Source organism: Dipodomys spectabilis, unplaced genomic scaffold (assembly GCF_019054845.1).
Source record: "Dipodomys spectabilis isolate Male_0828 unplaced genomic scaffold, ASM1905484v1 ptg000356l, whole genome shotgun sequence".
NCBI lineage: Eukaryota > Metazoa > Chordata > Mammalia > Rodentia > Heteromyidae > Dipodomys > Dipodomys spectabilis.
The window spans coordinates 298,671-370,759 of NW_024871033.1; positions in this window are offsets into that span (position 1 = coordinate 298,671).

Below are 72,089 nucleotides of genomic sequence, written 5' to 3' on the forward strand. Positions count from 1 at the left end.
ATACTGCTAAAAGCTATCTACGAATTCAATGCTATACCTATCAATATCCCAACCTCATTCTTCAATGAAATAGAAGAAGCAATCCAAAATGGAACAATAAAAGACCCCAAATAGCAAAAGAACATCCTTAGCAGAAAGAAAGAACAGTGCTGGAGGAATTTCAATGCCTAATTGCAAACTCTACTACAAAGCCGTAGTAATCAAGAAAGCTTGTTACTGGCACAAAAACAGACCTGAGGCTAAATGCAATAGAACTGAAGACCCAGAAATGAACCCACAAACCTATAGCCATCTAATCTTCGATAAGGGAGCTAAAAATACAATGGAAGAAAGACAGCTTCTTCTGTAAACAGTGTTGTCAAAATTGGTTTAATACCTGTAGAAAATTAAAACTAGATCCTTATATATCACCCTGCACCAGAATCAACTCCAAATGGATCAAAGACCTCGAAGTAAAAAAAGACACCCTGAAAACATTACAGGAAGGAATACGAGAAACTCTAGGGCTCCTTGGAACAGGCCGAAATTTTCTTAATGAAGACCCAGAAACACAACAAATCAAAGGAAGGTTGGACAAATGGAATTGCATGAAACTGCAGAGCTTCTGCGGGGCAAAGGACATAGCTAGCAAGATCAATAGAATGTCCACAGACTGGTTGAAGATCTTTATTAGCCATAAAACGGACAAGGGTCTCATATCTAAAATATGCTTAGAACTCAAAAAATTACATCCCCCAACAACAATTCCTTAAAGAAACAACCTCCCGATTAATCCGGTTTAAAGAGAAACTTCTCTGAAGAGGAAATAAGAATGGCCAATAAATACATGAAGAAATACTCAACTTCTAAAATCATAAAAGAACTGCAAATCAAAACAATACTGGGATTCCACTTCACCCCAGTTAGAATGGCTATAATCAAGACATCTAATAGCAACAGATGCTGGAGGGGATATGGCCAAAAGGGAACCCTACTGCATTGTTGGTGGGAGCATAAACTTGTTCAACCACTTTGGAAATCAGTATGGAGTTCCCTCAAAAGACTCCACATAGAGCCCCTCTATGACCCAGCAATCCCACTTTTGGGCATTTACTCAAATGATCACAAACCAGTCTATACTAAAGCTACCAGCAAAAGTATGTTTATCACAGCATTATTTACCACAACTAAGCTATGGAACCAACCATGATGCCCCGCAGTAGATTAATAGATGAATGGATCAAGAAAATGTTTTATATATACATGTGTGTGTGTGTGTGTGTGTGTGTGTGTGTGTGTGTGTGTGTGCACGTGTGAATTCTATCCCTCCATCAGAAAGAATGACACCACCTCATTTGTTAGGAAATCGAAAGTGTTGGAAAAATTATGTTTAATGAAGTAAGCCAGGCCCCAAAACCCTGGGCCCCATGGTTTCCATTATTTTCCATAACTAATATACATCTAGGACAAACAGAAAATGTCAAAAACTATGTACATGTTATAATATAAGATGATGCTAAGCGAAATGAACCTCCAGATAGGGACACAGAGAATTTATCTTTGTTGCTGTTGTTTTTAATATACTAATAATGTACTATGTGAGGGGTTTTTTTTGTTTCTTTTCTACGTTCTTCAAAATTATAACCCCTATTTTCACTGTATTTGATTCTGGTGTCATTCAACACACACACACACACACACACACACACACAATTTGAGGAGGGCAAGGGAAATAACAAAATGCTGAAAAAAGGATACAGGTTGACCCATTGTAACAATGTAATGTACAAGACATTCTGTTGAAAAACAAGTTTACAACTTCGGGGAGGGGGTTGGGAGCTTTTTGGAGAGGTGGGGAGGGAAAGGATGGTAGGGGAATCAAAGAAGGAAATGTATTCATTAACTTATTCATGTAACTGTAACCCCTCTGTACAGTATCTTTACAATGAAAAATGTATAGTAAAACTAAAATGAACCTCTCCTACAGAAAAAGAAATTAATAGAGATGCCATTTCTTTTTCTATTCAGATCATGAGTATGTCTGATTCATCTTAATTGATGTCAATTTGTAAACTAGTGTAAATTTTACACATAGTTCTCTAATGTATATTTGTCTCTTCAAGGCTGTTAGAATATAATAGGTGTAGGAAATAAACTTTTAATACACTGATCTTCTACTTGTAATTGTAGCTATGGAGGAGACTGTGATCTATAGGACATCAAACCAAAGCCAGCCCAGGCTGAAAACTTGTTGAGAATACAAAATAATAGAAAACTACAGGTGGAGATAGAAATAAAGTTGGACATTCCCACTTTGACTAATGTGCCCAGTGAGCATTGAGGCCCTAAATTTAAACCCAAGACCCCTATCTATATTTTTTTTTCCTCCCAAACTCCCATTGATCAAAAGCACAGTGCTTGCTTAAAGTGGTACAAAAATGTATTTATTAAGCAATATAATCACCATGACAGTCAAATATAGAATATAATCATCACCCATGCCTCTTTTCAGTAATCCCCCCCACATAAATACACATAGCAATTGTTGAACATATTTATTGCATTACCTGTTAGCCTTGCCTCTAGCTGAACTTTGCATGAAAGAAGCATACTGTGAACTGTCTTCTTTTTCTCTTTTTTCTCTCAACCTAATGCATTAATTTTTAAAGTCTGCTTATTTTTGTTTTGATTTGTAAATGTCCATTACATTTGAAAATGCTAACCTTTGCATGTTTTATGTGTTGCAAAAGGTATCAAAATATGCTTTGAGCAATTAAAGATTATGTAAATGTGCATATGTTTCTGCATATATCAAATAAATTTTGGGATGCCTTTCCTTTATGGATGGTCTTTCCTTGAAAGTTTCTTAGGTATGTTTCAAGATTGGAAAGTAGACCTTTGTCCATGTGTAATGAGGTGGATATGTAGGATGACTCTCATGAACACGGCTTCCAGAAGCTTTGTTTTTCTAGTGGTTGGGAATGCTTCTTCCTTGTTTTGAAATCTATGACACAGAAAAGACAACTGAAGAAATTAGAATATCTGTATGGAAGGTAAACTAAAAAAGGAGAAAAGTTTTAAATTCCTTCAAATTGCAAAAAAGATACTCATTTCACTCAACCACACTGCATTATGCTAAGTAGTCAGGAAAACTATTCCATGTAAAATAAACTTTGCAACGATCCTTTCAAAATATCTTGTATTCATTGCTAAAATTATTTTATATCCAATTGCATTGAAAAGATCATAATAAAGATGTTAACTTCTTTAAAAAATTCTATTTGCTATACAATTCAGTGTTTCTTGAGAAAAAGCCTTTAATGTGCTAAAGCCTTCTTCATTTTTGAGTAATCTAAACGGTGAGGTATTGGCTAGTGGGGATATGGCAGTCAAAGTTCAAGTGAGAATTAATGACACTCTTATCAAAATTAAATCAAATATTATGTACTATTGGACAGAATATGATACATGTGAAGATATTTAACCAACCCAATGTACTCCAATACTATCTAATATTGGCAGCAGTCATGTGAGACATTCGCTCATCTTCCTTCTTATTGTTTGCACTTATTGCACTCCTAATTGCACTTCAACAGGAGAGAAGTAAAAATGGACTGTAAATAAGTTGTGAGAGAATGGTATGGAGCTCCGAATAAGCCAGATCACTATTCAAACACTCCTAAATTAGTGTTTAACAGAAAATGTTTACTTTTCATTCATACAAATTCTTATTTAGAAGATCTGTGTTTGCTTTTTCTTTTGATCAGCACTCCTCAGAGAGGAGATCTAGCCTCCTTTTATTTTGTCACCCTGCTGTCTCAATACCTTGTAATTCCAGTGTTGGAAATGACACACATCATTTTCACACTTTTCATTGATCAGTTTTTACCCAGATGAAACAGTGTATCTATATGTAGATACAAAGTAAATTTTATTGTGGGCAAATAAATATACATTATTGATGTGAATGTAAACCGTTATCACTACAGAAACACTGATTTCTACTACAGCTACCAACTGGGAGATGATATAGGACAATATTTAATTTCAAATATAGTTTAGCTTTTATATAACTGTGTAGACCTAAGTATATAACATAACTGAAACTTTTGATAGACTCATTAAAGTGAGCAGATTACTTCCTCATGGAGAGTGACCACAACATGTTTTGGCCGTATGCAGCATTTCTATTAAGTGGCAGGGAAAGAACAAATACCATAAAAGTATATAAATATGTATGGGGCAAACATGATAAAATGATTGTCTTCTTTTATGTACATTGAAATTTGTCTTTCTAACATCATGGGGTTTTCTCTGAATTATTATTTTTAACTTTGGTCATTTTGGTGTGGAAAAATTATTTAAATTCTGAAGCCATTTTACTGGCACATACATTCTCACATATAGGTTCTTAAGAGTACCCAAAACTTGTCTTCAATGCACAAAGAACAGCCAAATAATTAGTAGGTAGAATGTTTAACTGTCACTCAACCTGCCTGGAACTGGACCATCCAGGAGAAAATAAAAATAAAATAAAACAAATGCAAATATCAAATTGTTTTCACTTCTATCTTATTAAGAACAATCAGTCCAGGCATCAGGTTAATAAGCTTAACTTGACAGAAATGAAAGATCAGGAAAGTCAAAGTTTTTCTTTAATTGAAAATCTTCCAAAAAAAAAAAGAGTCTTATTGACAATCAACAGCAGCGGACAATTTTGTTTTTATAATGTACTACCCAGTAATTATACAAAATTCCGAATTAAAATAAGTTTATCCTCTCTATTGTTATTTTTCTTAGAAGGAAAAAAGAGTGTGAATTTAATTAAAATTAGTGGAAATTTTCATGAATTTCCTAAAAATTGAATTTTATAATGATTTAAATAAGGCAAGTCACTGAGATCATTTATTTCCTCAGTCCTGGGGCTTGAACTCTGGTCCTGTGTGCTATCCTTAAGCTCCTTTTTTTTTCTTAAGGCTAGAGCTCTGTCACTATAGCCACAACACCACTTCTTTTTTGTGCTGGTACTAGGTCTTGAACTCAAGGTCTTAATTTCTCATTTAGCTTTCTTGTCATGGCTGATTGCCAATTGAGCTATATCTCCAGTGTACCATTTTGCTAGCTAATTGAAGATGGAGTTTTGCAGATTTTTTTCTTAGGCTAGGGTTGAACTGCAAATTTTCAAGTCTTTGAATCCTCAGGTACTAGGATTGGCAGCATTAGCCACCAGTTTCCAGTTCTATAAATAAAATCATAAAATATTTTAAAAGTATAAGTTCAAGAACTGTATCTCTAAACAGTATTTTCTTCCACAAAATTAAAATAAAATTACATATTTAATTAAACTAGCCAACCAAGAATCTATATCTGCCTTCCCTGCTCTAAGTTACTGAAATGGGAGCTTTGCTTGAGATCACAGGGATCACAATGAAAAGTTACAAAACCCAAGAATAATAACCTGCATAAGAAGTGACAAGAGGTTTTGTGCTAGGCAAGATCTTGGTATGAGGAAACTGTTATATAAAAATATAAAACTAATATATTTAAAATGATGGAAGGGGTGACACAAATCAAGATGCATTATACACATAAATCAAAATGAATTTAAAATGGTTTGTAACTTTATATAAATGTAATAAAAACAAGAGAATAAAACTAATGGACAAAGTAAGATTTGGGAATCCAGAAGTAAAAGAAGAAAAAATAAGAAGTATGCAAAGGAGATTTTCCCTAAACAACAAAACTATGAACATAATAGAATAACAGACAAAGAACCAACAGGTGATTGATTAGTAGTTAACAGGAATTAGTATAGGGAGCCATTAGAATCATTAAAGTAAACTAAGTATTATGGAAAAAAACCTACAGAGTTAAGTAAATGTCCAATTTTCCTCTATTTTTTTTTTTTTTTTTGCCAGTCATGGGCCTTGAACTCTGGGCCTGGGTGCTGTCCCTCAGCTCTTCAGCTCAAGGCTAGCACTCTACCACTTTACCCACAGCACCACTTCTGGCTTTTTTCTGCTTATGTGGTGCTGAGGAATCGAACCCAGGGCCTCATGCGTGCAAGGCAAGCACTCTACCACTGAGCCACCTTCCCAGCCCCTCTATTTTTATTTTTTAAATCTTCTAAATACTCCTAGGTCAATATGAACAAGTTCAGTGCTCAACAGTAGCCAGTAGTATACCAATAAAAGTGCACATATAGCAAATATAATTAATTCCTAACAAATAGATAATTTAGATCCTAAACACTTAGTTGTGAATAGTTTATTTCTGTGGTTGTTCTGCCACACAAGCCTTCAGTAACATTTTATAGACAAGACTGTCTGACAAATGAGAATTCTAAAGTGTGTGGTAAAGACAGAAGTAAAATGAACAAATCAGATAATTGGATATTTCCCATACTTTATCTTACCTATATATTTTATTTAATCGTAATCATAAGAGGAAATGGGTCATCAGAATCAGATTTTATTGAAAATTTTATTGTAGGCTTAATTAATATGGATAGAAATAGGAAAATGACAAACTGTTAAGGGAAGTCTACATTTTGAAAGAGAGGTATAAAGTAAATAAAAACCTAACAAATTAAACTGCAGGAACTAGGGAGGACAGAAAGGAATACTTAGAGAAAGTAATTCATTTTTGTGGCAAAAAATCTGTTAATGAAATGTATTTATTTTAAAAAGCTGTTGTGAAATAAAACAAGAATGTCCTTATGGAAGTTAAAACAATGGCAGAAATTTTTTTAAAAAAGCTCTCAATAGTAGATGAATAATGGATTCAGCTAAAAATGCACATAAGTGCTCTCTAGAAGACAGGACAGAAGTGGTCTCCCAGAACACACAACAAAAGGACAAAGATAGTAAGAGATGAGGAAAACTTACTAAAAAATTCATCTAATATGATTCCTATTACTCTGTACTCTGAGGATACCTATAAGTAATATGTGTTGTCGGATAAATTGACAGATATTCAGACATTGATAGCAAAATTTTCACTATAGAGTTGGTGTGAATATAGAGACTATAGTATAAAAGTTATTTTAGCTCTTCTCTGTGTTTAAAATGTTTATAATAAATGTTGGAATGAATATAGGAAAAGGAAGTATGAAGAAAAAGAAACTTTAAAAATAACAGCTGATAACATGCCATTTGAATGTGTGCAAATCAGTCTTTCATTTCTTTCTCATATCAAGTCCATCAATGAATCACTTATCCTATTCCCACCTAACTATACTAAACTGTTGAACTATATTGAGATTATTAATCTCTGAATAAGCCACTCATTACTTTTTTATGAGATATAGGGAACAAAGTCTAACTATATATCTCTCACTATATCACTGTTCCTTTCTCTTTATTGTTAGTGGAGAGTTGATATACAGAACGGTTACAGTTACATGAGTCAGGTAATTAATATGAATACAATTATTTTTAAACCATGCGACCCCTTCCGTCACTCTCTCCCATTCTTTCCCACCTGTCCCCACCACAAGATATTCAGTTCATTTTCCACATAGTGTCGAGTGAGTATCACAGTTGTATTTATTCATCCTTGTTACACCATTTATGAACCTTCTCATACACTCCCCAATACAAAAAACAAAAGAAAGAGAAAAAAAACAGCAACAATGGCAACTAAAAATGTCTCTTGTTTCTTTTTCTTGGAGTTCCTTTCATAGAGTATTATTTTATATGATCGTCTGTACACATCTATTGAGCCTTTGTCCACCACTTCTATGCATAGCCTCCTTTGGCCACTGTGTGTTAATGTCTAAGGTGCTGTATAATTTATCATGTTCCAGTGTGTATGCACACACACACACACACACACACACACACACACACACATATTTATATATTATTTTTAATTTATTGTAAAGACAATGAAAAGTAGGTGTTACATTTACATAAGTAAGGTAATGAGTATATTTCTTTTAAACACTGTTACCCCCACCCTCATTTTCTCCCATTGTTTAGTCATTCAGTCTATTTCCAATCGTTACCCACTGGTCTGTTATTCTGTAGATTCTTTGTCCCTCTTACCTAGATTTCTATTCTTAATTCACACCCCAAATTTTCACAAAATTTCTACTCAATCATTCTTAATTCTAACAACATATAAAATCTCCTTAAGTAGGTTTACCCTAACAAAAGTAATTATTTAAGCTCTAGGACTGTGTTTCATTATACCTCACAGTGTATTTTCTTTACTAACTTATCAGGATTTATAGACACTGTAGAGAGTGACAAGTATAATTTCCAAGATAGTAAAGGACTTTTCCCCCATTGTATTTCTTATATTTGTCACAATGCTTAGATGAGCACAAAGTAAGTACTCAAAATACTTGTTGAATGAGTAACCAAATTTGGAAGTAAACAATATCACAAAATAATTAGTACAGCATGAATCTTTACTTATATTCTTAGTTATGGTGGAATTTCAGGTTTCAAATGATAGAGCATATTAAAAAGCAAAAGAACACATTATGCATAAGCTGGAAAAGATCAAGTGAACTTTTTCAGAAACTTGAACTCTGATTAAAAACTTTCAGCAGCTATGAACCTGCTTGATGAAGACTAGGTGAATTACATTTCTGTAAGATACCAATGTGGCATTTTTGAAAACCATACAATAGTACCCAATCTCCAGCATAATGAACATGGCTATGGCAGACAATATTCTAAGTAATGCTTGCTGGGAACAAGAAGCTAACAAAGAGCATACTCTAAAAATACTGCAGTTATGTTTTCTGATAGTTCTCTGAGAAAATAACACATAAGCTAACATTCCTTTGCTCCTGTTTCAGTCTTGATTCTAATTTTGATATTGAAGGTATTTGAGTGGGATGGTTTGGAATTTCTTTTTTTAAGAAATTTTATTGTAAATGTGATGTACAGACATATGGGGTCAATTCTATTTGTATGAAACTCAGGAACTACTCAAGTGGCTTACCCTGAACCTACATTGAAGCCAGTAGGAAAAGTAGAGATGTAGTATGTCATAATCTTTGCTGTCTTGCATAGAATCCAATGATCAAAAGATAAAGTCCAGTTCCCTGCAAGTTAAGGAGTTAGACTGTGCATCCACTTTTTCAATATTTTTGGGTTCTACTTGAGGAACTGTCTTCTGTTTTACCTGCCTTATAGTGTTAATATAGCCTGAAATATGTGAATGCTCTAGGGGCTAAAGAAAACAAATAGATAGTTTAAATTAGTGTGCAGCTGCTTGCCACAGATCTTTCCCTCTGGCTCAGCACTGAACTTGAATGTGATAAACACCAGCTCTCAGCTTCTCCCCTAGGAAGCAATGAGTTGGACTGAATATGTTATGTCCCCACATTTCTAGGTGTACTTGCAAGACTGTATTCTATCACAACTATCTCTGGTGGTAACTGGCATATTCTAGTCTCTCAGATGCTTCAGAAAATATAATTGTTTGTTGGACAAGAATAGGAACACTTTCCACAGCTTTTACCACAAACTCAGAACAGAGGGAGTAGGAGATAAAACTTCAGCTATCATATCTGAATCATGTAGCTTAAACTTCAAAATTTTGAAAGCTTTTCCAGGACTTCCTTCTATCTTTCTTGTCTTACAGTAGAAATGGGAAGCAGTGTGCTGTAGCCACTGGGTGAAAAGTAGAAACAAATTTAATGGTTTGGTATACAAAAAATTATTTGCAACAGTGTATCCATTTCCGCCCCCCCTCCTCATATAGTAAAAAAAAATTAAAAATAAATCCCAATTCCTATCTTCTTCCTTGAGAGATAAATACTAGAATGCAAAGTCTAATTTTAAGTCAACTTATTTGAGGGCTTCAGTCTCATTTATCTCCAAGTACTGAAGTTACTTGACATAGTCAAGAACAGATAAAAAGGGGTTTGACTATCCAGAAAATTTAAGGAGCCTTAAGAATATCTGTATGGACAAAACAAGTTTTTCCCACCAATGGAAGATCAGTAATTGAAGGTAAAGAGGTGACTGTTTTGTCTAACACCCTTGAAGTGGACCCTGAAATGGGGCCCAAGCTGGTATGATTCTATTTTGAGCTTTGCCTTTGTTTTAGGGTCTTAGATTCCATTTTTTGAAGGGTGGTGACTAAAAAACTTTAAACAATGTTCAAACTAGAAAAACAACTTTAATCACAGGGCCACAGCTCCAATGGGCCTAGTTCCTGGAATGAAAAAAAATGTATCTGGTCTCCCTCCCCTTAAAAACCTAACCCACCCTTGATTGTTCAGTTAAAGACTGACCAATAAAGCAGATAAGTTGTAATCTTGTTCAACTGCCAATACCACCTGCTTACTGTAAACCTGCCTTTTGCCTGCCAAATTTACATGCCAATTCAAACCAAAATGATAGGATAGTTTAAACAACTAGTATAAGACAGACTCCATTGACCACCTGCACGTGGCCTAACATGACTATGCAATCCTTTGTGTGTGTTGCGAACCAATTGGCCACCTGCGTTTGGCCAGGCTTGACCCATGGATTTTGCCTTTAAAAACCCTAGCTTGTGGGCCACTCGGGATTGCAGTTACAACTTCCAAGTCTGTGCTGTATCCCTGGCCTGTCAGCTATCCACTTCCCCAATATAGTCATCTTTTTACACGAGGCTGTCTCTGAGTGGTGGACCCTTTTCCCCATAACACCCTGACAACAACACAGAGAATCAATGAAAGAAACACAAAAAAATGGTCTTAAAGGAAGAAGGTACATTTCATGGAATCAATCCTAGTGAAATAAGACTAGATGATGATATATATTGACAGATACTCGAAAATTAATGTCATAAGGATACATACAGAAGGCTAAACACAAAAATGTTTTGAGGACTGGGAAGGTGGCTCAGTGGTAGAGTGCTTGCTTTGCATGCATGAGGCCCTGGGTTTGATTCCTCAGCACCACATAAGCAGAAAAAAAAACTGGAAATGGCGCTGTGGCTCAAGTGGTAAAGGGCTAGCCTTGAGCTGAAGAGATGAGGGACACTGCCCAGGCCCAGAGTTCAGGCCCATGACTGGAGCAAAAAAAAAAAGTTTTGAAATTTACAATAATTCAAATTCTGAGAAACGGAATCATATAAAATATTCAATTAAAAGCAGAAGATATGGGAAAGTGAAAACAGCAATGAAGAATAAGGGCAACAAATAGAAAAAAAGTAGTTACTATGGTCAATCTTAAGCAAACTATTCTTGTAATCACTTTAGATATCACTGGTCTAAGTGCATTGCTATGGTTTTTATCGCAATGTGTCTCCTAGACTTAAGGCAAGAGTTTAAACTTCAAGGATTTATTAATGATGTTAAAAGAAAAGAAGCCCAGGGGCTGGGAAGGTGGCTCAGTGGTTGAGCACTTGCCTTGCATGCCTGAGGCCCTGGGTTTGATTACTCAGCACCACATAAGCAAAAATAAAAAAGCCAGAAGTGGTGCTGTAGCTCAAGTGGTAGAGCGTTAGCCTTGAGCTAAAGAGCTGAGGGACAGTGCCCAGGCCCAGAGTTCAGGCCCCACAATCGGCCCAAAAAAAAAAAATTGTGACACATAAAGTGTGGAAAAGTAAAGCAGAGACTACATTAGAATTTTATGTGATATTGACATCAAGTTGTTTACTTCTTAAAATATAATTTTATAAGATATTTTGAAGAAGCTACATAGTAACAATGAAATCACCTATAACAATTATAAAAATGGCAAGAAAAAGGATGAAATTCATTAGTGCATGTCAATAGAAAAAAAGTCACAATGGAGGCAATAAAAGAAGATAGGAGAAAAAGGCATCAGACAAATGGGAAACCATTGACCAAATGATATAAGCACATTCTTCCTTGTAAAATCTTATTTCAAGGTAAATATATGGGTGAAACTTCCTAAAGACATAAAGAGAATGAAGAAAATATAATTTAACAATGAAAATAATTTAATAATGCAAATAAACTCAAAATAAAAAGAAATGAAATTCCATGAAAAAAATACCAAAATGAGATAAGTGACTAACTGATGAGGGTTGTTTTGTTCTTAATATATATTTTTTATTGTAAAGATACTGTAGTGAGGGGTTACAGTTACATGAGCAAGGTAATGAGTCCATTTCTTATCGATCATTGTTACCCCTTCTTTTATTTTTTCCCTACCATCCCTTTCCTCCCTACCTTCCCAACTCCTTCCCCCCTCACAAAGATGTAAAGTTTATTTTTAACATAATGTCTTGTACATCTCATTGTAACAATGGGTCATTGTTACAATTACAATACAATGGGTATTCTTATTTCAGCATTTTATTACTTCCCTTCCCCTACCCAAATTAGAAAAATTTATATACAGGAAGAAGGACCAGAATCAAATACAGTGACAAAAGGGGTTACCATGGGGGAAGAACACAGAAAGAAACAAAAAAATCACATAATACAATTATATTTAAAAAAAACAAGAAAGATAAAATCTTGGAGCTCATTTTGAATTGTTTGGGATCCAAATATTTTAGAATTCATAATTTTTTCAGATTTTAGATATATATGTCACATGCTAACATTTATAGTTAAAAATCCAAAATGTAACGGTATACCATGCAAAATATTTTGATAATACTACTCAAAACTTTTTCAGGTTTTTGGAGATGTTTGATTCTTGAATTTTCAGATATGGCATGTTCAACATCAGATAAAATTGTTTGTGAGTCAAACAAGGATGAACAAATAGAATAGTGATACTCACTAGACACTATGTGGAAAATGAACTGGATAACTTATGAGTGGGGATGGGAGGGAGAGACTTGGAGAGAGTGATATAAGGGGAAGCACGGTTCAGAAAGAATTGTACCTGATTCATGTAATTGTAACCCCTCTGAATTTCAACTATACAAAAACAGGAAAAAATAAACACATAAAAATTTTTATATGAAACAAGAAGGACAGTGTATAAGGATAAATGTGTTAGATAACCCATCAGTGAAAAAGCAATTATAAACAAATGTGCATCAAATTTCAAAACATCTGAATATAAAAATAAAATGCTAAAAAAAGAGGGGGAGACACAGAGCAAAATGAGACTTTAATGCTTCACTTCCAACAATAGATAGGATATCCTGACTGAGGATAAACAAGGAAACAGAAGACTTGAATAATAGTATAAAGCTAATGGATCTAACAGATTTATTCATAACATTTCACAGAATAGCAACTACATATTGCTCACAAGCACATCTTTCTCTAAGATAGATCTCATGTTAGGTCAGAAAAATTTGAAAAACTTGAAAAGAATGGAATCATATTGAGTATATTTTCTGTTTAAAATGGAATGACTTTCAAAATAAATTATATTTGGATTTTAAGGTGTCATATTTAACTCATAGATTTTTAAAATTAAAAGATCTCACTACATGAACATGAAACAAAATCAGAATATAATAGATACATGTTCTTCCATATTTACTGATAGGCAAGATATACAATTAAGCTTGGTGTTCATGAACATACACACACATATACACAAACACACATACATAATATACATACTGAGCCATAAGAGGGAAAAGTCCTATTATTTGTGGCAACATATGTAAGACTAGAAGTAATTATGTTAAACAATATAATTAAGACATAGACAAATATGGCATAATTTCATATATATATGGAGGTTCAAAAAGCTGAGTTCACAAAATTTATTGGAGGCCAGGTAGAAAAGAAAAGGGATTTTAAGAGATTAATTAGCATGCAAAATTTTACAACCAGAAATAAGAAATAATTTCACATGATCTGTTATACAGAATGTTTCTTCTAGTAATAAAAATAGCATAAAATTCAAACTAGCTAGAAGATTTAAATTTTTTCTTATCATCAATAAAGATTTGAGATACTAGATGGCATAAATATAAAATACACTGACAACTGGCTAAATGGATAAATAAATGTAACTAATATTAATGACACTGAGTATTTTAGACTTTGCCAGAAAACTATGCAGACATCCATGTTCAAAGAACAAGGCAAAGGTTTATTGCCAGTACATAAACTGGCAAGACCACTTCTCACAAGAGAGGAGTGAGAAGTTCTGGCTATTGCCTGAGGTGACTTATATAATCCACTGAGGCTAGGAGGCAATAGAAGAGTGGACATGTGGGCCAGGGGTTTCATCATGGCCGGACTAGGATTTATGGCTGTTGCCCAAGTAGCAGATAAGGGTCCCTGTAGCTAGCTACTCAGACCTGAAAGTCACTCTAAGGGGCTCTTCCTGCCTTATATGGAGGTAGCTGCTCCAGAGGAATTCCATCTCAAGGTAAAGAAGAGTTGGAGGCTGATTATTTACTGCCTTTACTAAATGGGCCTAGTGTTGTCTAGGAAGGGAGCACGCTAAGCCTTGGAGAGGGGAAGGAGCATGCTAAGTTATGGGAAGGGAGCTCATTGGCTAACAGACAAAAATAAGAGCCAAAACTCTAAATTCCTTAGGAGAAAACATAGGAGTAAATCTTCATGGTTTGGTTTTGATTTAATAGCTATGCTACAACAAGTATGAAAAGGACCATAAAATGCTGAACTAAATTTTATTGAAGTTAAGAATATGTTCATCAAAGTATACATGCCAAGAGAGTTTAAAAAAAGTCTACAAAATTCCAGGAAACATTTCAAATCCCTTATCTGAGAGCCAAATATTATAAATGTGCATATACTTACAATTCAGCACCAAATTGATAAACATTATATTAAAATCAAAAAAAAGCAATTGAGTGAGATATTTTCAAAGATACACAAATGCTTGGAAATCATATGCAACTATGCTGAAGAAATTTAATCAGTGGAATGCAAGCAAAAATAAATGAAAATGTGTTAGGATGAATGTAATTTTTTAAGAAAGGTAATACTTTTATTAAGTTAAAAGTCAAGATTTTGAAATAAAGTGTTTTTTGTATTGTCAAGGTGATGTAAAGTATTTACAGTTACATAACTAGAGTAATAAGTACATTTATTGGAGAATTTGTTAGCACCTCCCTCATTTTTTCCTACTTTTCCTCCACCCTGACCTCCCTCAAGTTGTACAGATAATTTCCATCATATTGTCTTGTGAGTATTGCTATTGCATTGGTTCCCCCTTTGTCCTATTTCTCACCATTCTATTGTTCCTCTTCCCTTCCCTAATTCAGATAGACTCATACATAATACCAGGTTACCAACATCAAATACAGTGGCAACAAGGGGTAAATCATAGGGGGAAGACTTGACAAAAGAAACAAGAAATCACATAGTACATTAAAAACAACAAAAACAAAGAAAAATCGCTAGTGTCCATGTCTTGGAGTTCATTTCACTTAGCACCATCTCATATGTAAGTAGCTATAGAGGTATTCTGCTCATCTGATAAGATTATCCTTTGTTGCTGTTCACACAGCAAGACCAGGGAAGAAGTTGTCTTGTAGGCAGAAACGGACTAGATGACCTTAATTAAAACATCATACACTTATATAGGGAATAGGGCCATAGAAGGCAAGGCTGTAGTCAGGGGCCAACCCCAGGACAGGAAGACGACCTTGAAGGTAAAAAACTCGGGGGATATGAAGGATTAACAAACTTTCATTCAGGGTTATAAAAGAGGAAGCAAGGTGCAGGTGGGGGTCTATTTAAAAAACACAAAAGCAATCTTGATGTATAGTTCTACACAATTAACTAGGAGGAGCACGAATGGCATTCCAGAAAATCATCACCTGAGCCTGGCACAGGACCTTTGCCCGGCAGGGAGAAAGTGGAGTCTCCCCTCCCCCCACAGAGGAGTGCATGCCAGCATGCACCCTCATGGCACACAGGAACTCAGATGGGGCCTTGTGAGTCAATGCCTCCAACAATCTTAGACTTTTAACAAATATTGCAAATAAGAGAAATCAAGGGACTTATGTTTCTTTGGGGCTGGCTTGCTTCACTTGATATGATTTTTTCCAAGTCTTTCAATTTCCATACAAATGGAGCAGTGTCATTCTTTCTGATGTATGCATAGAATTCGATTGTGTACACACACACACACACACACACACACACACCACATTTTCTCATTTTCTTGATCCATTTATCTAAGGAGAGACATCTGAGTTGGTTCCCTATCTTAGCTATGGTAAATACTGCTGCAATAAACATAGTTGTACCAGTAACTTCAGTATCACCTTGTTTGCGGTCATTTGAGTAAAGGCCCAGAAATGGAATTCATAGGTCATAAGGTAGCTTTATGTTTAGTCTTTGGAGGAAACTCCATACTGCTTTCCAGAGTGACTGAACAAGTTTACACTCCCACCAACAAGGCAGTAGCATACTCTTTTAGCCACATATGCTCTAGCATTGCTTGTTTTTAAATTTCTTGATTTTAGCTATTTTAACTGGTGTGAGGTGGAATTTCAATATTGTAATTTTCATTTCTTTTAATGTCAGAGATGATGAGCATTTCTTCATGTGTCTATTGGACATTCTTATTTCCTCTTCAGAGAAATCTCTCTTTAAACCTTTAGCCCACTTATTAATGGGACAGTTGATTTTTTTTAGGATTTGTTTTTGGGGGATTTAATTTTTGAGTCCTCAGTATATTTTAGATATGAGGACCTTGTCTGTTGTATGGCTAGTGAAGAACTTCCCTCAATTCATGGACTTTCTATTGATCTTCCTAGCTATTTCTTTTGCTAAGCAGAAACTCTGCAGTTTCATAAATCCCATTTGTCCAACCTTTCTTTGATTTGTTGTGTGTCTGGGTCTATATTAAGAAAATTTCAGCCTGCACCAAGGAGCCCTAGAGTATCTCCTATTCTTTCATGTAACATTTTCAGACTGTCTACTTTTACTTTGAGGTCTTTGATCCATTTGGAGTTGATTCTGGTGCTGGGTGATAGATAGACATCTAACTTTAGTTTTCTACAGATATTTAACCAATATTGCCAGCACCATTTACTGAAGAAGCTGTCTTTCTTACATCATATTTTTTTGGCTCCTGTATCAAAAGTTTGGTGGCTATAGCTCTACAGATTCATTTCTGGGTCTTCAGCTCTACTCCATTGGTTCTCAGCTCTGTTCTTGTGCCAGTGCCATGCTGTTTTGATTGCTATGGCTTTGTAATAGTGCTTGAAGTATGGTATTGATATTCCTCCAGCACTGTTCTTTCTGCTAAGGATTGTTTTTGCTTTTCAGAGTCTTTTATTGTTCCATATGAATTTTTGGATTGCTTCTTCTTTCATTGAAGGATAAGATTGGGATCTTCATGGATATTGCATTGAATTTGTAGATAGACTTTGGAAATATTGCCATTTTCATGATGTTAATCCTCTGAATCTAGGAGCTGGGGAGGTTTTTCTACTTCCTTAATTCTGCTTTAATTTCCTTTCTCAGATTCTTAATGTTTTGATCATAGAGGTGGTTTCACTTCTAGGTATTTTATTTTTGGGGGGGTGCTATTGCAAAAGGAGTTGTTTTCCTGATTTCAGCTGAGCTCTTCTCATTATTGGTGTACAGAAAAGCCATTGATTTTTGAGGGTCAATTTTATACCCCACTACTTTGCCAAAGTTTCTGATTAGCTCAAGTAACCTGAAAGTGCAGTCCATGGGGTGTTTTAAATACAAGATCATGTCATCTGTAAAGAGGGAGAGTTTTACTTCATCTTTCTCTATATGGATCCCTTTATGTTTGCATCTTGCCTTATTGCTCTAGGTATGCATTCTAATACCTTATCTCATTCCTGAATATAGAGCAAATGGCTTTAGATTTTGGTCACTAAGTATAATGCTAGCTGTAGCTTTGTCATACATAGCTTTTATTATATTGAGGAATGTTTTATGGATTCTTAGTTTCTCCAGAGCTTTTACCATGAAGGACTGTTGAATCTTGCCGAATGCTTTTTCTGCATCTATTAAGATAATTGTGTGGTTCTTATACTTGTTATTGTTGATGTGATGACTTACATTAATTGACATGCATATATTAAACCAGCTTTGCATCGCTGAAATGAATCCTGTTTGATGATACTGTACGATTTTGATGATGAATTGTTGAAGTTCATTGGCCAGAATTTTGTTCAGAAGATCTGCATCAATGTTCATCAAAGAAATGGGTCTATACAGAGCTCCAGTGGTGCAATCAGTTAGTGCACGGGCACTTATAAGAAATGGGTCTATAGTTCTCTTTCTTTGATGAGTCTTTGTCTGATTATGGGATGAGGTTTATAGAAAGAATTTGGTAGTGAACTTTCGCTTTCAATTTCATTGAAGATTTGGAAGAGCCTTGGTGTGAGTTCTGTTTTGAAAACCTTTAGGGATTCAGCTGTGAACCCATCTGGTCCTGGGATTTTCCTGGATGGGAGGTCTTTTATTGCTGTTTCTGCTTCAATGCTTGATATAGGCCTGTTTAGTTGGTTTAAATCTTCTAGGTTTAGTTTGGGCATATGAATAGTTACTAGAAATTATTCTAGTTCTCCCTGATTCTCAAATTTGTTACTATAAAAGTAAAAAGAGAAACATTCCCTTATAATATCTAAATCTTGGTTGTTTCTGTGGTGGTGTTTCCATTCTCATGTCTGATTTTGTTTACTTTGGTGTTCTCTCTTCTTTTTTTGGTAAGATTTGCTTGGGGTATGTTAACTTTGTTATTTTTGTCAAAAACCAACTCTTTGTTTTGTTGATTCTTTCTATGTTTTTTTGGATTATAATTCATTTAGTTCTGATTTAAGTTCTATTATTTGTTTCTGTCTACTGGATTGGGGCATGGCTTGTTGTTCTTTTACAAAGAGCTTCAGGTGAATCATTAAATTGTTGGCTTGAGATTTGTCCAATTATTTTATGTAGAAAATGAGAGGTAAAAATTTCATGAGTACTGCCTTTGCTGAGTCCCAGAGGAGCTGGTAATTTCCGTGTTCATTTTTGTTAAATATCATGAACATTTGAATTTCCTTTCTAATCTCATCCATGACCTACTGGTGGTTGAACAATGTGTTATTCAGTTTCAATGTGTTACAGAATTTTCTTTGGTGGCTTTTGATGGTGAGCTCAAATTTTATTCTATTGTGGTCTGAGAGAATGCAGGGCATAATTTCAATGTTTCTGAATTTGCAGATAAGCTTTGTGGCCTAAAATATGCTCTACTTTGCAGAATGTTCCATGTGCTTCTGAGTAGAATGTGTATTCCGATGCTTCTGGATGAAATATTCTTTAGCTGTCTGTTAAGGCAAGTTGTTCTATGCAGTTCTTTAGATATGAGATTTCTCTGTTGAGTTCTTTTTTGGGGGGAGGGGTTGATGTAGCAAGCGGGAAGAATGGAGTGTTAAAGTCACCGATGATAATGGATCTATGTGTGATTTTATAGAAAGCAGTGTTTCTTGGATAAATCTGGGTGCTCCAGTATTTGTTGAATAGATATTTAGACTTGACATATCCTCCTGTAGGAGAGATCCCTTTATTAGTAAGTCATATCCTTCTTTATATGGTTTTGCTAATTTTGATTTAAAATCTATTTCATCTGATAATAAGATTGCAACTCCAGCCTGTTTATGGGGGCCATTTGCTTTGAAGATTTTGTTCCAGTCTTTCACTTTCAGTGTATGTTTGTTTTTCAGGGCAAGTTGTATCTCTTGAAGGAAGCAGATAAAATGTTGCTTTTTGATCCAACTAGACAATTCATGTAATTTAATTAGAGAGTTAAGTCCATTAATATTGAGAGATGTGATTGAGAGGTGTGTGGTAGTTCCTGACATGTTATCCACCTTCTTAAGGGGTGTGCTTACTGGGTTCTTACTATAATCATCCTTTTCTTTGTTTGGGGGCCATTTTTCTGCCTTTATCATGATCTTGTTGGTTTTCTATGTGTAGGACATATTTAAATATCTTTTGTAATGCTGGTTTGATGGACATACATTGTTTGATTTTTTTTTTCTTTTTTGTGGAAGGTTCTTATTTGTGAATTCATTTATGAAGGAGAGTTTAGCTGGGTATACTATTCTTGTCTTAAGATGTGGCATACATCCTTCCAGTCTGTTCTTGCTTTCATGGTCTTTTCTGAGAATCTCTAGTTATTCTTATTGGTTTTCCTTATGGGTGATTGATCTTTTCTCCCTGACAGCTTTAAGGAACTCTCCTTGGTCTCTATTGATCCTGTGCAGATTACAGTGTGATGGTGGGATGTCCTGTTCCGTTCTGGTTTATTTGGGGTTGTAATGACTTCCTGTTTTTGATTGTGCCTATCTTTTTATATGTTTGGGAAGTACTCTGCTAGGATTCTGTTAAATAAATTTCCTAGTCATTTAGCTTCTGTGTGTAGGCCCTCCTCTATGCCCACTCACTTTAAATTAGGCCATCTGATGGTTTCTTCTATGTGTTGAATGTATCTATCTTATTTATGGGATTAGTATGAATAATTTTCTGTTCTTTCTCTACAATGTCTAGGCTGTCTTCAGTCCCAGCAATTCGATCTTCTTGGTCATCTAGCTTACTTTGAAGATTTTCTACTTTGTTTTTTATTTCCTTTTAGTCAGTTTTGATTGCTTCTTTTTTGTTGAACCATTGTTTTAGATCTTGTATGGACTTATTTACCTCTTTGATTTGTTTTTCAGTGTTCACTCTCAAATCCCTGAGTTGAGTGGCTACAGATTTATTGGACTTCCTTTCCTTCTGTTGGATTTCATTCCGCTTTCTGTTTGTGAATTCCATTAATCTTTGATTAGTCTCATCATGCTCACATAGAACCATATCACACTCACACAGAGCCTTTTTTCAGGCTTTCAATCTCTATACTCAGCATTTTTACCAGTAGTGTTTGTAGAACATTTTGAGAACTATAGTCTGGGTTATTCATTAACTGCTCTTTTGCATGTTTATCTGGAGTGAGAGTTAAGTTTCCTTGACTTGCCATTTTCTTGTGCTTCTATGGCTATTCTACCTTTTGGGGAATGAAAGCCAAACCAATAACACACTAGAACACTTTGAAAACAAGAACCAACCCAAAGCCCTGTAGTTGTACATATTTTGGAGGTTTACATTCAACAGTGAGTATTTTCACTCTATCTCTCCTTTTTTATTAGGGAGGGGAAGGAATGCAAGTATATGCAATTCCATTCCAGAATACAATTTTGAGTCAGGCACCAACCCAGAGCCGTATGGTTGCACAAACTTTATAGGTTAACAATCAACAACAGGTATTTTTACTCAATCGCTCCTTTTTTGGAAATGAAAGTGCCTCCAATTCTGCACCAGAATAGAATTTTAAGACAAGTAACAGCCAAGAGCCCTGTAGTTGCACAGACTTTGGAGGTTCACAATCAAAGAAATGTGAATTCACTATATCGTTCCTATTTTGGAAATGAAAGTATATCTACTTACACACTAGAACACAATTTTAAGACAAGTATCAAACCATATCCCTGTAGTTTGGCAGTCTTTGGAGGTTTGTTATCAAAGACAGTTATTTTTCACTCTATCTCTCTTTTTTGGATATGTAAGTAGGTCCAATACCACCTCTGAGCACAGTTTTAAGACAAAATCAACCCCGGGCCATGAATTTGCATTGATTTTAGAGGTTCAAAATCATAGACAGGTATTCCTCTATTTCTGGGAGATGCAAAAGTGAGAAAAAAGAAAAAGGAGAAAAAAACGAAAAGAAAAAATGAAAAACGTTAAAAATTATATAAGAATAAAAAATACTTCTATTAATGGTTGAGAAATTGTGAATTGAATAATCAATATCTGAATTAAGTATGCACACAATGAAGGATAAGGCCTAATTTCAAAGTGAGTTATGTATTTAGAGATGAAGAGAATACTTATTAAGTAGAGAAAAATGACCAAAAGGGAAAAGTGAAAATAAAAACACAAAATAACAATAATGAAAAAAGTAGAAAAAAATCATAAAAAAGAATTCTTTGATTTATTTGGGGACTCGTGTCTCCCTTGTGTCCATATCCAGTCTCTTGTTGGAGCTTCTGATTTGCTTTTGGTGCTTGGTTTCCCTATGGCTTAGTTGGGTTTTCAAATCAGTTTGTTTTAGCAGGTAGGAAGAAGTTTTGCCTTATAGGCATGGGGTTTTTATGACCCTCCTCCCAGACTAGTTCCGTGGGAGGGCAATCTGCATTGTGTGTCACACAGGTGGAGATGGCTTTTTTTTCTCTAGCTTGGAGTAGCTGCTAGGGAGTTTGGGTGTGGATGGGTTTGTGGCCTGTCTGGAGTCAGTGGCTTTTCACTGAGGGTCTAGCTCCTTAGACATTCTTGTGGCCCAGCCTGGAGCCACTCAGGTTTTATGCCCATCCAGTTTTGAATTATTTATTTAATGCCCTGCAGCCAGAAAAGCTGCCTTGCTTCACAGGGGTGAGGCTGCCTGCCTCTGGCTGTGAAGAAAATTGCTCTGCCCTAGGTGGGACTTTCCCCTCTTGGGTGGAGTTGAGTTCCCTTGGTCAGATTACTTTGCCCTGTTGAGAAAAGGCTCTGCAGTGTCTGCTTCTAAAGGCTGAGTTATCTGCTAGGTGCTCTGGCCCAGTATCAAAGATGGTGTTCTTCTTGTGTGATGGTAGAAGAGCTATCCTCCAAATGCTGTTCTGAGAGAAGCAATGGGAATGTATTATTACATACTCATGCCCTTCCCTTGGTTTTTGGGACAATCGGCAATCTTTGTCCATCTATGGTTAGCAGGATGAAGATTTCCACTCTTTGTCAGTTTGCCCTGATGGTGAGTAGAAGCCACCTGCACTCTGTTTCTGGCACCTTTGTCTAAGGCTTTGTCTGCTGCTATGGTGGCAGAGACAGCTGTAGCCACCGCCACTGCTGCGGCCATGGGTTACCAGCATGTGCTAAAATTTGGAATTGAAATGAGTTGGCTACAATGGACAATATTTGAATATTATGCTAAAAGGTAAAATCATTGTCATTGGAGGCTGGGAAGGAAGCTCAATAGTAGAGTGCTTGACTAGCATGCATGAGGCTCTAGGTTCAATTCCTCAGCACCACATAAACAGAAAATGCCAGAAATGGCTCTGTGGCTCAAGTGAGCCTTGAGCTGAAGAGCTGAGGGACAGCACCCAGGCCCAGAGTTGAGGCCTCATTACCAACCAAAAAAAAATCATTGTCATTCAACTCAGAAATTCATCTCATGAATAAGTATTTCCCCAAATTACATATATATACATATATGTATATATGTATATATATGTGTATATATACATATATATACATGCATATATATATATATATATTTTTTTTTTTTGCATTATTCACCACATATTCGCAAGTGCAAAATGTCCACCTGGCAAAACCAGATGTAGTGGGCTGGGAAGTTGGCTCAGTGGTAGAAGCGCTTGCCTTGCATGCCTGAGGCCCTGGGTTCGATTCCTCAGCACCACATAAGCAAAAGGAAAAAAGCCAGAAGTGGTGCTGTGGCCCAAGTGGTGGAGCAATAGCCTTGAGCTGAAGAGCTGAGGGACAGCGCCCAGGCCCAGAGTTCAGGCCCCACTACCGGACCCAAAAAAAAAAAAAAAAAAAAAAAAACCAGATGTAGTATGGTTTACATCATTCTAGTATAAAGTGTCCAGTTATTTAAGTTGGGAGTTTCTGACTGATTAAAATTAACCTTAACTGTTCACAATGAGTTTTCACTTGCTTACAAAATAATCCAAGTGTTTAAGCTACCTCAATCTAATAAATCCTTCATTTTTATCCTACATTGTGTTGTAACACATTATTCACTTTATTATCAGATTATTAATTTATGATTTTCATGTATAGATTGATGTAGTGTGTGTTTGGGGGAGAAGTAGAAGCTTAGTTCTAGTATCTTCTACTCTACTAATAAGCTGACATCACTAAATATAAACTTTTTCCTCAGTTGTGGGGCCTGAATTCTGGGCCTGGGTGCTGTCCCTCAGCTCTTCAGCTCAAGGCTAGCACTCTGCCACTTAAGCCATAATGCCACTTAGGGCTTTTTCTGCTTATGTGGTGCTGAGGAATCGAACCCAGGGCATCATGCATGCTAGGTAAACACTCTATCACTGAGCCACCTCCCCAGCCCCTAGATATAAACTTTTAAGAGCAAATTCTAAACCTATTCTTAATCAGTCTTAGTAGCTACTCTTCTAAAACTTGCTTCTTTTGCAACTATACTGATTTTCATTTACAGGCTATTCCATTGTTAGAGAAAATTAGATGCTATTATTCAAAAGCAACAAATAGCATTCAAGGTCATAGATTTATCCACCTACAGTCCTAGTCTATTCTCTGACACAATGTTCACAACCTTAGCATTGTTTCCAGATTGAATTAGATAATTCTTTGTTAGAGGGCATTACACTTTTGGGTATTTTACAGTTTTCCATTAATCCACTATATGAAAGTAGCACATTTTTCCATGGAGCTGAAATGAAATAATGATCATTTTCATCTCCCCTAAAGAAAAATTACACTGATTTGATAAGTACTGCTTGATGTAACCAAATAGCAAGATTATTCAACTCACAATTCTCATTCAAGGAGTTAAATAAAAAGATGATCTAGCAGAAAAAAAGGCATATATGTGTTTTCCTTTATTTCTAGAATAAGTTGGTTTTCTTCTCACTGGGTATGTATATAATAAAAGAAAATGAGTAGGTGTGAAAATGTAGCAATCAAACATCAAATTCTCATTCTTTTCCATGTAGATATACAATTTTCACAACACTTTCTTTCAAGAAATTATGTTTTTCTTTTGAGGTACTCTTGAAATACTTGTAAAGTTGGCTATACATTTATTAGTCTGTTTCTGAATTTCTGTTTGTTCCATTGGTTATTGTACTAATGCCATACAAGTAGGTTATCATCAAGATTTATATTATGGTTTGAAATCAAGACATGCACTAAATCTCCATTTTGTTTGCATTGCTTTGGCCTATAATCTTTTTAGTTACAAATAAACTTTAAGATATTTTTCTTTCTGAAACAATTTTCATTGAGATTTTATGGGGATAAGATTCTATCTTTAACAATATTAAAAATTCTAAACAATAATATGGTATTTTTATCTACTTCTAAATTTATTAATTCTATTTATTAATTAGATCCAATTTATACATTCTGAAATTTATTCCTAAGTATTGAACTATTTTTTATCCTATGCAAAGTCAACTAAAATTGATTAAGGATATTTGTGAAAGAAGTATTACAGTTATACAAACTGTAAATCTTATAGAGGGAAACAGATAAGCATAGCTTCATGACAGTGGTGTAGGTAATTATCATTTGAATATTATTCCAAGAGTATGAGTAGCTAAAACATAAATTGACTTACAGGACTGCATCAAACTGAAAAGTAGTATACAGCAAAGTAAACAATCAACCAAAAGTAGAGGCAAGCTATAGTGTTGAAAAAAATATTTATAATCCATGTGTCTGATAATGGCTAATATTGATTCTATATAAGGAACTCTTACAACTCAATTGCAAAAAGGAAAACCCCATTAATATGATAGAAAAAATGGAGGAAAGACCTTTGATAAATATTTCTTCAGTATGGAGAGCATAAATACTTTAATTATTTAAAAAGACAAAGTCAAAACAAAACAATATAAGTACCAGGAATTGGTACTTTCAAGAGGAGTAGAAGGGGCCAAGAGGAGAGGGACAGAAGAATGAAGGAGGAAAGGCAGAGAATGCAGGCAAGACTTCATTGTATAAAGCACAGAAATGAGAAATATAAGGGAAGAGGTGGGCCAAGGGGGAATAAAGATTTTAGAAGGTTGGCACAAAACAAGATGCATTGCATACATAAACTTCTTTGTTAAATTGCAGAAAAACTTCAACACTTAACCTAAAATTAAGATAAGATAAGGAAGCAGAGGATTGAGAGGGATTGGTGAAATGTTGAAAGGGATGACATTGATCAGGAAGTACTGTATTCATAAACTGCTTCAGTGAATGGAAGTCCTTTGTACAAATAGTTAAAGATAATAAAATATATTTTTTAAAAAGATAGTAAATGAAAATATTCTCAGCATTAGTAATTACTACGGAAATGCTAAGCAAAACTACAATAAGAAATGATCTCACACCTTAGAATGGCCATTATCGAAGAATGCAAGAGAAAAATTGCTGACAAGTGCATGAAAATATTGGAATACTTATACGTTCTTAGAGGGATTATTGAAAAAGTACCAAGGTTTTTCTTTAATGAGGCTAAAATAATATTATATTATTCAACCAGCCTATTTCTGGGTGTTTAAGCAATTGAAATATTGTTCTTAGAGATATATCTATTCATTGTCATTCCAGCATTAATTGCAATATCCAAAACATGAAACACTTTAGTTTAATGTCTGAAAAGTTTAAAGAAAATGTGATAAAAACAAACAAAATTGAATATTGTTAAGCCTTCGAAATCTTGGACTATGTGACAATGTGGATATACCTACAGGTCTTCATGTAAAAATTTTCTGGTGACAGAATGAAAAATATAGCAAAATTCCATTTATTTGAGGTATATTAATTCATGTTCATAAAAAAGTAAGTAGAATTATATTTTCTGGGGTATTGGGGAAGTGGAGGAGAATGGGGGGACAAACAGTGAACTAATGCAGCCAATGAAACTCACAAGACACTATGTTGTAAGTGAACTACACAACTTGAGAGGAAGTGGGTTAGGAGGGTAAACTGGGAGAAAACGAGGGAGAAGGTGACACTCCTCATAAGGAAATGAACTCATTACCTGTCGTATGTAACTATGCAACTTTAACCCATCTATACATCACCTTAGGCCTTGGAAGAGACAATATCCATTCAACAGGTCAAAGGAACCTGACTAGCAGGGCTCAGCTCTACACCTCTGGAAAAGTTGCTCTTCTCAAGCAGAGAGAGCTCTGCCCAGGGCATAGCAATTTTCTTCACTGGGCAAACAGAGCTAGAGCCTGCCCCACCCCTCTGTAGCTCAGCAGCAACTCCACTTAAAGGAGGTAAAAGAAAACATTTGGAAACTCCATACACATAAATAATGAGAATGGCTCCAGGCTGGGCTGAATGAATGTCTCCGGGGTTAGCACCTCAGGGAATAGATACTGATTGCTGAGAGGCCTCAACACTACCCACAACCTAGCTTCCTCACAGCAACTCCAAACCAGAGGAAACAACTATCTCCCTCTGTTGTGACACTAAATGCAGATCACCCTCCCACTGAACTATTCTGGGAAGAAGGTCAAAAAGTCCCTAGTAAGGCAGAGCTTCATTCTGCCTACTCTAACAAACTAATTTAAAAAAAAAACAATCAAGCCACAGGAAAATCAAACACCACATGCAAACCAGAGACTCCATCAAAAGACTGGTTAAGGGATGCAGGGGAGACACAAGATCCCCAGATTCCAAGAAAAAAATTGAAGAATTCTTTTATTTACATAATTAAAAAATATTTTTAATTTTTATTCCAATTTTTTCATCATTTTTATTTTAGTTTTTTTAAATTATCTTTTTAGTTTTCTCTTTTAGTCCTTTTTGGTTTTGTGTGTGTGTGTGTGTGTGTGTGTGTGTGTTTGCTTTATTTAATTGCTGTTCTGTTCATTCCCAGATATACACCCGTCTTCGATTATTAGACCTTACCCCTTCATTGTGGGCATACACAATTCAGATATCGATTAGTCAATTCACAAACTCTCAGCCTTTACTCCTTCAAATATAATATTATTTCTTTATAATTATATAATTTTATTATATTTTTATTGTAAAGGTACTGTACAGAGAGGTTACAGTTACATGAGTAAGGTAATGAGAACCTTTTTTCTTGAACATTGTTCAACTCTCCTTTGATTTTCCCCAGCCATCCATCCCTACCTCCCCAACTCGTCCTTCACCCCCGCCCCCGAAAGTTGTAAAGATCGTATTTAACACAATGTCTTGTACATCCAATTGTTACAATGGGTCCAACCTGTATCCTTGTTTCATCATTTTCTTATTTCCCTTCCCCTCCCCAAATTAGAAAAATGTATATACAAGATGCAGGGTACCTGAATCAAATACAGTGAAAACAGGTGTTATACCATGGGGGAAGAACATATGAAAGAAACAAAAGAAATCTCATAGTACAATTAAGTACACTAAAAACAACAACAATAAATATGAAAGTTCTTGTGTCTGTATCTTGGGTTTTATTTCACTTAGCACCAACTTATATGATCATATGTGCACAGCTTTGCCCTTTTATACTTGTCTGGTAAGATTATAGAAGTATGCTAGTTAGTGCAAATAAGGGAAACCATAGGACTAATGTTTCTTCTGGTCGGGCTTGCTTCACTTACTATAAGTTTTCCAATTTCCTAACAAATGGGTGAGTTTCATTCTTCCTAATGGAGGCATAGAATTCTCCATTCATCTACTGAAAGGTGTCTGGGTTGTTTCCATATCTTAGGTATGGAGAATAATGCTGTGATAAACATAGTTTTGCTGGTTGCTTCAGTATGGTCTTCTTTGTGAACATTTGGGTAAATACTCAAAAGTAAGGTTTCTGTATCATAAGGGAGCTCTATATGTAGTCTTTTGAGGAACCTCCATACTGCTTTCCAAAGTGGTTGAACAAGTTTACACTCCAACCAACAATGCAGCAGGGTTCCCTTCTGTCCACATCCCCTCCACCATCTGTTGTTATTAGATTTCTTGATTATAGCCATTCTAATTGGGGTGAGGTGGTATCTCAATTTTGTTTTGATTTACATTTCTTTTAGGAGAAGAGATGTTGAGGATTTCCTCATGTGTTTACTGGATATTTTTTTTTTACTCTTGAGAGAAGTCTCTCTTTAAGTCATTAGCCCACTTATTAATCGGGAAATTGTTTCCTTCAAGATTTGTTATTGGGGGATTGAATTTTTGAGTTCTAAGTATATTTTAGATATGAGACCCTTGTCCATTGTATGGCTAGTGAAAATCTTCTCCTAATCCATGGGCTTTCTATTGATCTTGCTAGCTATGTCCTTTGCCATGCAGAAGCTCTGCAGTTTCATGAAATCCCATTTGTCCAACCTTTCTTTGATTTGTTGTGTTTAAGGGTCTGTCTTAAAAAAATTCTGCCTGTGACAAGAAGCCCTAGAGTTTCTCCTATTCCTTCCTACAATGTTTTCAAGGTGACTACTTTGACTTCGAGGTCTTTGATCCATTTGGAGTTGATTCTGGTACAGGGGAATATACAAGGATCTAGCTTTACTTTTTTTTTTTTGTTGGTCATGGGCTTGAACTCAGAGTTTGGGCATTATCCCTCAGTTCTTCAGCTCAAGGCAAACTCTCTACTGCTTGAGCCACTGCATCATTTCCAGTTTTCTAGTTGTTTATTGGAGATAAGAGTCCCATGGACTTTCCTGCCGGGGCTGGCTTAGAACAGTGATCCTCAGTTCTCAGCCTCTGGAGTAGCTAGGATTACAGGTGTGAGTCACCAGCGCCCAGCTTCTAGCTTTTCTTTTCTACAGGTGATTAACCAATTTTGCCAGCACCATTTGTTGAAGAGGCTGTCTTTCTTCCATTCTATTTCTTTTAGCTGCCTTATTGATGATTAGGTGGCTATAAGTCTGTGAGTTCATTTCTGGATCTTCAGTCCTATCCCGTTGTTCCACATGTCTGTTCTTGTGACAGTACCAAGCTGTTTTGATTACTATGACTTTGAAGTAGTGTTTGAAATTAGGCATTGATATTCCTCCAGCACTGTTCTTTCTGCTAAGGATTGTTTTTGCTCTTTGGGGTCTTTTACTGTTTCATATGAATTTTTGGATTGCGTCTTTTATTTCATTGAAGAATGAGGTTGGGATATTGATAGGTAACGAGTTGAATTTGTAGATAGGTTTGGCAGTATTGCTATTTTCATGATGTTAATCCTCCCAATCCAAGGGCATGGCATGTTTTACCACTTCCTTTGTTCTGCTTTAATTTCCTTTATCTGGTTCTTAAAGTTTCACCATCGAGGACCTTCACTTCTTTTCTTAACTTCAAGGTATTTTTTTTTGTGGAGGTTATTAAAACAAGAGTTGCTTACCTGATTTCAGCCGCACTCTTCTGGTTACTGGCATACAGGAAAGCCATTGATTTTTGAGGGTTAATTTTATACCCTGCTACTTTGCCAAAGTTTTGAATCAGCCTGAGTAACTTGGGAGTAGAGTCCATGGGGTGCTTTAAATGCAAGATCATGTCATCTGCAAAGAGGGACAGTTTTATTTTATTTTTTCTGTATTTGGATCCCTTTTATGTTTGCATCTTGTTTTATTGCTCTAGCTAGGCAATCTAATACTAAATTGAAGAGAAGTAGAGAGAGTGAACAAATTTGTTTCCTTTCTGAATTTAGAGGTAATGGCTTTAGCTTTTCACCATTCAGTATAATGCTGGCTGTAAGTTTGTCATAAACAGTCTTTATTATATTGAGTATTGTCCTATGGATTCCTAGTTTTTCCAGAGCCTTCATTATAAAGGGGTGTTGGATCTTCTCAAATGCTTTTTCTGCATCTATTCAGATAATCATATGGTTTTTATCCATGCTCTTATTGGTGTGATGCATTATAATAATTGCTTTGCGTATATTGAACCAGCTTTGCATCCCTGGAACGAATCCTGTTTGATCATGGTGCATAACTTTTTTGATGAGATGTTGATGTAAAATTGGCAAGAATTTTGTTGAGATGTTTTGCATCAATGTTCATCAAAGAAATGGTTCTATAGCTCTCTTTCTTTAATGAGTCCATGCCTAGTTTTAGGATGAGGGTTATGATGGCTTCATAGAAAGAGTTTGGTAATGAACTTTCCCTTTCATTGTCATTGAAAAGTTGGAGGCGTATTGGTGTCGGTTTTGCTTTGAAGGCCTGGTAGAATTCACCTGTAAATCCATCTGGTCCCAGGTTTTTCTTGAGTGGGAAGGCTCTTATTGCTGCTTGATATGGGTCTGGTAATTTGATTTAAATCATCTTGGTTTATTTATGGCATGTCAGTGTTTGCTAAAGATTTGTCCATTTCTTCCAGATTCTCAAACATATTACCATAAAGTTTTGAGAAGTATCCTCTTATTAGGCTCTGAATTTTGATTTTTTTCTGTGGCTGTTTCTGTTTACATTCTCATCTCTGAGTTTGTTTATTTCAGTGTGTTCCTTTTTTCTGATAAGATTTGGTGACCCATTTTAGTAATGAGGTATACAAGCCACTATGTTGAAAACCAACTTTACAACTTTCTTGGGGAGAGAGGGTTTGGGAGGTGTAGATGGAAGCAATGGCTGGGGGAAAAAAGAGGCGGTAACAATGCTCCATAGGAAATGTACTCATTACCTTACTCATGTAACTGTAACCTCTCTGTACAGTATATATTTACAATAAAAACATTAAAAGAGAAGGGAGAACTTCTATTATGAAAACTTTATAAACTGTAAAGGAAAATTAATGCAGAACTAATGAAGTGGACAAACTTCCCATGTTCTTGGATTGTGGAGGCTATCATGGTGAAAATGGCAATTCAGCCAAATGCTATGTATTAATTCACTGGGATACCTATCAATATCCAACTCTCATTCTTCAATGAAATGGAAGAAGCAATCCAAAAATTCATATGGAATAATGAAAGACCCTGAATAGCAAAATAGAACAGTGCTGGAGGAATATCAATAATACCAAATTTCAAACTCTACTTCAAAGCCATAGCAATCAAAACATCTTGGTACTTGCACAAGAACACACCTGAAGAGCAATGAAATAGAAATGAAGACCCAGAAATGAACCCACAGACCTATAGCCACTTAATCTTTGATAAGGGAGCAAATAAAAAATAAAGTGGAAGAAATACAGCTTGTCCAGTAAATAGTGCTGGCAAAATTGGTTAAACACCTGTAGAAAACTAAAGCTAGATTCTTATATATCAACCTGCACTAGAATCAATTCCAAATGGATCAAAGACATCAAAGTAAAAGCAAACATTCTGAAAATGTTTCATGAAGGAATAAGGGAAGCTCTAGGGCTCCTTGGTAAAGGCTGAATTTTTTTATAGAGACCCTGAAACACAACAAATCAAAGAAAGGTTAGAAAAATGGGATTGCATGAAACTGCAGAGCTTCTGCATGGCAAAGGACATAGCTAGAAGGATCAATAGAAAGCCCATGGATTGGGAGAAAACCTTCACTAGCCATATAATGGACAAGAGCCTCATATCTAAAATGTACTTAGAACTCAAGAAATTAAATCTCCCAACAACAAATCCTCAAAGAAACAAATGCCTGATCAATAAATGGGCTAAGGATTTAAAGAGAAACTTCTATGAAGAGTAAAAGCAAATGGCCAATAGACACATGAAGAAATGCTCAACTTCTCTTGCCATAAAAGAAATGCAAATCCAAACAAAATTGAGATTCCACCTTACCCCAGTTAGAATTTCTATATTCAAGATATCTAATAACAACAGACGGCAGAGTGGATGTGTCCAAAAGAGAACTCTACTCTATTGTTTGTGGAAAGCAGTATGGAGGCTCCTCAAAAGACTACACATAGGGCTCCTCTATGAACCCAAAAAATCTCACTTCGGGGCATTTACCTAAACAATCACAAACAAGGCCATACTAAAGCTACCAGCACAACTACATTTATTGCAGCATTATTCTCCATACCTAAGATATGGAACCAACCTTGCTGACCCTCAGTAAATGAGTGGATCAAGAAATGCCTCCATCAGGAAGAATGACACTGCCCAATTTATTAGAAAATGGAAAGACTTGAAAAAAGTTATACTAAGTGAAGTAGTAAGCCAGGCCCAAAGAAATATAGATCGCATGGTTTTCCCTATAACAATAACTAGTATATGTCTAGGATAATCTTACTAGACAAGCAGAAAAAGTCAAAGATATATATATATATATAATATATATATTACCATATAAGTTGATTCTAAGTAAAATGAACCCCAAGATGGGGCACAGGATGTTTTATCTTTGTTGCTGTTATTTTTATTGTACTATGTGATTTTTTTTTTGTATGTTCTTCTCCCATGGTATAACCCCTGTTTTCACTGTATCAGATTCCGGTTCCCTGCATCTTGTATATACATTTATCTGATTTGGGGAGAACAAGGGTAATAACAAAGTGCTCAAACAAGGAAACAGGTTGACCATTGTAACAAACAAGATGTACAAGACACTGTGTTGAAAATGAACTTTACAACTTTGTCAGGGAGCAGAGGGAGGGAAGTGGTGGGGAAGTGGGGAGGGAAGTCATGGTAGGGGAAAAACAAAGGAGGGTGTAAGAATTCTTGATAAGAAATGTACTCATTACCTTATTCATGTAACTGTAACTACTCTGTACAGTATCTTTATAATTATGTATATATATATATATATATATATACCTATATATAGGTATGTGTATAAAGAAAATGAACTACATAACTTGTAGGGGAGGAAAGTCAGGAGGGAACAACTTGGAGGAAACCAGGGTAGTATTAAAACTTCAAAATATTTTGTACTTACTAGGTGTATTATGTAACTCTAACTCTACTGTACAACACCTTTATGATAACAATACAAAAATGTAAACTTCTGCAATATCTTTAAAAAGGGATATTGGCATATAAGAGAATAAAATACATAAACATTCAAATTATATTTAAATTTTTGGAAATATATATAATTTTAAGATTAGATAGGTATACTAATTGATATGTGTGATGGGTAATCGACAGATTCAAGTATATAGATATCTATCCTAGTTATTATTTTAGTACTTGCAATTACTAATACAGAAAATATTGTAATTGTGAATGAACATAAATTATTGATGAATACCTTTGATATTAGGTCAGAAATTTCTACTCAATTCCAATTTTGAGTACTTCCTTATCTAGGAAATTAGAGTGTTCTTTTACATTTGAAGAACATTCATAAAACAACACAAAGCATGTATAAAATGTATCTTGTGTGAAACATAAAATATCAACCCATTTTGACTTTACTTGAATCAAGCTAGCCAAAACACATAAGAGAAAATTACCACTGACATTGTAAAATCCCTGTGGTTACTGCCATTGTACTGTATTTTTGATAATTGCTTCCAGCAACTTATATTGTCCATCAAAATCATTTGGTTTACTGAGGCTGTACCCTCACATATTCTAATCAGCATGTCTAGTTTGAGGCCATGAAATAAACATTATTAGTAAACACTTTAAATATTCTGACTCAAGGGCTATGCTTCTCAATAATTGAACAAAGAAAGAGATTGGAGAGGCTGATCGTGTATAGTTAATATTTATTGTCTGCCTTATAAATGCTAGAAACCCCAGTAACTACACGAAGAACTTAAATCTCTCTCAGAAATCTGAAAAGGAAGAGCTATTGAATGGATTAATAGCAGACACCTCAAATGCCCTCTGTGAGGATTATTGAGGTGTAAACTGGACTGGATTTAAGGATTCTTGGATAGCGAGCAAAACATCTTTTCTCTGTGTGATGATGAGCGTGTTTCTTGAGACTTGCCTATGAGTCAGTGAACTAAGGAGGGACGATCTATTCACAGTAGGAGTGGGTATCATCCAATTGACTGGAGGATTTGACAGAACAAAAATACAGAGGAAAGAAAACCATGTATATTCTCTCTTCTGTGTATGTCACACTGGCTCTCTTTGCCTTTCTTTCTCTGCCTCCCTGTCTCTGTCTCTGTCTCTGTCTCTGTGTCCCCCCCCCTCTCTCTCTCTAAGCCCCTTACTCTCCCGCTGGACAATCATCAGATATTTGGCTTATCTCATCCTTGTACTTTAAGAGTTATGGGAGCAGAGGTTCTAAATTCTCAGATCTTCAGCTTTATGCTGAGATTCACCACTAACTTCTGTAATTACAGACTAAGCCATACTGTTGGCATCCTTGGATCTCTAGTATGTAATTACTTGATCTACTTAAATATCTATCATCTATATATTAATCTACCCAGATAGTTCTGTCTTTTCCAAAATCTCTGATGAATCCACACTCAGAAAACCTTTCAAATACAATCCTTACTGAAAATATTAAAGTAGACTCCAAAACTTTATGATCAGTTTCTTATAAAACTTAATATATGCAATATAAAACAGAAAAAAATAAAGACTAGTGAAAATCAGGAGTCTAATTAAACAAGAACATATGCCAATTTAGTCAAAAATTACCTTCTATCAACTGGTGTTTTCATTCATAATAAAATGCATAATGAGAATGTACTAGTAAGCTGCACTGCATTTTTGTCTGTTTACAAAATCCTGCAGATCTCCAAATAGTTATCCAGAAAACTCCTAAGTAAGAAATTGTTTCTGAAAAGCTGAGTAAGAATTAACCAATGGGATTTGATAAACTTAAAATGTTTTCATATCAAAAGTATATCTATAATAATCAAGAGACAACCTACAGATGGGAGAAAAATCTCTGCTAACTGCTCAATATATACGTAATTTAAATCCAGATTAAACAAAGGGCTCGAAGTAGGAGGAAGGAAACACAGACTGACAGAAAATAGCAAGATCCTTCCTCAAAAAGAACCATTGGGAGTGCTCCAGTGAACAATCCTAAGCCACAGAATCACACTAAGTGTGCCATCAAAGTACACAGAGTTAGGCCAGAGAGGGAAAATGCAGGCAAGGAGACAGATCTGAGCACTTGCCAGCAGCCGCAGTTGCCACCATACCTGCAACACAGAGAGTCCAGGACGTAGGCACCAGACACAGCAGGTGAGCGGATTCTACTCAACACCAGCAAGAACTGACAAGGAGCAGACATCTTCATCCTGCAGATCATGGACCAGAGACTACCCAGGAACCAACACTCAGGCGTGAATAGAAGCCTGAATCCTCACTCCTTCTCAGGGAACAGAGGAGGGAAGGCCACCCCCCCCCACACACACACACACACTAGCAGAGATCTCCATCTTTGGCACTGACAAAGGCCTGGCTGAGAAGCTAGCTCCAACTCAGGCCTTGGAAGAAAACAAGAGTCATTTAGCAGGTCACAGGAACCTAACCTGACCTGCCAGGCTCAGCTCCACCAAGTGAAAATTCACCCAGCCTGGGCCAAGCCAGCTACTCCAGCCCCAGGAGTCGCTTTCGTCACTAGGTAAACAGAGCCAGAGGCTGCCCCTCCCTACAGCAGCCTAGACAATCAATTGAAATTCAGTAGACATAAACCCTGAGAATGGCTCCAAGCTGGGCTCTGTGAGTGTCTCAGAAGCTAGCCTCTCAGGGAAAAGCTACTGTTTGCTGAAAGGTTTCAACTCTACCCAGAACCTAGCCTCATCACAGCATCTCCAAACTAGAGGAAACAGCCATCTCCCTCTTTTGTGATACCCAAAGCATATCTCCCTCCCATTGAACTAGCCTGGGAGAAGGATCACAAAATCCTTGGTAAAGCAGAGCATTTTCCTGCCTGCTCAAATAAACTGATTTAAGAAACCACCCAAGCCACAGAAAGTCAAACACCACAGGCAGACCAGAGATTCCAAAAAGAGACTGGTTATGGACACAAGGGAGATACAGGATCTTCCCATCCCCTACCAAAAAAATCAAAGAACTCTTTTTTTGTACCTTTTATAAAAAATTTTTAACATTTTTTTAATTTTTAACTTTTTTAAAACAATTGGTTTCTATTAAATTTTTTTCTTCCTCTTATACTTTTTATTTTAAGGGTATATGGGTATGTACTGTTTTTCTTTTTTTTTCTTTTTTTTATTATTCACTTCCTTCTGTTTAACTCTACCGACATTTTGATCCTTTTTTTCTTTCATTCTTTCTCATTCTCTTCACTTTTTCTTCTCTTTTGTTCTTCTTTGAGTGACTTAATTGTTGTTCTGCTCATCTTCAGATACACACATAGTCGATTATTAGACCTTATCCCCCATTCTGTACACACTTAATCCAGAAATTTATTACTCAGTTCAAAAACTCTTAATCTTAAATTCCTTAATAGTAGTACTACCTCTTTATACCTATATAATATTTTAAGCATTTTTATTTTTAAGTTTTTCACGTCTCCTTTCTATTCCTCCCCTTCTCTTATCCTATCTTGGTTCTTCTCTGAATATTCTGTTTTTTAAAATTGCATAATTTTTGTGTTTCACGTTTTAATTTTTGTTTTTCTATTTTTTCTAGTCTCTTTTTTTCTTTCTCTTTATTATTTTTTCTCTCTCTCTACTATCATTCTATCCAAACTATTTCCTGCCTTTAGATTAGGACTTACTTAACTCTCCCTCTATTTTTCCACATCCCACTATTACTATTTTTACCCACATCTCTCCCTAAACCTAATAATTTCTGGTTTGCCAAATTCTTCTTTGGGGTTTTTAGCCCATTAATACATAGTTGTTTGATGTTGAATAGATATATCTGTTGAACTAGATTGTATCCGCAGACTTTTGACTCTGCAACTACAGACTTTGGTTGATGCTTGCCTTAAGATAGTGTTCTAGCACAAAACTGGTGTTACTTTCATCCCAAATGGGCAGAACAAGCCGGAAAAACAAAAGAAAAATGGCAAGTCCGGGTATCTCAACTCCCACTCATGATAATTAGGGGACAGAACAGATAATGAATAATCCAGAGGATAGCTCCCAAAAAGCTCTACAAAGAGTACTGGTAAACATGGTAAATGAAAAGATTGAAAACCTGCAAAGGACTCTGTGTGAGCGTGATAGGGAGAGAGAGGAGGCAAACCAAAGGTCAATACAGGAATATCCTGAGTGTGAGGAAGCTACTCAAAGATTGATACAGGTATTGCGTGAGCAGCTTGACAACACTCAAGGAGAAATAAAGGAATGGCGTGAGAAGGCTGAGATCAGTCAAAGAGAACTACAGGAACTGAGTGAATATGAGGAAAGTAATCAAAAAGTAATACAGGAATTGAGAGAGCAGGATGAGAATAGACAAAGATCACTAAAGGCATTCATGGAATCCATAAACAGAGAGTTGAAAGAAGTCAGGGAGTCCACAAAGGGAATGTTGAATGGAATCCAACAGAACGAATGGGAGTCCAAAGAAACCATAACCAATCAACTAAGTGATCTGAGAATAAACACTGAACACCAAATTAAGGAAGTAAAGAAGTTCATACAAGATCTAAAACAAAGCTCCAACAAAGAATTTCAAGCCATCAAAGCCTACAAAGTATATGAAAAAGAAATAAAAAACAAAGTAGAAAGTCTTGATAGTACACTAGACCATGCAGAAGATCGAATCTCAGGGACTAAAGACAGCCTAGATATTATAGAGAAAGAACGTACAACCCAAGACAAATCCAAAAAATATGATAGATCAATTCAACATTTGGAAGACACCATCAGAAGGCCTAATCTGAAGATAAGGGGTGCAGAGGAGCACCTAGAGACAGCAGTTAATTGTTTAGGAAATTTGTTTAACAGGATCCTGGCAGAGAAGTTCACAAACATGCAAAAAGTCAGGTCTATTCAGATATAAGAAGCTTTTATTTATTTATTTATTTTTTGGTCCGGTCGTGGGGCCTGAAATCTGGGCCTGGGTGCTGTCCCTCAGCTCTTCAGCTCAAGGCTAGCGCTCTACCACTTCAGTCACAGCCCCATTTCTGGCTTTTTTCTTTTTGCTTATGTGGTGCTGAGGAATTGAACCCAGGGCCTCATGCATGCAAGGCAAGTGATCTACCACTGAGCCACCTTCCCAGCCTCATAAGAAGCTTTTAAAATTCCAAATAGACCAGACCAGAACAGGATATCCCACCGTCACATTATAACCCACACAGGATCAATTCAGACTAAGGAAAAGATCCTTAAAGCTATCAAGGAGAAAAAAATCAATCACCTATAAACAGAAAACAATTAGAATCACCTCAGATTTCTCAGCAGAGACAATGAAACAAGAACCTGAAATGATGTTTGTGATGCCCTAAAAACAAACAAATATACCCAAGAATACTGTACCCAACTAAACTCTCCTTCATAACTGAAGGTCAAATAAAAAACTTCTATAGCAAAGAAATATTGAAACAATTTATCTCCACCAAACCAGCCATACAAAAGATTCTTAAAGATGTCCTACACAGAGAAAATCAACAAGACCACAATAAAGGCCAAGAAACCGCACCCAAACTGCGAATCCAAGAACCATAGGAAGAATCCAGTTGCTGCAGCCCCCAAGAAGGTGGATAAACTGACAGGAACTCCTAAATATCTCTCAGTCCTATCTCTCAACTTAATGAATTTAACTCTCCAATTAAGCAACATAGACTGTCTAGTTGGATTAAAAAGCAAGATCCTTCTCTCTGCTGCCTTCAGGAGTCACACCTTGCCCATAAAAACAAACAAATTTTCAATGTGAAAGGCTGGAACAAAATCTGCCAAGCAAACGGCCCCCATAAACAGGGAGGAGTTGCAATCCTAATATCAGATAAAATAGACTTCAAATTAAAATTAGTGAGAAGAAATAAAGAAGGTCGCTACATACTAATGAAGGGATCTCTCTTTCAGGCGGATATTACAATTCTAAATATCTATTCGCCAAACAACGGAGCTCCCAAATTTATCCAAGAAACACTGCTTGCCCTCAAATCGCACATAGATCCAACGACATTAATTGTTGGGGTCTTTAACACACCACTTTCCCCACGAGATAGATCAACTCCACAAAAACTCAACAGAGAAACTGTAGATCTAAACAACTGCATAGATCAACTAGATTGAACAGACATCTACCAAATATTTCACCCAGCAGCATCAGAATACACGTTTTTCTCAGCAGCACATGGAACATTTTCCAAAATAGACCACATTTTAGGTGACAGAGAAAACTTGTCCAAATTCAGAAACATTGAGTTTATACCTTGCATTCTCTCAGACCACAAGGGAGTAAAATTAGAACTAAACACCAAAAGCCACCAAAGAAAGTCTCATAAAACATGGAGGCTGAGTAACACTCTGTTGGATCACCAGTGGGGCATGGAAAAGATTAGAAAGAAAATTCATGATATTCAACAAAGATGAACACACAAATTACCAGCTTCTCTGGGACGCATCAAAGTCAGTACTCAAGGGCACGTTTATAGCTCTGAGTTCCTACATCAACAAATTGGAGAGATCAGAAACCAACAATTTAATGAGACATCTGAACCTCCTTGAAAAAGAACAGCCAAGAAAAACCCCAATCAAGTAGACGGAAAGAAATAATTAAAATTAAATCAGAATTAAATGAATTAGAATACAAAAAAAATACAAAGAATTAACAAAACAGAGTTGGTTCTTCGAAAAAATTAACAAAGTTGACAGACCCTTAGGAAATTATATCAAAAAAAGAAGAGAACACACACAAATAAATAAACTCAGAGATGAGAATGGAAACATTACCACAGAAACAACCAAGATTCAGAACATTGTAAGGGAATACTTCTCAAAACTTTATGCCAATAAGTTTGAGAACTTGGCAGAAATGGACCTTTTCCTAGCCGATATTGACATGCTGAAAGTAAACCAAGATGAGTTAAACCATCATAACAGGCCCATATCAAGCATTAAAATAGAAACTGCAATAAGAGACCTCCCATCGAAGAAAAGCCCAGGATCAGATGATTTTACAGCAGAATTCTACAAGGCCTTCAAAGCAGAGCTCACACCAGTACTCCTCCAAATCTTCAATGAAATTGAAAGAGAAAGATCACTACCGAACCCATTCTATGAAGCCATCATAATCCTCATCCCAAAACCAGGCGGGGACTCGTCAAAGAAAGAGAACTAGAGACCCATTTCATTGATGAACATCGATGCAAAACTTCTCAACAAAATTTTGGCCAATCGACTTCAACAATTCATCCAAAAAATCATACACCACGATCAAACAGGATTCGTTTCAGGGATGCAAAGCTGGTTCATTATACGCAAATCACTTAACATAATTCATCACATCAACAAGAGCAAGGATAAGAACCACATAGTTATCTCAATAGATGCAGAAAAAGCATTTGACAAGATCCAACACCATTTTATGATGAAGATTCTGGAAAAATTAGGAATCCAGGGAACATTCCTCAATACAATAAAGGTTGTATATGACAAACCTACAACCAGCATTATACTTAATGGTGAAAAACTAAAGCCATTCCCTCTTAACTCAAGAATGAGACAAGGATGTCCACTCACTCCAAATTAGAATGCCTACCTAGAGCAATAAGACAAGATGCAAACGTAAAGGGGATCCAAATAGGGAAAGAAGAAGTAAAACTCTCCCTGTTTGCAGATGACATGATCTTATACTTAAAGAATCCCACAGACTCCACTCCCAAATTACTCAAGCTGATTCAAAATTTTGGCAAAGTAGCAGGGCATTAAATTAACCCTCAAAAATCAATGGCTTTTCTGTATGGCAACAATGAGAAAAGTGTGGCTGAAATTAGGAAAGCAACTCCATTTGTAATAGCCCCACAAAAAATAAAATACCTAGGAATTAACTTAACCAAAGAAGTGAAGGACCTCTATGATGAAAACTTTAAAAACTTGAAAAAGGAAATCAAAACAGATCTTAGAATGTGGCAAAAACTCCCATGCTCCTGGATTGGAAAGATCAACATCGTGAAAATGGCGATACTTTCCAAGAATATCTACAAATTCAATGCGATACCTATCAATATTCCAACCTGATTCACTGCATCCAAGTTTTGCCAGGCTGGAAATTTGGACCTTTTCTGTGTAGTGACTTTTTATTTCTAGTTTTCCTAACTTGGAGATCAGACTGTTGCTTTTGCATGATGTATGTAGTGTCTCATGACTGAAGTTTGCTTTGTTTTATAGTATCTGTACTCCTTGTATTTTTCAAGACCTATTTTGTAAACAGATGATGTATTTCTCCATTGAAAACACAATAAAAAAACAGCACAAAAAAATATTCCAACCTGATTCTTCAAAGAAATAGAAGAGGCAACCCAAAAATTCATATAGAACAATAAAAGACCCCAAATAGCAAAAACGATTCACAACAGAAAGAACAGTACTGGAGGAATATCAATACCAAATGTCAAACTCTACTATAAAGCCATAGTAATCAAAACAGCTTGGTACTGGCACAAGAACAGACCTTAGGACTAATGGAATAGAATTGAAACCAAGAAATGAACCTACAGACCTATAGCTATCTAATCTTCGATAAGGGAGCTAAAAAAAATAGAATGGAAGAAAGACAGCCTTTTCAGTAAATGGTGATTGCAAAACTGGTTAACTACTTGTAAAAAAATAAAGCTAGGTCCTTATATATCACCCTGCACCAGAATCAACTCCAAATGTATCAAAGACCTCGAAGTCAAAGCAGACACTCTAAACACATTACAGGATGGAAAGGGAGAAACCCTAGGTCTCCTTGGCACAGGCCGACATTTCCTTAATAGAGACCCAGAAACATAACTAATCAAAGAAAGGTTGGACAAATGGGATTGCATGAAACTGCAGAGCTTCTGCATGGCAAAGGACATAGCTAGCAAGATCAATAGAAATCCCACGGATTGGGAGAAGATCTTCACTAGCCATACAACCGACAAGGGTCTCATATCTAAAATATACCTGGAACTCAAAAAATTAAATCCCTCAACAACAAATCTTCAAAGAAACAACTGTCCAATAAATAAGTGGGCTAAAGACTTACAGAGAAACTTCTCTGAATAGGAAAGAAGGATGGCCTATAGACACATGAAGAAATTCTCAACCTCCCTAGCCATAAAAGAAATGCAAATCAAAACAACATTGAGTTACCACCTCACCCCAGTTAGAATGGGTATCATCAAGAACTCTAATAACAACAGATGCTGGAGGGGATGTGGACAGAAGGGAACCCTACTGCATTGTTGGTGGGAGTGTCAACTTGTTCAACCACTTTGGAAAGCAGTATGGAGGTTCCTCAAAAGACTCCATACAGAGCTCCCCTATGACCCAGCAATCCCACTTTTGGGCATTTACCTAAACGTTTACACACAAGACCACACTAAAGCTACCAGCACGACTATGTTTATTGCAGCATTATTTACCATAGCCAAGATATGGAACCAACCCAGATGCCTCTCAGTAGAATGAATGGATCAAGAAAATGTGGTTTATATATACAATGGAATTCAATGCCTCCATCATAAAGAATGACATTGCCCCAGCACTAAGAGGAAAACTATTCAATTATACAAAATAAGTAAGTGATAAAATTACATCCATCATTCAGAGTTTAAACAATTAATTTCACCAAACATTTTTTTGGGGGGTCCGGTCGTGGGGCCTGAACTCTGGGCCTGGACGCTGCTCTTCAGCTCAAGGCCTGGCGCTCTACCACTTGAACTTCAGTGCCACTAACGGCTTTTTCTGTTTTGCTTACGTGGTTCTGAGGAATTGAACCCAGGGCCTCAGGCATGCAAGGCAAGCGCTCTACCACTGAGCCACCTTCACAGCCCCTCATCAAACATTTTTGCCCAACTACTAGAAATAAATCACTATGAAGTAGTAAGTATAATAACCAGAAGTTTTGGGCTGAAGTAATATTAGTAGTCCCTATTACAATCAGAATATAAGGGTTTCGGTCTCAAATAGTAGTCTAATATTGGAGTTTCCCAGAATTCAGAAGTATCGTGTTTCAGTGTAATCTAGTACTAAAAAACATGAGCCTTCAAAAAGATACCATTAGCTCATGCCTGCAATACAACATACACAGAAAACTGAAATTTGGCTTGAAGCCAGCCCAGGCAGAAAAGTCTGCATGACTCTCTCCAAAACAACCAGCAAAATGCTGCTCTACAGGTAGAATGCCAGCTTTGAACAAGCAAGCTAAGGGAGTGTGATGCCTTCAATTCAAGCCACATTACCAGCAAAAACAATGGTGCATTCTAAATTTTTCCTATCAAAAGAGAACTCAAGCCAGACATTGGTGACTCACGTCTGTAGTCCTAGCTACTAAGGAGGCTGATATGTAAGGATCACGATTCAAAGCCAGCCAGGGCAGGAAAGTCCGTGAGACTCTTTTTTTTGTAAACTAAATACACACACACACACACACACACACACACACACACACACACACACACACACACACACACACATATTTTAAAGGTAGTGTAGAGAGGGGTTACAGTTACATGAGTAAGGTAATGAGTACCTTTCCTATAGATCATTGTTACCCCCTCCTTTGCTCTGCCCCTACCATCCTTTCCCTCACTACCTCTTTATTACCCCCCCCACACGACTTTGAAAAGTTCGTTTTCTTTCTTTTTTTTTTTTTAAAGCATAAAATCACAAGTTTACTATAGTTTCAACTATCTCAAATACTTGGAGTTTGCAGGAATGTAAGGCTTTTGTAATAAAGTAAGCCAACTGAAGTCACATATTTCCTTACTTCTTAATATCGAAAATTTAATGTGAGTACTGGCATAATTAAATTATCAATTTTTTTCATGAGTTATAAGAAGAAATGACTATGTGACTTTTAAGTATCTGCAAAAATAACTAAGCAATTCCAGCATTTTCACATTTCAGAGAACAAGTAAAAGAAAGTAAACCTTTAAGTTATAACTCATGGTATGTTCATTATGATGAGATTTTAAAATTTAATCCAAGAATAAAGGCCACTAGTTTTTTTTGTTTTGTTTTGTTTTTTGTTTTTGTCCGGTCGTAGGGCCTGAACTCTGGGCCTGGGTGCTGTCCCTCAGCTCTTCAGCTCAAGGCTAGCACTCTACCACTAGAGCCACAGCACCACTTCCGGCTTTTTTCTTTTTTGCCTATGTGGTGCTGAGGAATGGAACCCAGGACCTTAGGCATGCAAGGCAAGCGCTCTACCACTGAGCCACCTTCCCAGCCCCAGGCCACTAGTTTTAACATTATGAAAGTTACAGTTCTTCTTATCAGACTAGTTATTACATGTATGCATATTGTCTACATTTTAGATGCTAAAAACCAGCATTAACAAGTTACCAACATCATTGGAGATAAGAGTCTCATGGACTTTCCTGCCCAGGCTGGCTTTGAACCGTGATTCTCAGATCTCAGCCACCTAGTAGCTAGGATTGCAGTCGTGAGCCATCATCCCTCCGCTGCTTGAAGGCTTTTAATAAACCTAAATTATACAATCATTGGGATCAAGTTCAGAAAACTGTGCACATATGATTTAGAGGTAAAAAACATATCAGATTTACTCAAAATGAAAGGAATATTAGTTAATATGTAGCTTTAAATGCTTTCCTGTGTCTCTTTTCCTCCTCTCGCCCTACTCCTCTCCTCTAACTACACAGAGTATCTCTACATAGCCATGTTTGTTCTTGAAATATTTGTTTTCAGTTTTAGCTTCCCTCAGCACAGTATAAATATGTACCACTAAGTGAGACTAAATACTCTCTTAACTGGGGGAGGGGGAATAGAGTGGGTGGTGATGATGACCTAAATTAGCTTATCTTTATTTATTTATTTTAGTAAGACAATGCATTATTTGAAGAAATCATAAATATTGGAGTTGTCAGGGAGAATAGACTAATCAAAAGCCATGGTGCTAAAGCTTCCAAGAAAATAGAAACTTCAAAACATGATTTAGAATTGAAACTTAATAAAAGAGAGCAACAACTTGTTTATGCAAAAATGAGAAGCAAAATAACTTAATAGTTAAGCATGAATTTTGGAGCCAGACTTCCACATTTTAAAGCCATTTGTGTACACTTTAAATATTTATCCAAATGCACTATGGTTGAATTTCTACAACTGGGAAATGTAAATGGGCATTCAGGCTTCTACCAATTAGAGCAGTTGCTAGAGTGACATGTGTAAGATATGAAGTATTAGATTTTATATGGAGATCTTCTTCATGTGGTACCATGGCCTATAGAAATAAATTACAAGAAAAATACTTTTAGTCAAAAACTATAACCCTCTCAGTTGTCAGAATCAGTATTCCAACGATTTACAAGAATATTGAAGATGGATTTTTTTCATTCTTCTTAATGTTTATTTTCTGTTATTATATTTTCTATTGTAAAGATACTGTACAGAGGAGTCACAGTTACATGAATAAGGTAATGAGTACACTTCCTCTTAAGCAATGTTACCCACTCCTTTGTTTTTCCCCAGCCATTCTTTCTCTGCCCACCTCCCCAAGTCCTCCCCCCCTCCCAAACTGTAAAGTTCGTTTGCATCATAGTGTCTTGTACATCTCATTGTTACAGTGGGTCGACCTGTATCCTTGTTCAGCATTTTGTCATTTCTCTTTCCCTCCCCAAATTAGAAAAATGTATACATATGATGCAGGGTACCAGAATCAAATACAGTGAAAACAGTGGTTATACCATGGGGGAATAACATACAAAAGAAACAAAAGAAATAACATAGTACATTATAAGTATATTAAAACAACAGCAACTTGTCTTATTGCTGTAGCTAGGCATTCTAATACTAGATTGAAGAGAAGTGGAGAGAGTGGGCATCCTTGTCTTGTTCCTGAGTTAAGAGGAAATGGCTTTAGTTTTTCACCATTGAGTATAATGCTGGCTGTAGGTTTGTCATATACAGCCTTTATTGTATTGAGGAATGTTCCATGGATTCCTAATTTTTCCAAAACCTTCATCATAAAGGGGTGTTGGATCTTGTCGAATGCTTTTTCTGTGTCTATTGAGATAACCATGTGGTTCTTCTTCTTGCTCCTGTTGATGTGATGAATAATATTAATTGATTTGCATATATTGAACCAGCTTTGCATCCCTGAAATGAATCCTGTTTGATCGTGGTGTATGATTTTTTGGATGAATTGTTGAAGTCGATTGGCCAAAATTTTGTTGAGAAGTTTTGCATCAATGTTCATCAAAGAAATGGGTCTATAGTTCTCTTTCTTTGATGAGTCCCTGCCTGGTTTTGGGATGAGGGTTATGATGGCTTCAAATGTGATGTTAGGAAAACGAACCCTTAAATATGTATTTTAATGTTTTTTTTCTTTCATGCATGTGTTTCTAATGCATTTATAAGATTATTTCTTTGTTGCTTTGTATGTCCCTCCCCCACAGTTTAACCCCCGCTTTCACTATATTTGATGTCAGTATAACTTGTGGAGGAGATGGGGACAAACAAGTCGTTTAAGGATTCAGGTGGACTTGTTGCAACAATGAGAAGTACAAAATGTCATGTCAAAAATGAGCTTTACAATGTCGGTGTGGGGGGGGAGGGGGGAAGGATTGAGTGGGGGGGGAGGGGGGAGGCTGGGAAGGGAGGTGAAGGGTAAACAAAGGAGGAGGCTGCAATGCTTGGTAAGAAATGTATGCATTATCCTGCCCATGTAATTGTAACCCCTCTGTACAGTATGTTCTCAAATAAAATAAAATAAAATTTAAAAAAAAAAAACAGCAACAAAAACGAAAGCTCTTGTGCCTCTATCTTGGGGCTCACTTTGCTTAGCAGCATCTTATGTGGTCATATGTACATAACTTTTGACCTTTTCTAATTGTCTGGTAAGATGATTCTAGGTTTCTTTCCTATATATTTTTATTGTAAAAATACTGTACAGAGGAGTTACAGTTACATGAGTTGGGTAATGAGTATATTTCCTATAGAGCATTGTTACTTCATTTGTTTTTCCCCTACCGTCCCTACCTTCCCCACATCCCCAACTCCTCCCTTCCCCCGCCCTGAAATTGTAAAGTTCATTTTCAACAGTGTCTTGTACATCTGATTGTCACCATGGGTCAGCCTGTATTCTTATTTAAGCATTTTGTTATATCCCTCCCCTCCCCAAATTATAAAAATATATACACCAGATGCAGGAAACCAGAATCAGATACAGGGAAAACTGGGGATATACTGTGAGGGAAGAACACACAAAAGAAACAAACGAATCACATAGTGCTTTATAAGTACTTTAAAAATAGCAAGCAAGAAAAAACATCGACACTGTGTCCCTATCTTGTGGTTCCTTTCCCTTAACCTCATCTTATATGGTCATATGTACATAGCCTTTGACCTTTTTTGCTTATCTGAGACTTGTTCTAGTTATTGCAAAGAAGGGAAACCATGAGACCTATATTTCTTTAGGCTTGGCTTACTTCAATTAATATAATTTTTTCCAAGTCCTTCTATTTTTTGGGCCTGGCTTACTTCACTTATTATAATTTTTTCCAAGTCTTTCTATTTCCTAACAAATGGGGCAATGTCATTCTTTCTGATGGAGGCATAGAGTTCCATTGTGTATATACCACATTTTCTTGATCCATTCATCTACTAAGAGGCATTTGTGTTGGTTCCACATCTTAGGTATGGTGAATAATACTGCAATACACATGGTTGTGCTGGTAGCTTTGCTCTGACCTTGTTTGTGATTGTTTGGGTAAATGCCCAAAAGTGGGATTGCTGGGTCAGAGTGGAACTTTATGTGGAGTCTTTTGAGGAACCTCCATACTGCATTTCAGAGTGGTTGAACAAGTTTACACTCCCACCAACAATGCAGTAGGGTTCCCTTTCGGCCACATTCCCTCCAGCATCTGTTTTTACTAGATTTCTTCATTATAGACCTTCTAACTGGGGTGAGGTGGAATCTCAATGTTGTCTTGATTGGAATTTCTTTTATGACTAGATAAGATAAGCATCTGTTGATGTGTGTAATGGCCCTTCTTATTTCCTCTTCAGAAAATTCTCTCTTTAATTCTTTAGCCCATTTAATAATCAGGCAGGTGTTGCTTTGAGGATTTGCTGTTTGGGGATTTAATTTTCTGTGTCCTAAGTATATTTTAGATGTATGACCCTTGTCCATTTTATGGCTAATGAAGGTCTTCTCCCAGTCCTTAGGCGTTCTATTGATCTTGCAAGCTGTGTTCTTTGCCATGCAGAAGCTCTGCAATTTCATGCAATCCAATTTGTCCAAACATTCTTTGATTTTTTTGTTTGTATTTATTAAGAAAATTTCAGCCTGTGCTGAGGAGTCCTAGATGTTCTCCTATCCCTTCCTGTAATGTTTTCAGGATGTCTGCTTTGACTTCGACATCTTTGATCCACTAGTAGTTGATTCTGGTGCTGGCTGATGAGAATTTGCCTTTAGTTTTCTACAGATGTTTAACAATTTCACAGCACCATTTACTGAAGAGGTTGTCTTTCTTCCATTCTGTTTTTTTAGCTCTCTTGTCAAAGATTAGGTGGCTATAGGTCTGTGGGTTCATTTCTGGGTCTTCAGTCCTATTCCATTGGTCTTCGGGTATATTCTTGTGCCAGTACCAAGATGTTTTAATTGTAGTAGAGCTTGAAATTTGGAATTGATATTCCTCCTGCACCGTTCTTTCTGCTAAGAATTGTTTTTACTATTTGGGGTCTTTTATTGTTCCATATGAATTTTTGGATTACTTCTTCTATTTCTTTGAAGAATGAGGTTGGAATATTGATAGGTATTGCATTGAGTTTGAATATAGCCTTTGACAGTATTGCCGTTTTCAACATGTTAATCCTCCCAATCCAGGAGCATGAGAAGTTTTTCCCACTTCTTTAGTTTTGCTTTAATTTCCTTTTTCAGGTTTTTAAAGTTTTTATCATATAGTTACTTCACCTCTTCAGTTAACTCCTAGGTATTTTATTTGGGGTGGGCTATTACAAATAGGGTTGCTATCCTAATTTCAGCTACACTCTTCTTGTATTGGCATCCAGGAAAGCCACTGATTTCAGAGGGTTAATTGTATAACCTGCTACTTTACCAAAGTTTACTATCAGCTCAAGTACCTTGGGAGTGTAGTCCACGGGGTTCTTTAAATACAAGATGATATCATCTGCCAAGATGGAGAGTTTTACTTCATCTTTCCCTATTTGGATCCCCTTTATGTGTGCATCTTGTCTTATTGCCCTACCTAGGCATTCTAATACTAAGTTGAAGAGGTGTGGAGAGAGCAGACATGTATCTCATTCCTGAATTTAGAGTAAATGGCTTTAACGTTTTGCCATTAAGTACAATTCTGGCTGTACGTTTGTCATAGCCAGCCTTTATTATATTGTGGAATGCTCCATGGATTCCTAGTTTTTCCAAAGGTTTCATCATAAAGCGGTTGTGAATCTTCTCAAATTCTTTGTCTGCATCTATTGATATAACCATGTGGTTCTTATCTTTGCTCTTGTTGAAGTGATGAATTATATTACTTGATGTGAATATATTGAACCAGCTTTGCATCCATGAAATGAATCCTGTTTCACGTGATGTATGGTTTTTTTTTTTTCCTTTCTTTCTTTTTTTTTTTTTTTTTTGGTGAGTTGTTGAAGTTGATTGTCCAAACCTTTTTTGAGAAATTTTGCATCGATGTTCATCAAAAAAATGGGTCTCTCCCTAGCCATAAAAGAAATGCAAATCAAAACAACATTGAGATATCACCTCACTCCAGTGAGAACGGCAAAAATCAAGAACTCTGACAACAACAGATGCTGGAGGGGATGTGGACAGAAAGGAACCTTAATTCATTGTTGGTGGGAATGTAAACTTGTTCAACCACTTTGGAAAGCAGTATGGAGGTTCCTCAAAAGACTCCACATAGAGCTCCCCTATGACCCAGCAATCCCACTTTTGGGCATTTACCCTAATGTTTACAAACAAGACCACACTAAAGCTACCAGCACAACTATGTTTATTGCAGCATTATTTACCATAGCTAAGATATGGAACCAACCCAGATGCCCCTCAGTAGATGAATGGATCAAGAAAATGTGGTATATATACACAATGGAATTCTATGCCTCCATCAGAAAGAATGACATTGCCCCATTTGTTAGGAAATGGAAAAACTTGGAAAAAATTATATTAAGTGAAGTAAGCCAGGCCCAAAGAAACGTAGGTCCCATGGTTTCCCTTATTTGTAATATCTAGTATATGTATGAGTCAAGCGGAAAAGGTCAGATAATGTGATGTCAGGAAAATGAACCCTTAGATGTGTATTTTAATGTTTTTTTCTTTCATGCATGTGTTTCTAACACATTTATAAGATTATCTCTTTGTTGCTTTGTATGTCCCTCCCCCACAGTATAACCCTTGCTTTCACTATATTTGATGTCAGTATAACTTGTGGAGGAGATGGGGAAAAACCAGTTGTTTAAGGATACAGGTGGACCTGTTGCAACAATGAGAAGTACAAGTTGTCATGTCCAAAACGAACTTTACAATGTTGGTGGGGGGGGGGGGCTGGGGGGAGGGAGGAAGGAGAAGGATTGGGATTAGGGGGGGAGGGGGGAGGCTGGGAAGGGATGTGAAGGATAAACAAAGGAGGAGGCTGCAATGCTTGGTAAGAAATGTACACATTATCCTGCCCATGTAACTGTAACTCCTCTGTACAGTATGTTCACAAATAAAATTAAATTAAAAAAAAAAAAAAAAAAAACAAAAAAATGGGTCTCTAGTTCTCTTTCTTTGATGAGACCCTGCCTGGTTTTGGGATGAGGGTTATGATGAATTCATAGAAAGAGTTTGGTAGTGAATTTTTGCTTTGAATTTCCATGAAGAGTTGGAGGAGTATTGGTGTGTTCTGCATGAAGGCCTGTAGAATTTAACTGTAAATCCATCTTGTCCTGGGCTTTTCTTGGGTGGGTATTCTCTTATTGCTGTTTCTATTTTGATGCTTTATGTGGGTCTGTTAAGTTGTTTTAAATCATCTTGGTTTAGTTTGTGCATGTCAATATTTGATAGAAATACGTCCATATCTTTCAGATTCTCAAATTTATTAGCATAACGGTTTGAGAAGCAACCCCTTATTATATTCTGACTCTTGGTTGTTTCTGTAGTGATGTTTCCATTCTCATCTCTGAGTTTGTTTATTTGGGTGTGTGCCTTTTTTTGATAATATTTGCTAAAGGTCTGTCCATTTTATTAATTTTTTCAAAGAACCAACTTTTTGTTATTTTGATTCTTTTTATGGTTTCTTTTGGACTCAAATTCATTTAATTCTGATTTAATTTGAATTATTTGTCTCCATCTGTTGGATTGGGGTTTAGCTTGTTGTTCTTTTTCAAGGAGCTTTAGATGCCTCATTAAATTGCTGGTTTCAGATCTCTAATTTGTTAATTTAAGAACTCAGAGCTATACTCTTGCCTCTGAGTACTGCTTTTGCTGTGCCCTACAGACACTCATAGTTTGTTTTCATTTTTGTTAAATATCATGAACATTTGAATGCCTTTAAAGAATCTCTTCCGTGACCTTCTTGTGATTCAACTGTGTGTTTTTCAGCCTCCATGTGTCTTAGGATTTCCTTTGGTGGCTTTTGGTGTTGAATTCTAATTTTATTCCCTTGTGGTCTCAGTGCATAATTTCACTATTTCTGAATTTGGACAAATCATAAAATGTGGTCTATTTTGGAGAATGTTCCGGGTGCTGCTGAGAAGAAAGTGTATTCTGATGCTGCTGAGTGAAATATTCTGCAGACAATTAAGTCTAATTGATCTACGCAATTGTTTAAGTCTGAGGTTTCTCTGTTGAGTTTTTGTTGGGTTCACCTATCCAGTGGGGATAGTGGTGTGTTAAACTCCCCAACATTTAATGCTTTTGGATCAATGTGTGATTTTAGGGAAAGTAATGTTTTTTGGATAACTTTGGGTATTCCGTTATTTGGTGAATAGATATTTAGTATTATAATATCCTCCTGAAGGACAGATCCCTTAATTAGTATGTAATGACCTTCTTTATCTCTTCACGCTAATTTTAATTTGAAGTCTATTTTATCTGATATTAGGATTGCAACTCCCTCCTGTTTATGGAGGCCGTTTGCTTAGTAGATTTTATTCCAGCCTTTCATTTTCAGAGTATTTTTGTTTTTGTGTGCAAGTTCTTTCTCTTGAAGGCAGCAGGTAGGATCTTGCATTTTGATCCAACTAGACTGTCTATGTCACTTAATTGGAGAGTTAAAACCATTAATATTGAGAGTTAGGACTGGGTAGTGTTTTGTAGTTCCAGCCATGTTATCCATCTTCTTGGGGGCTATGCCAACTGGGTTCTTCCTATGCTTATTGTATTCTCTGATTGAGGGCTGTTTCTTGGCCTTTATTGTGCTTTTGTTTTCTATGTGTAGGACATCTTTACTATTTTTTGTAGGGATGGTTTGGTGGGGATATATTGTTTCAATTTTCTTTGTTGTGGAAGATTTGTATTTGACCTTCCATTATGAAAGAGAGTTTAGCTGGGTACAAAATTCTTTGTTGATAGTTGTTTGCCTTTAGGGTGTGGCATTCATCATTCCAGGCTCTTCTGGCTTTAATTATCTCTGCAGAGAAATCTGACATTACTCTGATTAGTTTCCCTTTATAAGTGATTGTTCTTTTCTCTTTGACAGGTTTAAGGGTCCTTTCTTTGGTCTGAATTGACCCTGTGTGGATTACAATGTGATGGTAGGATTTCCTGTTTTGGTCTGGTCTATTTGGGGTTGTAAAGGTTTCTTGTATTTGAATAGGCCTATCTTTTTGCATGTTTAGGAAGTTCTCTGCTAGGATCCTGTTAAATAAATTTCCTAGACCATTAACTTCTGTCTCTAGGTGCTCCTCTACACCCATTATCCTCAGATTAGGCCTTCTGATGGTGTCTCCCAGATGTTGAATAGATCTATCATATTTCTTGGATTTGTCTTAAATAGTTGTCTTTTCTTTCTCTATAATATCTAGGCTGTCTTCAATCCCAGAGATTCGATCATCTGCCTGATATAACCTACTGTCAAGACTTTCTATTTTGGTTTTTTAAATTTCTTTTCCTTCTAATTGGTCAGATATGCTAGGTTCAAATTCTTTGTTGGAGTTTTAAATCTGGTATGGACTTCCTTTCTTCTTTAATTTTGTTTTCACTGTTCATTCTCACATCCCTTAGTTGATTGGTTATGGTTTCATTGGACCCCCTTTCCTTCTATTGGGCTTCATTCAGGATTCCCTTTGTGGCCTCCATGAATTCTTTCAGCTGTCTGTTTATGGATTCCATGAATGCCTCAATTAATCTTTGTCTAGTCTCATCTTGCTCACAAAATTCCTCTATTAATCTTAGATTAGCCTCATCATGCTCATGATATTCCAGTATTAATCTTTGGTTAGCTTCATCACACTTGTGATATTCCTGTATTAATATTTGTTTAGCTTCACCTTGCTCACGCATTTCCCTATCACGCTCACAGTGAGACCTTTGCAGGCTTTCAACCTTTCATTCTACTTGTTTATTAGTAGTGTTTGTAGAGCATTTTGGGAATTCTCCTCTGAGTTATTCATTGACGGCTCTGTTGCCTCATTGTCATTCGTGGGAGTTGAAATACCTGGACTTGCCATTTTTATTGTGTTTCTGATTATTCTGTCCATTTGGATACGATAGCCAAGCCAATTCTGAGCTAGAACACTATTTTAAGGCAGGCATCAGCCAGAGTCCTGTAGTTGCACAGATTATTTGATCCAGACAAAAGGGTACAGATACAATCTAGTTCAGCGACAAACAGCTAGGGATCAATGGACTAAGAAAAAAATCAAGGAAGGGGTCAGCAGACCAGAAGTTAATGTTTAGGGAGAATTGTGAGGAGAAAATAAGATTGGAAGAATGTAGGGAGGTAAAGAGAGAGAGAGATTCAGAGAAGGGGCATGGATAGCAGGAAAGGAGAAGAAAGATAAAGAAAAACAATTAAAAAATAAAATGAAACACTTAAAAATTATGTAAGTATAAAGAAATAATTCTACAATTAAAGGAGTTAAGGCTGGTAGTTTGTAAATTGAGTAATCAATATCTGAATTAAGTATGTACACCATGAAGAATAAGGTCTAATAATCGAAAACAGGTTATATCTGGGGATGAACAGAACAGAAATTAAGTAATGCAAAAAAAAATCAAACATAAAACATAAATGGAACAAAAGGGAACAAATTATAATGACAATATTTTTTAAAAGAAACAACAACAATAACAAAGAAACAAAAACAAAACAAACCTAAAATAAAAATGAGAATAATAGACAACAGTTTAAAAAAATAGGTAGAAAAAAGTTCTTCAAAAACAAAATTTTGGGAGGGGTATTGAAGTGTTTGTTATGTCCCCACTGTGTCTCTAGCCAGCCTCTTGGTGGTGGAGGCTCTGGTTTGCTTATGTTGTTTGGTTGTCCTTTGGTTTGGTTGGTTTCTTAAATCAGTTTGTTTGAGCACACTGAAGGAAGCTCTTCCTCACTCAGGAGTTTATGTCCCTCCTCCCACGCTAGTTCAGTGGGACGTAATCTACTTTGAGTATCACAAAAGACCGAGGTGGCTGTTTCCTCTAGCTTGGAGTTTCTGTGAAGGGCACTAGGTTGTAGATTGGGCTGTGGCCTGTCAGCGATCAATAGCTTTACCCTTATGGGCTAGCTCCTGAGAGACTCAATCAGCCAAGCCTGGAGCCAATCCCAGAAATTATGTGTACCAAGATTCCAATTGCTCAAGGGCTGGAGTTGCTTCCTGTGCAACGGAGCTTCTGGCTCCGTTTACCCACCAAGATGAGTTTACCAAGGTGAGTGTTTCATGCCCATGCAGAGCTGCCTCTGCTTGGGAGGGGCAACTCTCCCCAGAGGTGGAGCTGAGTCCTGCCACAGGTCAAATTGTGCTAGCTCCTCTGGCTGGGTCTGTGTCAGTATCAAAGATGGAGTTTTTCTCTGATGGTGGGGAAGGGGATACCTTCCCACAGCTGCTCCATTAGGAGTGAGGATGTCTTGGGATATTCAGGCCCATCCCTTGGTTTCTTGATTGTCCACTTCCACCATCTACAACTGTCTATGGTCAGCTGAATAAAGATTTCTGCTCCTTGTCAGTTCTTGCTGGCGATAAGTATAATCCACTATACTGCCTTTGTCCCTTGTTCTCTGTGTTGAATATGGTGGCCAGTAAGAGCAGTTGCTGCCACTGCTGCCTCCCTGAACCAGGGTTGCTCAAATCTGTGTCCTTGACTAAGCTGCCCAAGTTTTTCCAATCTGGCCAAACTCTCTGTATTATAATACACTTGGTGTGACACTCTAGCTTTAGATTTTCCACTGCAATACTAGTACTGGTTTCCACAGGAGAGCTTGCTTAGCCCCCAGCCTCTCCTCTGCCATCTTCTTTGAACCCCGCCCCCTAGACTTATACTAGTTATTGCAAATAAGGGAAACCATGGACCTATGCTTATTTGGGCCTAGCTTACTTAACTTAGTATAATTTTTTTCCAAGTCTCTCCATTTCCTAACAAATGGGGTGGTGTCATTCTTCCTGATGGAGGCATAAAATTCATATAAATATATGCATATATCATATTTTCTTGATCCATTCATCTACCGAGGGGCTTTGGAGTTGGTTTCATATCTTAGGTATGGAGAATAATGCTGCCACAAACATAGTTGTGCTGGTAGCTTAGTATGGCCTTGTTCATCATCATTTGGGTAAATGCCCAAAAGTAAGATTGCTGAGTCAGAGAGGAGCTCTTTGTGGAATCTTTTGAGGAACCTCCATACTGCTTTCCAGAGTGGTTGAACCAGTTTACACTCCCACCAACAATGAAGTAAGGTTCCATTCTGTCCACATCCCCTCCAGCATCTGTTGTTATTAGAGTTCTTGATTATAGCCATTCTAACTGGGGTGATGTGGAATTTCAATGTTGATTTGATTTGCATTTCATTTATGGCTAGAGAAGTTGAGTATTTCTTCATGTGTCTAATAGCCATTCTTATTTCCTCTTTGATGAAGTCTCTCTTTAAGTATTTAGCCCACTTATTTATCAGGCAGTTGATTCTTTGAGGATTTGTTAAGGGATTTAATTTTTTGAGTTCTAATTATATTTTAGATATGAGGCCCTTGTCCATTTTATGGCTAGTGAAGGTTTTCTTCCATTCCGTGGGCTTTCTATTGATCTTGTGAGCAATGTCGTTTGCCATGCAGAAGTTCTGCAGTTTCATGCTTTCCCATTTGTCCAACCTTTCTTTGATTTGTTGTGTTTCTGGGTCTCTATTAAGAAAATTTCGGCCTGTGCCACGGAGCCCTAGAGGTTCTCCTATTCTTTCCTGTAATGTTTTCAGGGTGTCTGCTTTGATTTCAAGGTCTTTGATCTATTTTGAGGTGATTCTGTTGTAGAGAAATATTTAAGGATCTAACTTTAGTTCTCTACAGGTGTTGTAAAGTTCGTTTTCAACATAGTGTCTTGTACATCTCATTGCTGCAATGGGTCAATCTGTATCCTTATTTCAACATTTTGTTTTTTTCCCTTCCCCTCCCGAAATTAGAAAAAACATGTATACAAGATGCAGGGCACTAGAATCACTAGTGTAAGCAGGGGTTATACCATGACTCTTATCTCTTATAAACCACCAGAAAACTGGAAGTGGTGCTATGGCTCAAGTGGTAGAGTACTAGCCTTGAACAGAAGAGCCTGAGGGAGAGTGCCCAGGCCAAGTTCAAGACCCAGGGCCGACAAAAAAAAATGTCAAAGTGGACTACGGAAATGTGTCTCTTGAGCAAACTTCACTTAGAACGGCTCCTTTAGTAAGTTAAATAACTCAATGAATCCCCTACTTCAAGGATGTAATTAGAGCATAGAGCTTCTTTTTAGAGTAAGCTAACTAATGATCAAAAACGTTTTAACTATGCTTGTATTTCTACTATGCAATACCAGCAAAAATGTCCCTTATTAAAAAAAAATAAGTACCTTACACTTTTAAGCTTGACAAACTACGTAGTGCACTGGAAGTGTAATGATAAATTGTTCAACTGCACTGTTTGCTGAGAAAAGGCTGTGCTTGACTAGAAAAAATTAAACAACCTTAAATTAAAAAAGAGAAAACCCAACAACAACAGAGATTGTGAAAAGGCAAGAGATTTTAGAACCAGATGAAGAAAAATGAAAACCAATTGGATTCTTTCAAACGACTTCATTTTCAGCTTGGATAACATCCATCTAAAGATTTCCCCCCTACAAATTAATAGTATAAAAGTCCCAGGCTGTGATAACTCTAATTCAGAGCGATTTTGTGTTTGCTAAATGGAATGTGACAGAGATCTGAAACAGTGCTTTACTACAGAAAATAATTAGTTGAGAACTAATGATAATTTTACCACTGTGTAGAATGAACTGAAATCAACATTCACTTTAATTATGTGTAAAGAAAAAAGTATAATTACCTGCATATATAGTAGTCAGAAATAATGAAAATACATTTCTCTGTTATACGGCAAATAACAAGATAGCTTGTTTAAGCTGCTCACTTCTTGTATAGTAAAGTTAACAAATTAGTTACAGTAAATGTCATCATAATGTTACCCCACAATAAAATGCTTGAAAAAATAATGAACATTTTCCTAATGTAATCATGTACTTCCTTTCTCTACTAGTATTCATTCTAATCAGGCAAATTTGAGGAAGTGTCTTATGAGAATTTTTCCAGGATATTAAGATTATGGCATTACAGTAAAGTGGCAAAGAATTGGAATTTTTAATCTGGCACGAAAATCATTTGAGCTGTTAGAATAATACTGTATTTTTTTCATCTTGAATTACATTCATTGACTGCTTTCTTTTTTAATCACAAGGTTTAAGCCTTCTCTGGATTTCAGATACTAAATATCTCCTTTAAATATATGGAATGTGTCTATGCACTCAATGGTAATATTTGCATCTATATAAATTTGGGTAGATATAATCACCTTCAGTGTACATGCACAGTATTAGTGTTGTCAGGTACCCAGGACTTTCAGCTGCTCCTGTTGTAGGCTGGTCATTTAAGCTGTATGCTAAGGCCAACTTTTTGAGCCACAGATTTTTTAGGCTAAAGAATCACAGTTCTTATGAAAAAATGGAAGATTTTAATGTCCAAATAAATGTGTATGAGTGAAATTACAGTAGGATTTTATGAGAGTAACATTCCAGTTGCCAAGCTATTGGCTTGGTGATCTAAAGTGTTAGACAATTGGCCACATTCAGTAGTTTCCCATTTCATCTGCAAGCTTGTTCTGGAGTCAAGGCAGCCAAAAGCTTGAGGGCCTACTTCAGCAGTGGAGCTGCCAATCAACAAACTTCTTTAATTCCTGCAAGTTCATAATGTTTTTATTTAATGTCTTTCATCCATAGCCCTAATCCTTCCAATTATGAAAACTGATGAATCCATAGTTTGAGAAAAACTTCTGTGTGAAAATGAGTCACCTTATATTATTTAATTTTTCATAGTTCCTTTTGATATGCCTTGCATGACAAGTACCATTTAAAATAATGTTGATGAAAATGCAGGAGGCTTAAAGTCACTGAGAATAATGAACTGGAATTTAAAACTCCAGAAGATTTTCATAGCGATCAGATGAATTGACACTTTAATCTACTTCCTAATTATGACCAAAATGAATGTAAGGAAGAAACATAATTTTTTAGGCTTACCTAGAACATTTTTTAAAAAGTCTTATTTCAACAACAAAAAAAAAGAGATTATAAAAACAATGAATGTTATCAGAGAACTAAGGGAAGCATGAGGGCAATTCAGGTGTCTAAAATCAATTAAACCACATGGATTTATAGCCTATGATTTAATGTGTTGTAACCATGTACAATCTTAGAAGAGATAGTAGGAGAGATTATTATTGAATCATAGAAACATGAAGCTTCTTAATGACTCTTTGGAGAAAGGGGAAGCATATATTGCCACATGAGGCAAGTTTAAACAAAACAGAAAGATAAAAAGGAAAACAGGTTTCTGAGCCAAATTTTAGGAAAACATTCCAAAGATATAAATAAAAACTGAAATCAGGGAAGTTTCAGCAAATGGAGAGCTTATCAAAATAGTCAATAAATATTCAGAAATTCCATTCTTGCCTACATGAACTCCTAGAGATTTCACCTAAAAGGGAAAGGCAGGGGTGAAATCAACTTTATAGAGAGGCACCAAAAATTGCATATATTCTTCACATTCCCGGTAGAATGAGTGGATAAAAAGAAAAAAAGTTGGCTACAGAAAATTAAAAATGTCATGGAGGGACTCAACTTTTCTTACTCTATGAAGTTTACCATGATATAGAGAAATGAATTGCACCATCAGCAATGGTCTCAGGGAAAGGAAGAAAGTGGAGGAAAGACAACACTTACCAACAGCACTTTTTTTGTCAGCTCTCGTTAGTATGTTGTAAGTTTAAAGATCAGAGGAATAAATCAGAGTGTCAAATGTTCAGATCATATGACTTTCTATGTACATATTCATTTGTAATTGATTTTCTGCAGCTTACACATTTTAAAATTCTGTCTCATTCCTTATTATATGATACTGAACAAGGTCTTATTTTAAGTTAATTTTCCAGAAGAGTGACAAATAATTCAATGAACTATTTGGAAATAATTCAGAACTAACTATGTTATGAAAATACAAGTTTAGAATTTCCTACGTGAATCAGAGTGAAATTTCAAGTACTCATGTTGGATGGTTTAGATGATTTCATATTTTCAAAGGAAATGTAATATTTTAATAAAGGATTTTATGACAAGTGACACTAAAATTAAATATATGGAACAAACATTAATGAATTGTAATAATTTCACCCTGAAAAAGAGGGTGAGAGAATATAATTATGAGAAAATGCAAAATTTGTAAGGCTAAATTTTTGGAGAGAACTTTTCCTGCACCTGAATTTATGTTAAGTACAAGTATATCTTAATCACAGGATAATTATAAACAGCAACAAAAATAGCTGTATAAAACTTACATAAACTCAAAAATATTGATAACAAAGTTCAATCACTATTCCCTATTTACCACAGATTGCTTTTAACAAATAAAATGAATACACAAGAGCTGTTTATCTGTCTTCCAAAGTTTCTTTTATTCCAATTTTGAAATTATTTCAAACTTATGAAAATATAGTAATACTAATACAGCTACCATATATATTTTACCTAGATTATTAAAATTTTAAATTATATTTTTATTAGCATTTTCTCTTTCCGTATGTATATTCATAAGCATATACATAGTGTGTTTTTATAAATGTGTATATAGGAAGTGGGGCTGTGGCTCAAGTGGTAGAGTGCTTACCTTGAGCTGAAGAGCTCAGGGACAGCATCCAGGGCAAGAGTTCAAGCCCCACGACTGACGAAAATAAAAATTAAAAATTAAAAAATGTGTATATACAATGTGCACATACATATATGTGTTTTTGTATAAAACATATTTACATACACTAATTATACATACAACTAGTTACAAGGAAACTCATAGCATTATGTATTGCATATTATAGGCTCCAGTTATTATTAGTTTATTATTAGTTTCAATTGCATATGAGTTAGTCATAATTGTACATTCTGAGTTATGTTTCACCAGTGTATAATTATTCTATTGTATATACAAATTCTTCATTCTCAGAATTCTATGTCACATAGATTTCTCCACTGCATAGTTTGATTTTTTTTTGCAATCTCCCATGCTTTGTGAAAAACACTCTGAAGCTATAGCTATTATCATGTTCCTCATTAATCCTACCTCACTTGAAATCTATCACACAGATGATCGTTGATTAAACAAATCTTATGAAATGGTTACATAAAGCAATTATCCCCATATCCCCAGCTTTACCACCTCCTTCTACTTATTACTCCCTAATATAATTTAAAGCATCTTTTCACCCATCTTCATTTAGATGTTTATTCACTATTTCTTTATGATAGAACAATATCATGGATTCCTTTCCAAAGAAATTAGATTTAAACCCCAGAACTGGCACACACACACACACACACACACACACACACACACACACACACACACACACACACAAGTATATCAGAATTATGTGACTTGCTCTTATTTTCATATACCTTTTTTCTTCAGTACGATCAATAGAAAACCTTTCAACTCATGTTTTGCATATGCTTCCATCATTTTTTGAACTCTTAATGAAACAAATTCTTCAGTATAATCTTGTGCTTTTCTCTGTCAGTCCTGTCATCATGTTTATTCAAAGAATTTCGTTCATTTTATTAATGATTAATACATAAAACGAAGATGTGAGTGCTACATGGGATATCATTATTTCTACATATTTTCATCTGACAATGCTAGAAAATTTTTTTTCTGCTGGTCCTTGAGCTTAAACTCAATTCCTGGGCATTGTGTCTGAGCTTGGTCAGTCAAGGCTAGGTCTCTATCACTTGAACACCAGCTCTATTTTAGTTTTTTAAATTATTTTATTTTTAATGTTTATCTTTAATTGTTCAAAAGATTTGCTATTTAACAAAGCAGTTTATGAATACAATACATCTTGATCAATTTTAATTGCAGGTCAGGGTCTCTTGGACTTTCTTGCTTAGGCTGACTCTGGGCTGTGATCTTCAGATCTCAGCCTCCTGAGTAGCTAGCATTACAGGTGTGAGCCACCTTATATCATAATATAGTTCTTGCATTCTTTTATTCCATTCTTGTGTCTTCTTTATTCCCTAATAAGAATTCAAGCTCCTTCCAAATGATCACATATTTACATAGTTGTTTAATTTTAAATATATCCAAACTCATTTCACTCATTTGAGAGTTATCTGTCAACTCTGTCTTTCTGTCTCTGTCTCTGTCTTGCTTTCCAATCAAAAAGTGTCCGAGAGAGAGAGAGAGAGAGAGAGAGAGAGAGAGAGAGAGAGAGAGAGAGAGAGAGAGAAAGAGAGAGAGAGAGAGAGAGAGAGAGAGCGAGAGAGAGAGAGAGAGAGAGAGGTGGTTTAATTTATAGCTCTTTTAATTGCCTGAAGTTGAAAGTGTATATTCTGTATATTCAAAGTACCATTTCATACACTGTCCATTAGCTCTTTTTTAAGCCTTAAATCTTATTATATCATCTATTTGAAATAGGAGTAAATTTGTTTCAATCTCTATTCATTCTAGTTAATTTTTTCCCTCATGTAAGTAGATTTGACAATGATTGTTAATTCCTCCCCAATCCCTCCCACACCTATAATTTGGAAACAACCAAATTCATATTTTCTGGCTAACTCATATATATTCATTCTGCTGATATATGCATGCTATCAGCCTCTATTTATAAAAATGTTATCATATTATACATAAAGAGACAGACTTTTAATTCACTCTAATGTTTCCTACAAATTTCACAAGTGATGACAATAAGTGAGACATAGTTACTAGGTTTATATATGGTATAGATTATTAGATTAGGTTAAAATATTAACCATCACTAATGATATGTATGATGATACAATAATATAAAGGTAGAATGAACAGAAAAATTTTAGATCTAAGCAGTGTTTGACCCTCCTTTCAATATTACTTTTACCTATTAGAATCCCAAGATAAACTAAAAGCATTAGTATTCATGATCAGATGTTATGGTTATAAAAGTTTTGATAGATACCTAGTAAAACATATACTATATTTCATTTCAGCTATATAGATAATTTATGACTCAGTGGAAAAATATTTAGTTATATGTATGACTTTGTGAAAAGTCCAAAAGAAAACAAATTATGAGGAAGGAGGATTTCAGCAATTTGGCTAACAGAGGTGCCTAGTAAGATTTTTCTCGACATACAAGTATCAAAGAAAAAACGACTATCCAACTGGAATATTTGAAAAAGAGCCCAGGCGTACAACTGAGAAGTGAAAGAGATATCCATAAACAATGAGACACATGATGGTCTGATAAAGAAGATATTTAAGTACAAAACATTTTAACATCGTACCTCTTCCTCATGTATCAACAGTATCAAGAGGGACTCCACATGAGGCCATTAGCAGTGCTGTCCACAGATACCTGAAGTATTTGCTTCTGTAAAAGCCAGCTGATATCACAGGCTCTGAGCCCAGTTTAGGGAACTTCCAGGAAATCCAAGTGATGTAATTTCCCCAGAAAGAACTCTACCATGAACTGCAAGCTACAAATGGAAAGCTTTATCTTGATATTAACAACCTGGCTCATTCAGCACCATAAATCCATGAAGTTGTTCATGGCTACATAAAATAACCTGGAAGCACATTTTAAGTCAATTCATCTGCCTAGGTCTGGGAAGCAGACAGATTATCATTTCCACACAATCTCAGTCCCAGAAACCAAATGAACATCATATTCTGAGATGCTTAATACATTGAGACCTCATGGAAGGAGTGCATTGGCCCCAGTCACCCTCGTGTAGCCCTAGAGAAAGATAAACATTGAAACAGAAAACCAAAAAATATCAAAGATTAGCAACAAGAAAAGAAGAAATGATCAAATATAAAACTTCTGAGAAAATAGTTAACATAATGAGGAAGATGTCTCTTCTTGTCAGTAATAATTTGAATACTAAAAGATTAAATTCCTTATATAGTTTGAGTGTAACATATTCTTCAAAGGCCCATGTGTTAATGGCTTGGTATATAGCAAATTGTACTATTAGTAGGTTGTGTAAATTTTAAGAGATGTTGGTCTAGTTGGAGGTTTCAGGTTAGTGAGGGCTTGTCCTTAAAGGACATTGGAAGACACCAGTTTCTGTTTCACTCCATTTCTTCACCTAGAAGTCATAAGGTATGTGGCTTTTACTATGCACAATCCTTCATGCCATGAAATACTGATTTGCAACAGTCCAAAAAGTAACAAGGTTAGCAAAATATATACTAAAATGTCTGAAAATATGAGCCACAATGAATCTCTTTTGTAAATAAGATTTTTTTCAAATACTTCATACCATAACAGGAAGCTAAATAAGATAGAAAATGGTGCCAGAAAATACGCTAATTGCTGTGACTGTAGCTGACAATGTTTTGGAAAAGTGTTTGGAAATGTTTGGTTTAAGGAAGACCTTGGAAACACAGGCTAGAAAAAACCTAGAATGATGTTAAGTTATGGTGTCTCACAAAGAAAATATGTTACACAAATTACAATTCACATTTTAGAGATTTTGCTGACATTCTATAGTAAGAATGATTGGTATTGATCATTATTGCTAACTGTTGGGAGTAATTTCAATAAATATGCTAAGTCTGACAAGGCATCCTAGAGTTTAGGAAATAGGTAAGAATGAGCTTGCCACTAGGTTATCCAAAGGGAAATGAGGAAGCAATACAATTTCATTAAGTCGTCTGTTTTTCAAGTTTCTTCTTGTTGCTTTCTAATGGAGAGAAAATGGATGAATTAAGATTCAGGAAATAGTAAGTGGGCTCTTAAAGGAGTTTGGTAAAGAACTTTAAAACTGTGTTTTTATTAGAACTAATCCAAAAGTTATTCATATTTGTTTACACAATCAATGTTTCTTCTTTTAACTTAAAACCTTTTTCTTTTTCTTTTGAAGGTTGTGGGGATTTGAACTCAAGGACTCGGTACTGTCCCTGAGCTTTGTTGTTTAAGGCTAACATTGTACCACTTGAGCCACAGTTCCATTTCTGGCTATTTTTATGGTTAATTGAAGACAAAAGTCTCACAGACGTCCCTGCACCTTGGCTGGCTTTGAACTGCAAACATCAGATCACAGCCTCCTGAGTAGCTAGGATTATGAGCATGAGCCATTGGCATCTGGCCTAACTTTAAAATCTTTAAAATAAACTGAAAATTTAGAGAAAGCTTCTTATTCTTTTAAAAAGGATACCAAGTATTGTTTAATATAAACAAGGTCTAATGAAGAAGCTTCAGGTTCTCCCTCTGATATATTACATTGTGTACTTAAAAAACATTAAATTTTTGTTTTTAAATACAATATGACCTCAAGGCATTCATGTCATTGCATATTTCCCTAAAACAACATTTCTCCCATAAGCATGTCTTTTATTCTAAGTTTTCCTTTAAGAGTTATCTCTGATTTAATTCCACTGGAAAGATTTTCCTGAGCTGTAAAATCTAAACTAGTATCATCTATGCATATATGATGCCCTGATTACATATGCTATAGGGATTGATTTATTTTTTCTATCCCTTATTTTCACTCTCCTTAGCTAAGATTGTAAATTCCTATAAAATATCATCTTCTGTACACTTCTCTATATGTAAGGATTTGTACATATTAAGTGCTCATTAAATATTTGCTGAATAAAAATTTTCATAAGCATAGTTAACCATAATTGCAAATTCCTTTTGTGATAAACTTTCCTCATATGACTCTAAACTTTTAAAAATATTTAATAATAATTATAACCAAATTAAAATAAACGTTAGGTATACAGAAAACTCTTCTGTAGAACATGATATACAATGCTCATTTAGGTATGGACTATTCTTAGAAACTTAACAAGAACCTATACCATCAAATAAATTATTCCAATTTTATTTATTCCCCAGGGTCTTATGCATGCAAGGCAAGCACTCTACCACTGAGCCACCTTCCCATCCCTTCTTTTTTTTCTTTGAGGTGATTTTTTTATTGTTATTGTAAAGATGATATACAGAGAGGTTAGAATTACATTAATCAGGTAATGGATACAATTTTTTTTGAACCATGTCTCCCCTTCCCTCGCTCTCTCCCAGTTTTTCCCTACTATTCCCATTCACAAGATACAATAATGTATAGTTCATTTTCCATGTACTGTCTAATGAGTCCCTCTGTTGTATTTGTTTACCCTTTGTTCCACATTTTCTTTGCCCACACTTTACCTTTACAAAAGGAAAAGAAAACACAAAACAACAGAAACTAAAAATATCTCTTGTTTCATTTTCTTTGAGTTCATTTCATAAAATATTATTTTATATGATCAAACATACGTAGCTATTGAATCTTTGTCAAGCACTCTTATGCATATCCTACTTTGTACTTTATCATTTCCCAGTATTTGTGCATATATATAATCATTCAGTGTGTTTACTTGTAGATGTATAGGCACATTTTAGTGACCACAATGAGGGAAAACATACAATCTTACTTCACTTAACAAATTTTTCCAAATCTTTCCATTTCCTTATGATTGGTGTAATATGATTCTTTCTGTGGTGTACATATTCCACATTTTCATGATTCATTGACACCTAAGGGGCATCTGTGTTGATTCCCTATCTTGGCTATGTAAACAGTGCTACAATGAACATGGTTGTATTGGTGGCTTTAGTGTGATGTTGTTTGTGTTCTATTGGATAAATGCCCAAGAGTGGGATTGCTGGGTCATAGGGTATCTCTATGTTTGGTCTTTTAAGTAACCTCCATGTTGCTTTCCAGAGTGGTTAAACCAGTTTAGATTTCCATCAACTGTGTAGTAGTGTTCCCTGATAGCCACATCCCTGCCAGCATTACTTTCTTGATTATGGCCTGTATAATTGGGTTGAAGCAGAGTCACAATTTTGTTTTGACTTGCATTCCTTTTATGGCCAGAGATGTTGAACATTTTTCCATGTGTTTATTGGATATTCTTACTTATTCATCAAAGAAATCTGTATTTAAGTCTTTAATCCATTCATGATTGGGTTGTTGTTTATTTGAGGATTTGTTGACCATTAGGTGTATTTTAGATATGAGGCCCTTGTCTAATAAATTGCGAGCTAGTAAAGAAATCCCATTCTATGGGCTTTCTGTTTACCTCCCAAGCTAGGTACTACATCATGCAGAAACTCTTCAGTTTGATGCAACCATGTTTATAAAATCTTTCTGTGATTTGTTGTGTTTATGGATTTTTTTAATTGTGAAAATGCCATACAGAGGGGTTACAATTACATGGGCAAGCTAATGAGTACATTTCTTATCAAGAATTGTACCCTCCTACTTTGTTTCCCTTTCTCATCCCTTCCAATCTCCCTGCCACCCCACCCCCCGCTCACCCCTATCCCCCACCCTGGAAAAAGTTGTAAAGTTCGTTATTCAACATAACATCTTGTACATCTCATTTTTGCAATGGGTCCACCTGTATCCCTATTTAAGCAAGTTGTTTTTTCCATTTCCCTCCACAAATTATACCAACATCAAATACAGTGAAAACAGGGGTTATACCGTGGGTGATGGACATACAAAGCAACAAAGAAATTATCTTATAAATATGTTAGACACAATCCCAAGAAAGAAAAAAAAATTTGAATCCTTATCTTGTGGTTCTTTTTGCCTAACATCAAATTATCTGACCATTTCTGGTTGTCTCAGACATATACTAGGAATTGAAAATAAGGGAAACCATGAGACGTATGTTTTTTGGGGCCTGGCTTACTTCACTTAATATAATTTTTTCCATGTCTTTCCATTTCCTAACAAATGGGGCAATGACATTCTTTCTGATAGAGGCGTACAATTCCATTTTGTATATAAACCAAATTTCTTTGATCCATTCATCTACTGTGGGGTATCTGGATTGGTTCCATATCTTAGCTATAGTAAATAATGCTGCAATAAACATAGTTGTGCTGGTAGCTTTAGTATGGTCTTCTTTGTGAATATTTGGGTAAATGCCCAAAAGTGGGATTGCTGAGTCATAGAGGAGCTCTATGTGGAGTTTTTTGAGGAACCTCCATATTACTCTCCAAAGTGATTGAACAAGTTTACACTCCCAGCAACAATGCAGTAAGATTCCCTTCTGTCCACATCCCCTCCAGCATCTGTTGTTATTAGAGATCTTGATTACAGACATTCTAACTGGGGTGAGGTGATATCTCAATGTTGTTTTGATTTGCATTTCTTTTATGGCTAGGGAGGTTGAGCATTTTTTCGGTATCTATTGGCCATCCTTCTTTCCTCTTCAGAGAAGTTTCTCTTTAAGTCTTTAGCCCACTTATTTATTGGGCAGTTGTTTCTTTGAGGATTTGTTGTTGGGGGATTTAATTTATTGAGTTCCAGCTATATTTTAGATATGAGATCTTTGTCTGTTGTATGGCTAGTCAAAATCTTCTCCCAATCCATGGGCTTTCTACTGATCTTGCTGGCTATGTCTTCGCCATGCAAAAGCTTTGCAGCTTCATGCAATCCCATTTTGTCCAACATTTCTTTGACTTGTTGTGTTTCTGGGTCTCTATTAAGAATATTTCGGAAAGAATATTTCGGCCTATGCCAAGGAGATCTAGGGTTTCTCCTATTCCATCCTGTAATGTTTTCAGAGTATCTGCTTTGACTCTGAGGTTTTTGATATATTTGGAGTTTATTCTGTTACAGGGTGATAAATCAGGTTCTAGCTTTAGTTTTCTACAAATGATTAACCAATTTTGCCAGTATCATTTACTGAAGAGGTTGTCTTTCTTCCATTCTATTTTTTTAGCTCTCTTATCGAAGATTAGATGTCTATAGGTCTATAGGTTCATTTCTGGGTTTTCAATTCTATTCCATTGATCCTGAGGTCTATTCTTGTGCCAGGACCAAACTGTTTTGATTACTATGGCTTTGTAGTAGAATTTGAAATTTGGTATTGTTATTCCTCCAGCACTGTCTCTTCTGTTAAGGATATTTTTTGCTATCCGGGGTCTTTTATTGTTCCATATGAATGTTTGGATTGCCTCTTCTATTTTCTTAAAGAATGAAGCTGGAATATTGATAAGTATCACATTGAATTTGTAGATACCCTTGAGAAGTATTGCCATTTTCACGATGTTGATCCTTCCAATCCAAGAGCATGAGAGGTATTTCCACTTTCTAAATTTTTGTTTTTATTTCCTTTTTCAGGTTTTTAGTTTTCATCATAGAGGTTTTTCAATTCTTTGGTTAAGTTAACTCAAAGGTATTTTATTTTTGTGGAGCTATTACAAATGGAGTTGCTTTCCTGATTTCAGCCATGGTTTTCTCATTGTTGGCATACAGAAAAGCCATTGATTTTTGACAGCTAATATTATACCTGCTACTTTACCAAAGATTTGATTCAGCTTGAGTAATTTGGGAGTGGAGTCTGTGGGATTCGTTAAATACAAAATCATGTCATCTGCAAAAAGGGAGAGTTTTACTACATCTTTCCCTATTTGGATCCCTTTTATGTTTACATCTTGTCTTATTGCTATAGCTAGGCATTGTAATACTAGATTGAGGAGAAGTAGAGAATGGACATCCTTGTCTCATTCCTGAATTAAGAGGAAATGGCTTTAGTTTTTCACTAGTAAATATAATGCTGCTGTAGGTTTGTCATATACACCCTTTATTGTATTGAGGGATGTTCCCTGGATTCCTAATTTTTCCAGAACCTTCATCATAAAAGGGTGTTGTATCTTGTCAAATGCTTTTTCTGCATCTATTCAGATAACCATGTGGTTCTTATCCTTGCTCTTGTTGATGTAATGAATTATATTAATTGATTTGCGTATATTGAACCAGCTTTGCATCCCTGAAATGAATCCTGTTTGATTGTGGTGTATGATCTTTTGATGAATTGTTTTATTCAATTGGCCAAAATTTTGTTGAGAGGTTTTGCATCAATGTTTATCAGAGAAATGGGTTTCAAGTTCTCTTTCTTTGATGAGTCCCTGCGTGGTTTTGGGATGAGGGTTATGATGGCGTCATCGAATGAGTTGGGTAGTGAACATTCACTTTCAATTTCATTGAAGATTTGGAGGACTATTGGTGTTAGCTCTGTTTCAAGGCCTCGTATAATTCTGCTGTAAATCCATCTGGTCCTGGGCTTTTCTTAGATGAGAAGTCTCTTATTGTTGTTTCTATATCAATGCTTTACATGGGTCTGTTAAGATGGTTTAACTCATCTTGGTTTACTTTTGGCATGTCGATATATGCTAGGAAAAGGTTCATTTCTGCCAAGTTCTCAAATTTATTAGCATAAAGGTTTGAGAAATATTCCCTTACAATCTTCTGAATCTTGGTGTTTCTGTGGTGATGTTTCCATTCTCATCTCTGAATTTATTTGGGTGTGTTCTCTTCTTTTTCTGATAAGATTTGCTAAGGGTCTGTCAATTTTGTTAATTTATTCCAAGAACCCACTCTTTGTTTTGTTGATTCTATTTTTTTATTCTAAATCGTTTAATTCTGATTTAATTTTAATGATTTCTTTCTATCTACTGGATTGAGGTTTATCTTGCTGCTTTTTTTCAAGGAGGCTCAGATGTCTCATTAAATTGTTGGTTTCTGTTCTCTACAATTTGTTGATGTAGGAGCTCAAAGCTATAAACTTGCCTCTGAGTACTGTCTTTGCTGTGTCCCAGAGTGTGGAGAGCTGCGGGAGCCGCGACCAAAGACGGCGCAGCCATAAGGCGCGGCCGCAAAAATGGCGCGGCCGCATGGCGCAGCTGCGACCAAAGATGGCGCTGGCTCCCGCCTTCCATCTTCCCCGTGACAAAGTGCTCTCTATAAAAAACAACTCCGTATATGGCTATGACTTGGCTCCTAGTTTGCTTCCGTGTTTGCAGCCCTATCGGTATATGCCACGTGGCGCTTCGGGATTGGCCATCCAGGAGGCTTATAATCAGAGCGCGGGGGCGGAGGGAAGGAGAAGCGGGAAGAAGCGGGCAGAAGTAGCGGGAGAAATGTTGTAAAAGGTCCTGAATAAACCGCCTGAAAGAAGAACCTGTTGTCGCGTCATCCTTGCGGGTTGAGGCGGTCGCGACACCAGAGGAGCTGGAAATTTGTGTGTTCATTTTTGTTGAATAGCATGAACATTTGAATTTCCTTTCTAATCTCTTCCATGACCCACTCGTGATTCAACAGTGTGTTGTCCAGCTTCCATGTGTTAAAGGACTTTCTTTGGTGGCTTTTGGTGTTGAGTTCTAATTTTATTCCCTTGTGGTCTGAGAGAATACAAGGTATAACTTCAATGTTTCTGGATTTGGACAAGTTTGCTTTGTGACCTAACATGTGGTATATTTTGGAAAAAGTTCTGTGTGCAGCAGAGAAAAACGTGTATTCTCATGTGCTGCTGCATGAAATATTCTGTAGACGTCTGTTAAATCTAGTTGATCTACGCAGTTGTGTAGATTTTCGGTTTCTCTGTCGAGTTTTTGCCAAGTTGATCCATCTAGTGGGGATAATAGTGTGTTAAGTTCCCAACAATTAATGTCTTTGGATCTATGTGAGATTTAAGGGAAAGTTGTGTTTCTTGGATAAAATTGGGTGATCCATTGTTTGGCGAATTGATATTTACAATTGTAATATCCTCCTGAAGTACAGATCCCTTAATTAGCATATAGGGACCTTCTTAATATGTAGGGACCTTCTTTATCTCTTCTCATTAATTTTAATATAAAGTCCATTTTATCTGATATTAGGATTTCAACTCCCGCCTTTTATGGGTGCCTTTTGCTTGGTAGATTTTGTTCCAGCCTTTCACTTTCAAAATGTGTTTGTTTTTAAATGCAACCTTTGACTCCCTATGGCAGCAAATAGAAGGATCTTGCTTTTTAATCCAACTAGACAGTCTATGTCGTTTTATTAGAGAGTTAAGTCCCTTAATGTTGAGAGTTAGGACTGAGAGGTATT